The sequence below is a fragment of the Euleptes europaea genome, chromosome 6, assembly GCF_029931775.1.
Source record: "Euleptes europaea isolate rEulEur1 chromosome 6, rEulEur1.hap1, whole genome shotgun sequence".
Classification (NCBI taxonomy): domain Eukaryota; kingdom Metazoa; phylum Chordata; class Lepidosauria; order Squamata; family Sphaerodactylidae; genus Euleptes; species Euleptes europaea.
Genome location: NC_079317.1, coordinates 3,024,809 through 3,096,458, shown reverse-complemented (window position 1 = coordinate 3,096,458; position 71,650 = coordinate 3,024,809). Strand labels below are relative to the sequence as shown.

Here is a 71,650-nt window from a genome sequence, read left to right as displayed (position 1 = left end):
TAGAAAGCTAGCATGTCAGGGAGAAACATTCTAGTCTAGCCTTTTTCTTGGCATGCTAGATTTCTATGTGCAGAGATTTTTTTATAGAGGAGACTTTAATCATGTGATCCCCCCCCCCACGCACATGAAGTGGTACAGCCCAGGTACAAGTTTTCCCTGATCGAGACTGAGGCAGTAGTGACGAGGAGTGTAGACAGAATTTCTGGTCTGAAACTATCTTAGCCACCAATTTGTGATTTCTCTATTGTTTCTCTGAGGAATGGAGGCCAGTATACCTTGTTATGTCTGTTTTTATTCTCACAACAACACTGTGAGGTAGGGTAGTCTAAGGGAGAGTGATACACCCAGGGTCAGCTACAGTAAGCTACAGAGTGGAATCTGAGCTTGTGTGTGGGGAAAATGGCATCCCACAATATCACAACATTATTTGTGGCTGTGTAACCAGAAGCATCGTGGAATGCTCTAGGATTTCTCCCAAACTCTGGTTTACTATAGAGTTTCAGGGAAATCCTAGAACTTCCTGTGAGCCAGCGTGGTGTAGTGGTTAAGAGCGGTGTTTTGGAGCGGTGGATTCTGATCTGGAGAACCGGATTTGATTCCCCACTCCTCCACAGGAGTGGCGGAGGCTAATCTGGTGAACTGGATTTGTTTCCCCACTCCTACACACGAATCCAGCTGGGTGACCTTGGGCAAGTCACATTCTCTCAGCCCCACCTACCTCACAGGGTGTCTGTTGTGGGAGGAGAAGGGAAGGTGATTGTAAGCCGGTTTGATTCTCCCGTAAGTGGCAGAGAAAGTCAGCATATAAAAACCAGCTCTTCTTCTTCTTCTTCTTCTTCTGCTTCTGCTTCTTCTGCTTCTTCTGCTTCTGCTTCCCTTTAAGGAATCACAAGACTCCTTTATGTTCCCCTGTTGTAGTAGAATCACAGAACTTCCCCTCTGGATTTGTATTTAGAGCAGTTTCCTCTGACCCTCAAACAATGAAAAAAGAGTGCTTTTAAAAGCCAAGTTCTTGACACTCTGCAGACTGTTCCAGAGGGGAGAGGAGAAAAAGTCCTACATTATTTAGCAGATCTTTCACTCCCCCCTCCCCACAAATCACAGCCACCCATGATGCAATGCATTTGAGTCTCCGTTGGATCACTTCTCAACATCCAGCTCTCCATAAGATTTGCTTGGCCATTCATCATTTGCAAACCCCAACGACGGCACTGTCTCCAAACCGCAACTTCTAATGGGGAGGAAAAGGGGGCTTAATTAATGTTTCGGCATAATGTGTCTGTTTATAAAGAAATTATGTACTTTGAAATTAGGCAACGTGGGGTGAAATGCATCTCCTAATGGTCGGGCTGACGTTTTAAGTGATCTGTAAATCACATAAATATTAAGACCTTTCCAAAGCAGGATAATAAAATAAGACATTTGGAAACAGGAGTCACTGCTTCAAGTTACAATTACCCACCAAATAAAACAGTTTTATTATAAGTGTAATCGCTATGCAGAGCAGACAGATGATCCAGCGTTGGGTGGAGAAAGAAGCAAAGAGAATTTATTTTCGGTAAAGGGGGGATGGGAAGGTGTTTTCAAATGTTTTTCTTAAGGTCAAGAGCAGCTTAAAAAAAGAAGTAAATTTTGTTGTCTGTTGTTAAGATTTCCGGGAGCCGTAAACATGAGTTAGTTCTGTAGAAACGCTCACGGCCTGAAGTCACAGAGTCTCTCTGTGTTCCCCTGGTAGCAGTAAACTAGCCCTTCGTGCAGCGGAGAGGTGATTTACAGTGATCACTTCGAAATATTTCAAGTAGCACTTTGCAAACATTCGCCAGCGCCTCCATATATTAAAGCTACATCAGAGGCAGTTTCGTACGTTGTCAAGCAAAGGGACTGCTGAAAAGACTGCAGATTAATCTTAAGTCTAGGAACGGATCCCTGCACAGACGCTAGAATAGATGCCAAGTTTCTCCCCAAGAACACTCCAGGAAATTCTATTAAGGGACCTAAAAATATCAGCTGCACCACCTTGGACTCATTCACCTGTTTATCATCCAGTTTAATACATGCCACCATCTATTCCTTGGCTCCATCGTCAACCCAAAGGGAGACTGCAACCAAGAAATCAGAAGGAGATTGAGACTGGGAAGGGCAGCCATGAAGGGGCTACAAAAGATTCTTAAGTGTAAGGATATGTCGCTGGTGACCAAGAGCAAGATAATACATACTATGGTATTTCTCATTACTATGGATGGGTGTGAAAGTTGAATAAAGAAGCAAGCTGACAGGAAGAAAGTTGATTCCTTTGAAATGTTGGATGAGAGTTTTATGGGTACCATGGGCCGCCAAAAAAGACAAATCAGTGCGTTGTTTTACATCAGATCAAGGTTGAACTCTCCCTAGAAGCTAAAGTGACCAAACTGAGACCATAATACTTTGGTTATATTACAAGAAGACAAGAATCCCTATATAATGCTAGGGAAAGTTGAAGGCAGCAGGAAAAGAGGACAGCCCAATATGAGATGGACTGACTCAATCAAGGAAGCCGCAGCCCTCAGTTTGCATGATCTGAGCAGGGCTGTTAATGATATGATGTTTTGGAGGTCATTGATTCATAGGGTTTGCATAAATTGGAAGCTACTTGATAGCACTTAACACACACACACATCATATGCCAGCAATGCCCTTTTGCCATCTACAACGGACAAACATGTCAGCCTCTGCATGAGAGAATCAATGAACACAAATTATGCATAAGAGCTTGCTATTAATCTTCCTGTTCTACCAAAAAAGAAAAAAAGGAGCAATGTGCAAGTGCTAAATTAGAACTTATCAAGAAACCTGTCATCCTGGCTTACATAAAGACTTGAGTTTCCTTACTCACTATAATTTCTAATAGCTTATGAAATTAATCTATTAATCTTCCTGTTCTACCCCCCGCCCCCCGCAAAGGAGCAATGAAAACATGCTGAATTAGAACTCATCAAGAAATCTGTCATCCTGGCTTAATAAAGACTTGAGTTTCTTTACTCACTATAATTTCTAATAGCTCAGCAGGACCTAAGTTTTAGAAACTTTAATAAGCTGTACTCAAGCTGTATCTTACTATAACCCAAAACTGATGTCAGTTAATTTTTGTATGCTATAGACCGCTTCTTCCTTGATTAGCTGTTGTTTATCCTACTTTGTTATACTTTTCTTCATCTGCACCTTTTGACAGAGAAGCTGGAACCTCTGGCCTCTCTCAGCATCCATTATGCATAACAACCTAATCCATTCCGGCCCCTTACCCAGAGAAATCACACATGAAAAACCCGTGACAGTATTCACACCAAGCCTCTCGTGGCCCTGCCTCCATTTCCCCCCTCGCCTTCTGTAATTTTCCTTAGAAGAAGTCCCCAAATGATTGCTTCTTGTATCTGAGGAAGTGAGCTCTGACTCACAAAAGCTCCTGCTCGAATAAATGTTGTTAGTCCTTAAGGTGCCAGCAGACTTATGTCTGGGCAGGCAGACAGTAGACTAACTACTATAGGATGCATGTTTACGGGGTGGTTTGCCATTGCCTTCCCCAGTCGTCTACACTTTACTCCCAGCAAGCTGGGTACTCATGTCTATTCATCCTCAGCATCTCCAGTTAAATGGACCAGGCAAGTAGGTGATGGGAAAGACCTCCACCTGAGACCCTGGAGAGCAGCTGCCGGTCTGAGTAGACAATTCTGGCTTTGATGGACCAAGGGTCTGATTCAGTAGAAGGCAGCTTTATGTCATGTTCACTAAAGGCAATCCCCAGTGCAAGCACCGGGTCATTCCTGACCCATGGGATGACATCACATCCTGACGGGGTGGTTTGCCAGTGCCTTCCCCAGTCATCTTCCCTTTACCCCCAGCAAGCTGGAAGGAAGGATGGAAGGCTGAGTCAACCTTGAGCCGGCTACCTGAAACCGACTTCTTCTTTTTATTATTATATTTTTATTTTTATATAATAGGGTACAGAAAGAAGAAAAAAGAAGAAAAGGCCAAAGTGGCCATTTTCTCCAGGTGAACTGATCTCTATCGGCTGGAGATCAGTTGTAATAGCAGGAGATCTCCAGCTAGTACCTGGAGGTTGGCAACTAGGGTTGGCAGATCCCTCTTCGCCACCGGCAGGTGGTTTTTGGGGTGGAGCCTGATGAGGACAGGGTTTTTGGAGGGGAGGGACTTCAATGCCACAGAGTCCAATGGCCAAAGCAGCCATTTTCTCCAGGGGAACTGATCTCTGTCGTCTGGAGATCAGTTGCAATAGTGGGAGAACTCCAGCTAGTACCTGGAGGTTGGCAACTAGGGTTGCCAGGTTCCTCTTCACAACCGGTGGGAGATTTTGGGGCGGAGCCTGAAGGGGGCAGGGTTTGGGGAGGGGAGGGACTTCAATGCCATAGAGTTCAGTTGCCAAAGCGGCCATTTTTCTCCAGCTGATCTGATCTCTATACTCTGAGACATTGGAATTTACCTGGAGCCGCCTTGGCTATTGGAACGTGATATATGAGGATGTTTTTTCCTGTGCAAATATATTTTCTCTGAATGGATCAGCTGATGAAGCCTCCGGCGAAATGTGGATGCCGATCTAGACGACACGTCCTTATATCCCTTCTTCGGCTGTCTTAGTGTGGACTATATTCTACTTACCTGTAGCACTGCTACACCTAGATGCAATACTAAAAAAAACAAAAATAAAAAATATTAAGAAAAGATCAAGAATACTTACCTTGATAGAAGAACCAATTGCATTGACTTGCATTTGTGTACCTTGCATTTTGTGATTTTGTATTTTTGTATATAGTGTACATATTGTCCTCTTATAGTTAAGTATTCACTTAATATCTTGCACTTTATTATATAGTTGAATTGCATTGAAATCGTGTGCTGGTTTTGTTTTTTCAACACTACCTGGCATTTGGCAACCCTCTTGGCAACCCTAATGCAGACCGTCACTCCGGTGCTCCTGCCATCAGAGCGACAAGGCTGACACACTTCTCATCGGAGATTCTGCCTGCAGCTGGAGACGCAGGAGCTAAAATAGAAACTGACCCCAAGATGCTAATGAAGGCCCTCTTCAGACCAAGGATGGGGATTTGTGCTAATTAGCGCCGACTGCTTGGCAGGCATCGGACTTGCGTCTCTCCCTAAAAGGTCGGGGAGTTTGCTCTCCTCTCCTGATGGATTCAAATTAATAACAAAAACCATCAAGCTCTTCGCGTCAAGGCTGAGCCGGCGATGGGCCCTTCATGGCAACGGGAACTCAGGAACGGATTTATTCTCAATGAGGCGGGTCATTCAAGGGCCAGTAAATTGACCCCACAGAACTTTTGTCTCCGTCAATTTTCTTCACTGCTCACCCTGAAACTTCCAGTGAATTCTAAAGATTTGTTACCGCTCTTCCATTTTCAGGATAAAGAAAATGCCCCCCACCCCAGTAGAATGAGGGGTGCACAAAAGCCGCCTTTTTGTTGCTGGATCGGCAGCCCTGTGAGCAACTAGATGTTGTCTAAGTAGGGTTACCAACCTCCAGATACTAGCTGGAGATCTCCTGCTATTACAACTGATCTCCAGCTGATAGAGATCAGTTTCCCTGGAGAAAATGGCCGCTTTGACAATTGGACTCTATGGCATTGAAGTCTCTCCCCTCCCCAAACCCTGCCCTCCTCAGGCTTTGCTCCAAAAACCTCCTGCCGGTGGCGAAGAGGGACCTGGCACCCCTAGGACCTCTAGACTAGGATCTGAGAGGCCTCATCTGATAGAGGAATGTGGGCCAGGGATAGGGTTGCCAACCTCCAGGTACTGGTAACAAAAGACTCACTATCACTGTTAAATCATTAATTGCAATAAGAAAACAGTGCAGGCTCAATAATATCAAATTCTATATTCAAATTACTACAAAAAAGTGCAACAATAAGACATTACAAGTGAAACAAAAATATATACAAATTCTATACAACAATTGTCCACAATGTGACAAAATTCATTACAAAAGGCTCAATGGCTGTCTCCAAGTAGACGAAGTTAAAGAAGTCCAAATCAATGGTAAGGGTACATGGACCCAAAGTCTGGAATGTAAAGTTCGCTGCTCCAAAGTTAGAGAGTAAAGGAGGAAACGCTATTTTGGATACTTGTAGTGCTTTCACCATAAACATAGCTTCATCAGCCTAGGAGTAACAACAATAATCCATATTTTTTGTACATAAAGGTACTTTCAAATTAGCAAGATAATAAAGCATAACCAGGTTTTTCTTACCTCAACTGTAGAGGATAAAGCCCATAGTTTATTCAAGTTAGCCTGGGAGGTTTATATTTACTTTTAGTTTATTTCCTCATGATCTTTATTAAATTTTTAGTATGTTTTGTTATTTTTGCTGATTTTTTCAAATTTTAAATCTGGAATAGCGTTTCCTCCTTTACTCTCTAACTTTGGAGCAGCGAACTTTACATTCCAGATTTGGGTTCATGTACCCTTACCATTGATTTGGACTTCTTTAACTTCGTCACCAGAAATCTTCCACAATTTTTGACTTAGGAAAAGGAAATTGTAATGGGACAAGACTAGGGTTGCTAGATCCCTGTTTGCCACCGGTGGGAGGTTTTTTTGGGGCAGAGCCTGAGGAGGGCGGGGTTTGGGGAGGGGAGGGACTTCAATGCCATACAGCCCAATCCCCAAAGCGGCCATTTCCTCCAGGGGAACTGATCTCTATCAGATGGAGATCAGTTGCAATAGCAGGAGATCTCCAGCTAGTACCTTGCAGGTTGGCAAGCCTAGACAAGACCAGCGATAGCAAACCAGCATGGTCAAAAAGCAGAGCATCCATTCCATGAAGCATTTGCGAAATGCAGGCACCCAAACATGGCTTGCTTCTTAAAGCAGTTTCACAGAAGAGCTTCCCCGATCCCACATCAGGCCACTTCGGGCCTAAGCTGTCTGAAATCACAGAGCTCCCAGATTTGTCATCTCGCACTAAGAACCCAGGCACAGGAGAGCAGATCGAAGGAGGATTATCTCTTCCCTACTACGCTGCTTCACCAGTCAAAAATGCCCATGGCTGCTTTTAGTCAACGGTATAGAAAAACAGCAGGGATCTCTCTACAAGGAGAGCCAGCATGGTGTAGAGGTTAATGTGTCGGACTAGAGTCTGGGAAACCTGCTTATGTGCGGAAATGCTAAAGCAGGGGTCCCCAACCTTTTTGAGCCTATGGGCACCTTTGGGATTCTGACACAGGATGGTGGGCGCAAGTACAAAATGGCTGCCATGGGAGGGGGAGCCAAGCATAAAATGTCAGGGCGAAAAGTCATGCATTGTTCCAACAGTAACTCTTCAACTTTTCAGGCAGAAAGTCCGTTTAACGGGACACCTTTTAAAATGAACGTAATTGTTTAATAGTACCTATACCTTCGTTCACACAGTGAAAATTCTTGTGCTGGGGGGACTTCTTCTGCCAAAAGCAGCATTTTTGGAATCTGCACAGCCAACGAGGTTTCCAGTGGCCAATCAGAAGCCTGCTGGACAAAAAAAAATCACTTGGGCCCCGCCCACTTTCTAAAAACACTTGGTGGGCACCGCCTTAGGGTTGGCCAGATCCCTCTTCGCTGCCTGCAGAAGGTTTTTGGGGCGGAGCCTGAGGAGGGCGGGGTTGGTGGTTTGGAGGGACTTCAGTGCCATAGAGTCCAATGACCAAAGCGGCCATTTTCTCCAGGGGAGCTGATCTCTATTGGCTGGAGATCAGTTGTAATAGCAGGAGATCTCCAACTAGTACCTGGAGGTTGGCAACCCTAGCACCAGCAAAAGTGTCAACGGGCATCATGGCATCCTCAGGGACCACATTGGGGAACCCTGTTCTGTTCTTTATTGGTCTCCGAGGTAGTGGGTTGGCAGTTGTGGGAAACAAGATGCTGGATGAGATGGACCACAGGCCTGGTCCAGCCGGGCATCTCTTAGGTTCTGATTCCATTGGCCACCAGAGCACCAACCCGAGCCTACAGAACTCATTCTCACTTCCTGTTCTTCTTCCAAGGAGCTTGGGGTGGCATAGGAGATTATCCCTTTCCCATTTAATACTGGAAACATCCCCTGCGAGGGAAGAGAGAACGAAAGGTTACCCAGTGAGTTTCATGGCAGAGGGGAGGTTTGAACAAGGGTTTCCCAGATCCTGGAACAAGTACAAAATCCACTTACTACGTTTTATTGGAACCAACCAAAAACGACATGAAACATTCATCAGGGTCTAGAGCTGCCTATTGGCAGTGACATGGGGAAGCCACGACACCGGCTGCGGTGCCACATCACTTCCAGTAAAACCCTGGAAGTGATGTAGGGTAGTTCTAGGAATCTAGGCTCTAGGATAGCTCTAGGTAAACCCATAGAGTTTCCAGTGATGCCTAGAGAAACCTTACATCACTTCTGATTTTTTACAGGAAGTGATGTGGTACCACATGCGATTAGGCTTGCCAGGTCCCTCTTCTCCACCGATGGGAGGTTTTTGGGGCAGAGCCTGAGAAGGGCGGGGTTTGAGGAGGGGAGGGACTTCAATGCCATAGAGTCCAATGGCCAAAGTGGCCATTTTCTCCAGGAGAACTGATCTCCATCGGCTGGAGATCAGTTGAAATAGCAGATCTCCTGCTACTACTGAAGTGCTCCTGAATTACTTAGCAGCCAATGATAAGCAATACAGTCGGAGGTTGGAAGATTAACGATCTGTTTATTGAGGCCAAAATAAATGCAGTCGGGTGTGTTTACCTCAAACAAGCAGGTAAATTCACACTCCAGAACAAAGGATTGCCACAACGTTTATAACCTCTGGTCAGGGGTGTTACAATACACGCAATACAGAGCATAGACATACAAAGACCCAATAATGGACACCTTTGGATTAGCATAGGCCTATCAGTGGGGGTTGAGGCGGGCACTAGGGCTGTTGATTCGGTTCAGCCCGATCTGAAAAACAGCCGAATTCTTCCTGATTCGGCAGTTTTTTGGTTCGGACGAATCGAACTCAAAAAAGGGGGGGAACCGGGGAGCCGAATTGGCTGCGTTCGGGGTGTTCCCGAATGAATTCGGCCAATTCGGGCCCTTTAAACAGATCTGCGCCTTCCAGCTGGGAGGCGCAGATCTGTTTAAAGGGCCCCCCGCGCACCTTCAGGGAATCCCCCTGAAGGCACACGGGGGGCGAATTTCCCCCCGAACTCCGGATCCCCCCGAATTTCTGAGGATCCGAAGCGGGGGAGTTTGGACTTCGGCACGTCCCGAATAAAAACGGGCCAAATTTTGCCGAAGCCGAACTATACCGATTTTTTTCCCCAACAGCCCTAGCGGGCACTTAGTTGGTTACATGATCTGGGACAGGGAACCGAAACTTAACATTCCTTAGGCCGTAGGTAATTCTGGGCCGTGTCTTGGTGGAAGGCTGTACCAGACACAGAGAGCCTGATTTACTGACTCATGGCTCCTGGGTGCCACCTTCCCAAAGCCCTCATGTGTGTGTGCACATGAATGCATAGTGTTTCAAACCAGCTCTTACACCTTAGGCCTAGCATTTCCACAAAAGCAAGTATGCAGACTGAACACAAAAGCATACATTCAGTTAATAATAATGATTACAGGCATTACACTACCTGGAGGTTGCTAGGGTTTGTTTGTTCTGCCGCTGCTTAGAGTGGCAGCAGGTAACAGGAGGTGAGGCCCCGGGGGAATGAGACCCTATGAAGATCGATGTTTCATTTTTTTTTAAAGCAGAATTTACAGGTCATGATCTGAAGGCCTGGTCTTGCGAGCCTTCTGCATGAGATGCTAGGCAAGGCCTGCCGCTTCTGCTGTTCTCCTTAGACATAGGGGGTTGCCAGGTCCCTCTTCACCACTGGCGGGAGGTTTTTGGTGTGAAAGGCAGGGTGTAAATGAAGCACATAAATACACATAATAAATACTTTGCAACTCCATTGTGTCCTTTTGGGCGAATTTGCAGTGCTTCTTTCTACTTGAATACAAGGCTTGTGGGAGTCAGGTCTTAGATGAAAGGCAGATAGCATTTAAATATTGTTCTTCCGTTATTTCGTCTTGGGATGGAAGCGTGTTTCCAGGGGTTGCTTTTGCAGAAGGCCTACAGCCATCAGCTCAAGCGAGGGATTTTGTAGGGGGGCGGGAGAGAGAAAAGAAAGGATGAGGAACGAAATAAGTGGAAATACTTCAGGGAACAAGAAAGCATCTTCTAAAAGGCTTGAGAAAGGGAAAGTAATGGATGGTTCCATTTGAGCCCTTAATGTTATTTCTGGATGTCTTTTATAATGTGTTATTTACTGCGTAGTTTAGAGCTGACAGAAAATAAACAGCATTTGCAACATAATGTCTTTAGAGCCCGCATGCTGTTGCTCATGCCGTCGGGCTGTCAAGATCCGACCGCAACCAACATCCGTCAAAGTCTTCCACGATGGAGCCTCTTCTTATAATTATCTACTTCTCTCTTCTTTTTTTAAAAAAAAGCAAAACATAAGCAACTTTACGTTAAATGGTTCTGATGATGGTTCCATATTGAGTTTCACGGCGAAGCTTATGCTGGGTTTGCAGACCAGTTTGGGGACATTGCAGTTGGGGGAGGGAGGATAAGACGCCATCAATGGGGTCACCAACCTCCAGGTGGTGGCTGGAGATCTCCCGCTATTACAACTGATCTTCAGGTGATGGAGATCAGTTCGCCTGGAGAAAATGGCAGCTTTGGAAGCTAGATCCTGTGGCATTATACCCACTGAAGTCCCTTCCTTCCACAAATCCAGCCCTTCTCAGGCTCCACCCCCAAAATCTCCCGGTATTTCCAAACCACGAGCTGGCAGCCCTAATCATCAAACTGAAATTTGGGCTTCACATTTTTTGTGTGTAAAGTTTTTATTTTGTTTTTATATAATGGGGTACAGAAAAAAGAAAAAAGGGAAAGTAAAAAAAAAGGTATATCCATATCTATGTCCAAGCTTCAGTAGAATAAATACACATTCCGTATGATAAATACACATTTCTTCATCAATTAAGCTAAGACTGCAGGTTTCTAATGCTAATTACTCATTTAAAAATCTTCGTATTTACACACTAAAGAACGGAGAAGTTTGAAGCACGTGTGTAATGATCGGGCTTCACATTTTGAGAGACCACAGCTCTTGCCCTGCTGAGTCCTATCCAATGTATATGTTTCTTTTTGGTGTAGTAAAGTCAATGCCCTTACAGTACCTGAGTGGCCCAGGTTAGCCTGATCTTGGAAGCTAAGCAGGGTCAGTCCTGGTTAGTACTTGGACGGGAGGTAGGCAGAGGTCTTTCACATCATCTACAACCTGGTCCTTGCAACTGGAGGTACCAGGGATCGAACCTGGGACCTTCTGCATGCCAAGAAGAGGCTCTTCCACTGAGCCCCAGCCCCTCTCCCAAGTGGTGGTATATTCCAGACTGAGAGAGAGAGGTCAATTCATGAATAAATACTGATTAGATGGAGCAGACTTGTCTGCATGGAAAGTGAGAAGACACATGAGAATTCCCTGTGGCTGCGGGGTGCACTTTTGTTTGAATGGAGAATTGGCCATGCCAGAAGTAGCACATGGCAGCATGGATGTGTGTAGTCCATTGACAGTGCATTCCTAAGGAGAGTTACTCCCGTCTAAGCCCATTGAAATGAATGGGCTTAGACTGGAGTAACTCTCCTTAGGAATGCACTGTTAGTGATGTATTAACTCTTCTCATCTTGGTTCAGAATTGGCGCAGTATTTAAGAGCTGTCTCAGAGACAAGGGCTTGCCACTTGGCCAAGAGTTCTATCACTGCTCATAACGTCAGATTCATATTACAGTATCCTCAGTTTTTTAATCCCTTTTTTGGCACTAATTGCCGCAAAGATAGGGCTGTGCTCCCAAAAGGTAAATCTGATGTCTCCAGGGATTAATGTCCATGGCTCGGACAAAAACTAAGCTTAAATTAAAAACATCTGTTTTCACTTGTACTTACAAACCAAACCAAACCAATTGGAGACCAAGCCCTACAAAGAAAGGCTGCGGGAGTTGGGAATTCTCAGTCTGGAGAAGAGGAGGTTGAGGGGGGACAGGATTGCTCTCTTTAAGTATTTGAAGGGCTCTCATTTAGAGGAGGGCAGGGAGCTGTTCCTTTTGGCAGCAGAGGATAGGACTTGCAATTATGGGTATAAATTACAGGCGGACTTTAGAAACTTTTTTTACAGTTAAAGTTGTTTGACAGTGGAATCAGCTACTTGGGGGGGGTGAGCTCCCCCTCACTGCCAGTCGTCAAGCAACGGCTGGATGGACACTTATCAGGGATGCTCTGGGTCAAAGCCTCTTAATCTGTGGGTCGTGACCCCATATGGGGTCACGTAACTGAATGTGGGGGGTCGTGAAAAATTTGCTTTCGTCTTTAATAAATGGTAAAATTATATGTATGCCAAATAATTGTTTTAAAATAAATTTATTTATGATTTATTATAAGTAAATGTTTGATTTGTATACCTATTTTATATACCTATATACCCGGGGTTTCTCTGGCGAAAAGAGGTTGCGAGTGGGAAAAATTTAAGAAGCCCTGCTCTAGGTTGATCCTGCATTGAGCAGGGGGTTGGACTAGATGGCCTGTATGACCCCTTCCAACTCGAGTCTATGATTCAACATTTATTACAATCAAGAGATCAGTCAACACTCATACTTACAAAGCCGCCCAAAGGATACTCTCCAGGCACATGTACAGAATCTCACTTGATATGTCAAAACATCTCAGGGAACTGAGAGTTGATATGTAATATGACCAAGTATTAATATAAGTGGGCAGATTTATATTCTGAACCAAGCGAGTGTGACCTTCAGCTACATCACAAGCGCTGGCGTGACGATGCCCATTTAATTCCGCCACCCAGGCAGCAGCCCCGTATGTCCCGGGTTACTGTGTGTTTGGCAAAAAGAGACCGTTTTCCCCCCCTTCCCCGCCCCCAGATATCCATGTTAAATCTTTTGGCTTTTCTGGAATGGTTCTGCTGAACTGGATAATATAAAAACCAAGTAGAAAGTGGTAAGGGAATCTTCCCCATTTATCAACACGCTTAATGCATAACATTTATGGACTCTAGGACATGAGCCCAGTTGTTTCTTATTGATGACCTATTTATATTCTGATTCTGCTGGAAATTTTTGTTTTCAATAAATATGGGCTGCATTGACTGAAGAAGAAAACGAAGCAGGAACGATCAGCTGGCATTCCTGTCTTCTCGCTGTAATTTTGCTGTGTGACTTTGTTAAGAATTAATGTCACACACCACAGGCTGGCGCTCTAGCAGGAGAGTGGGAAAGTTTGGGAAGCCTGCCTCTGAGCACTTACAGAGTGAAGTTTCGCAGAACCCCCCCCCCCCCGCTTGACTCCCTTCTCTTTGAATTCCTCTTTGATCAAAATGGGATTGATTTGAAACAGACCCTCAATTCCTAAAAAGAACAGAAATGGATTGCTAAATTTCAGGGAGAAATTAGGTAAAGAGGAATTAAGAGAATTTCTCTAGGGGTAGGAGCACCCAGCCTTTCCATCCCCCAATGCCCCAATATGGCTGAACTACAGAGCTGGTGTGCTCAAGAAACAACACAAACTCATGTGAGTATCAGAGGGTAGCCATTGTTGGTCTGCGGTAGATTTGAGTCCAGTAGCACCCTAGAGACCAACAGGTTTTCCAGGGTATAAACCTTTGAGAGCCAGAGCTCCCTTCATAGGACACCTTCATCAGAGAGCTTTGAGTCTCAAATGCTTAATCACCCTCTCCCCCAATTTGTTGGTCTTTAATCTGGGCTTGAATCAAGGTGTTCACAGAAGAAGAAGAAGAGTTGGATTTTATATGCCATTTTTCTCTACCTTTTTAGGGAGAAAAAACCCAGTTTACAATCTCCTTCCCTTCCTCTCCCCACAACAGACACCTTGTGAGGTAGGCGAGGCTGAGAGAGCTCTAAGAGAGCTGCGACTAGCCCAAGGTCACCCAGCCGGCTTCATGTGGAGGAGTGGGAAAACCAACTCAGTTAACCAGATTAGAGTCGGCTGCTCGTGTGGAGGAGCGGGGAATCAAACCCGGTTCTCCAGATTAGAGTCCACCGCTCTTAACCACTACACCACGCTGGCTCTCAGGTATCCAGCACCTTTCTGATTATGCTACTGGGAGCAAATGGTGAAGAATTCAGGAGGATTTCAGTTAGCCAGTATAACTGGAACAATGAGGAATTAATGAATAAAATTCTTAGGTCAGTGTACTTGAATGTACAGAATTTGTGGGCATTTGAATTGATCGTTTTAATTCTGGTCCAGCCGAAGGCAGTGTTCCAGGGGAGCTCTTCCAATTGCTGATTCTATTTACAGAGGGCCTTGGCCTCTCTTTGAGCTCCGTAATTGCCCAGTGGAGCACCATTCATAACGCTCTCATTGGCCTCCGTGCCCGATAAGATTAGAGATTTGCATTTATTTTCATTTCAGACGGGAGCATCAATATTTATTAACAATTCATTTATGCTTTTAATGCGCTGCGCAATTTGAAAGTTACAGCAGCGACCTGTATTTATGCCTTTGGCTGGGGAAAGCTGGCCGCTGCATACAGAGGCTCTAGTTCTGGCCTTAGGTTATTGTTCTCCCCCACTTTCTTCTTAGAGCGGTGGGTTCTGATCTGGAGAACCGGGTTTGATTCCCCACTCCTCCACAGGAGCTGCGGAGGATAATCTGGTGGACTGGATTTGTTTCTCCACTCCTACACACAAAGCCAGCTGGGTGACCTTGGGCAAGTCACACTCTCTCAGCCCCACCTACCTCACTGGGTGTCTGTTGTGGGGAGGAGAGTGTGATTGTAAGCCGGATTGAGTCTTCCTTAAGTGGTAGAGAAAGTCGGCCTATAAAAACCAACTCTTCTTCTTCTTCTCCTCCTCCCCTTCCTGTCTGATATCCCCGTCATTGCTTTGTATTGCCAGGGCGCCTACTGCATTTTAGTCTGTATCGCTTTTAAATGTTGTAGTTTAAATTGACTGTTTATTCCTACTGGTAGCCACCCTGAGCCTGACTGTAGTCAGGAAAGGGCAGGATACAAATCTAATAAAATAAATAAAAAGAATAAAATCTACTTGGCATGTGGACGGTCCCGGAGAAATTGCAGAAAACATAGCACACAATCTGTAACTTTGATGTTGGCATCCAACATGAATTGGCATGCCCTTTTCCCCCATAAATTGGGTTCAGGTACTTAATGTATTAGAGGTTCAGGTACTTAATGTATTTTTCTGATAACTTCATCCTTATTCATTTACTCTGTAATAACCTGTAACACGCAAATTGTGTGCTATGTTTTCTGCAATTCCTCTGGTAGGCATAATGGATGGAAGAGGAATGAGCAGGGGTTGTGAAGAAGAAGAAGAGTTGGTTTTTATATGTCGACTTTCTCTACCACTTAAGGGAGACTCAGACCGACTTACAATCACATGCCGGTGTGTACCTCCCAGACGCCAGCACTGTGGGCCCTTGCGCCAGCGTGGCTCAGGAATGGGCTGTAAGTACCTGAACCCAATTTATGGGGGGAAAGGGCATGCCAATTCATGTTGGATGCTAACACCAAAGTTACAAATTGTGTGCTATGTTTTCTGCAATTTCTCCGGGTAGGCATAATTTTATGGAAGAGGAATGAGCAGGGGGTTATGATTTGGCAGACTCTTCCAACGAGGACATTTATTAAGTGGAATGTCAGAGAGCTTTTTGTATTTAAAGCCCGCTATTGAGCACACATCCTCTAGGTCAGGGTGAAGTGCAGGTTGCTAAGGGAACCTGTGTGAGCTCAGGATTTTGCAATATGCATTGCAGCCAGAAATATTCCTGACCGAGTTTCATCCTGGAGAATTAGTGGACTGTAGATAGAATCAGAGCCGTGTTTGATGGAACAGAGGTGCCCTTTTCTGCTTTCAGGATTCTGTAATCCAGCCAATACCTCGCAGTAATGAAAGTGAAGGTCACTGACTCTCTTTTACATTCTGGTCACCGTATCTCAGAAAGGACATCACAGAACTGGAAAAGTTAAAGAGGGTAGCCAAGATGATTTAGGGGGTTGGAGCTCCTTTCCTAGGAGGAAAGACTGAAGAGTCGGGGACTTTTCAATTTAGAAAAGAGACCGCTAAAGTGGTACATGATAGATGTTTATAAAATTATGCACAGGGTGGACAGAGTTGAGAAAGAAAACTTTTTTCTCCCTCTCCCCAAATACTAGAACTTGAGGGTATCTAATGAAGCTGATAGACAGTAGATTCAGGACGGACAAAAGGAAATACTTCTTTATACAACATGTGGAATTCGCTGCCAGAGGATGCAGTGATGGCCAAATCATAGATGACTTTAAAAGGCAATTAGACAGATTCACGGAGGAGTGGACTATCAGGGGCTACCAGCCATGGTGACTAAAGGGAACCTCCACATTCAGAGGCAGTCAGCCTCTGAATCCCAGTGCCAGGAGGCAACATCAGGGGGAGGCCTCGGCCGCTATGCCCTGTGGTTGGCCCTCCAGAGGAACTAGTTGGCCACTGAGTGTGAGACAGGATGCTGGACTATTCATGCCTTAGAGACCAACAACATTTTTGAGGTATAAGGTTTCAAGAGTGAAAAGGGAGCTTTGATTCTCAAAAATTTATACCTAGAAAATCTTGTTGGTCTCTAGGGCACTACTGATGTTTTTCAAGTTTCCTTTTTTTGGGCTTTTTCTGGAAAGGAATTATCCAAGATTTTCAACAAGGCCATGTTTTTCAATTACCATCTACCTTGGAAGGCTTTAAGAGGGGAGTAGACTATCCATGGAGGAGAGGGCTATCCATGGCTACAAGTGAAAATGGATACTAGTCATGATGCATACCTACTCTCTTCAGGATCAGAGGAGCATGCCTATTACCTTAAGTGCCGTGGAACACAGGTAGTCGCCTTGCTTGTGGGCTTCCTAGAGGCCCCTGGTTGGCCCCTGTGTGAACAGACTGCTGGACTTGATGGGCCTCTATCTAATCCAGCAGGGCTTTTCTTATATTCTTACTGGACTCAAATTTGGGTTAGGTGCGTGGCTTATGTAAGAAACAAAAACCAACAAGCCAGAGGTCACACAGAGGCATGCTGGAGCAGAGACCTGCTTCTCACGGGACATACAGAAATGGAGCAGTCCTTTCTGGCACTTATCAGAACTCTGTGCTCCAGCTTCGGTTGTTGTCATTGTCTGTTGCCGCACAGACACAGCAGGGAAACGGACAGAGATGGAAAAGGGGTGGATGTTTCAGCAAGTGATCAAAACACACTTTCCCTTCGTGCTCACGGTCTTCCGCCTGCGCTTTAAAACTCACAGGCATTTCATGGGCTGGGTAATGGGAAACATGGTTTCCTTTCCTTAATGTACATCTCGAGGTGTCACAAAAGAAAAATGGCCAGGGAGGTGCGCACCATGCATAAAGATGCTCCTGTTTTTAATGTTCCATAACCACATAAAAGGGAAGCCTGGCAAAGATCTTTAAGAGGCAACATTATGGACAAGCTCAAGGAATTCATCCCTCTCCGTCTCCCTGCCTTTGATTGTGCCAGGGACGATGATTCCCGCACAATGAGGGGGATTTTGAGGGGCTGGAAACAACAGATCTCGGTTGGAAAATATTGCTGCAGGAACACAAAATAATATTTTCATAATTGCGGTGCCTCGAGAGCCCCTTTTGACAGATGCTGTTTCATCTTTGTCTCCTCAGTTATGGAATGAAAAAGCTTTTGCCGGGGTTGGACGAAGCCACGGTCATTACCCCGGAGCTGCGTTTCACTTCGTTCGGCTGCATTATTTTTTCTTTCTTTCCGGAACTAGGACTGATGAGGTGGGGATTGAGAGACAAAAAAGCAAAAAATAAAAAAATTATCCAGCCAGCTGTTGTGCTAAAACAGAAATAGTTTCTGGTTTCCAGATTTAGCAGCCGGATTTCATTGTTCCTCTCCGGTTGTGGAGGATGGGGCCACCCTGGTGGGCTGCAGGAGCTGGAACAGATTCATTATTGCATCTTCCAAATGGAAATGGCCAGGTGCAACTGAAGGGTAGCAGCCCGGCGATTATGGTAGACGGATGACTTTAATGAGACTCGTCACCCTCACAGAGGGCAAGAGGGCCTAGCGGCAGATGTGCAGAATTGTTATTTTTTTAAATTACAAGATCTTGGGGTACGGGTGGACCATTAGTTGAATATGAGTAGCCAGTGTGATGCAGCGACAAAAAAAGCTAATGCGATCTTGGGGTGCATCAACAGAGGCATAACATCCAAACTGCAAGATGTCATAGACCCGCTGTATACCGCATTGGTCAGGCCTCAATTGAAGGCTCCACAGCCTTCAATTTTCAATATAAATTAAGACACTTTAGTAATTGTGCATCACATAATGTGGTGTACGTGGTCACGTGCCCCTGCTCTCTACTTTACATTGGGTCCACGCGACACGGCAACTTAAATTAAGAATAGGTGAGCACAAAGCGCGCTTGTGCGCAAAGAATTTAGAAGCGCCGCTCACGGCACATTTTCTGAAGAAGGGACATTCGGAAAATGATATGTTATTTTTTGCATTATGGAAATACAAACCCAAACCATATCATCATCAAGATATAACCCAAATTTTACACAGGCAGGAAATGAAGCTCATTTTTCTTTTCAAGACAATGACCCCTACTGGTTTGAACAACGAATTCGATCTATCTTGTTTTCTGTAATTAAGTTTAGGCTCCTTTAAGATCTCTTTAGAAGTTCAATGCAGTACACCTGAGCAGCCTGATCTGTTGGCTATAGATTCAGCTTCTGACACTATTATTTCACTTGTTACCTCTCTGAAGGATAGAAGAACCGTTGGTCTAGGAACCCTCCGGGTCTATACTGAATTATTGTTGGTAAGGCTAATTATTATGCTGTATGTTTAATTTTGTATATAACCATGGAGTTAATACTTAAAATATAATGTAGCTTTTATTTTGATTAGAGTACATTTGAAATGAAGATGTCACACAACTGATGAAGCTTTAAGCGAAACGAATACCAAGCCGGAGGTATCGTCTTGGATATTTGGACTGACTAATTGGACTATTCATGCACAAGTTTCACAAAAAATGAATTTCGGGGTTTATAACATGTTGTATACAGCAGATGAATGAACTTACCTTGGTCTCCTTGTAGAGTTTTCATTTTGGACTTACATGTTGTATACAAGCAGATGAATGAACTTACATTGGTCTCCTTGAAGAGTTTTCATTTTGGACTTTTGTTCTGCTGCAGAGTTTGCATTGTGTTTACTTTTGACTGTATTATTATTATTATTTTGTATTTATGCATGAAGCAATGCGTTTATACTTTAAGGTCCTATAAACATTTATATATATAACTGCAATTATTTACGTATCAGTATTTCTATTGAGAGCCTTCGTGCTGCTATTTATTGCAACTGCCAGGTAGTAGCAGGAGATCTTGTGCTAATTCAACTGCTCTCCAGCTGATAGAGATCAGATCAGCTGGAGAAAAATGGCCGCTTTGGCAATTGAACTCTATGGCATTGAAGTCCGTCCCCTCCCCAAACCCCACCCTCCTCAGGCTCCGCCCCCAAAATCTCCCGCCGGTGGCAAAGAGGGACCTGGCAACCCTAGAAGGGAGACGTTCCTGTTGGCAGCAGAGGATAAGACTCGCAATAATGGGTTTAAATTGAGAGCGGAAAGGTACCTGCTGGATATTAGGATTATTTTTTTTCCAGAAAGAGTTGTTTGACAGTGGAATCAGCTGCCTAGGGAGGTGGTGAGCTCCCCTTCACTGGCAGTCTTTAAGCAGAGGCTGGACAAGCACTTGTCAGGGATGCTCTAGGCTGATCCTGCACTGAGCAGGGGGTTGATGGCCCAAGCCCCCAAAATGGGGCAAATGCAGTGCAACGGATCAGTTCACTCCCCGCCATTGGCTGTGTTCAATTTTCTGTTTGGCCTTGGTTCATTGGGTGATCTTGGGCCATTCCATCTCTCTCGGCCTAACCTATGTTGCGAGGGTATGGACACACGGAGCTGCCTTATAATGAATCAGGCCCTTGGCCCATCAAAGTCAATGTTGTCTACCCAGATTGGCAGAGGCTCTCCAGGGTCTCAGACAGAGGTCATTCACATCACCTTCTACCTGATGCTTTAAACTAGAGAACCTGGGATTGAATCAAGGACCTTCTGCATGCCAAGCAGATGCTCTGTGACTGAGCCACGGACCCTCCTTGAAGGGAAGAAAGCCAAGATCTGGCAGAATGAAGGAGACTAGTTATTATATTGCAAATTCAACACCATGTGAAGCTGCCTCAGACTGAATCAGACCGTTGCTCTATCCGGGTCAGTCTTCTCTACTCTGAGTGGTGGCGGCAGCTCTCCAGAATTAAGGTCCTTCCCGGCATCTACTACCAGATCCTTCAAATTGGAGATGCCAGGGATTGAACCTGCGAACTTCTGCACGCAAAGCAGAAGCCCAACCACTGAGCCAGAGCTCCACTGCCATAAAATGAGGAAGAGAAGAGCATTGCATACGACCCTGAACTCATCTGAAAATGAGTGATATCAAAGTGTGCTATAGCTAGCCATGCCCGCTTCTCTCTGGTTCAGGACTTTTCCCTCTTCTCCGTCTTGCTTTGCAGCTCATCTGGAAACCTCCTTGCCAAAGCAAGGGGAAGTATGGATGATATAAGGCTGCCAACTCTCGGTTGGGAAACTCCTGGAGATTTGGGGGCAAAGCCTGGGAAGGGAGGGGTTTGGGGAGGGGAGGATGCCCGGTGGGATATAATGCCCAGAGCCCCACCCTCCAAACCAGCCATTTTCTCCAAGAGAATTGATCTCTGTTGTCTGTAGATCAGTTGCAATTCTGGGACAACTCCAGGGCTTGCCTGGAGATTGGCAACCCAAGATAAGAATGTGGTAGAGGAAATGGGGAAGTGTGAACTCCCCCTCCCCAGCCACTCCAACTAGATGAGGAAAGGGCAGCCCCCCCCAAGAGGTGGCAGATCTTCACAGGCCATCTGCCAACCCCCTCAACGGCACGGAAGTATTTTCTTTGTTGTCTGGATCCTGGCCAGCACAGACTGTCTCCCCTGGTTGCTTTTAACAAGCGGCAATTAGAACCTATTATTTAAAATCTGTTTATATTTAGGGCGCCTGCTTCATAATGTTAAAATATAGTTCCTTTGCACTGTGCTATTACTTAAGGCAACCTCCCCCCACCCTCCAGCCCAATGAGCAAACCTTTTTCCAATTGCATCTGAATGCCTGGGAAAAAAACAAACCTCTTGCTGTCACCAGAATGGTAGTTGAGCAGATGGCTTGTTGTGAACAACCTCATGAAAACATCGATGAAAAAATCCTTTGCAGCAAAGAAATGCAGGCTTGTCCATTATAGTTGTTGTGGGGTCCATGCAGGGTATTTTATGGCTTCTTTCTTTGAATCATGCTGCATTTTCCATACAGGACGACAAGGAGGTGCATTTAGTTCCCCCTGCAGAAAACAGGTGGTGGCAACAGCAAACCACTGATGACTATCCAGTGTGGTGTAATGATTAAGAGTGGTGGTTTGGAGCGGTGGACTCTGATCTGGGGAACTGGGGAACTTGATTCGCCACTGCATGCCTTACTTCTCTGGGTTGGGACTGTTGGAAGTGATACAACTTCTACAGTGCAAAGGAATTGAGAAGAAGACCCAGCAGGGGTCGGGCAAGGGGTCAGCCAGGCAGGGCTGTAAGGTTAGAGACCCTTCCATCCTTTTTTCACACCTCTTGTCTGTCCTTAGACTGATATTCTTAGGTCTAATTTCCTAAGACCCGCATGGTGTAGTGGTTAAGAGCGGTGGTTAGGAGCAGTGGACTCTGATCTGGAGAACAGGGTTTGATTCCCCACTCTTCCACGTGAACGGTGGAGGCTAATCTGGTGAACTGGATTTGCTTCCCCACTCCTCCACACGAAGCCAGCTGGGTCACCATGGGCTAGTCACAGCTCTCTCAGCCCCACCTACCTCACAGGTTGTCTGTTGTGGGGAGGGGAGGGGAAGGTGATTGTAAGCCAGTTTGAATCTTCCTTAAGTGGTAAAGAAAGTTGGCACATAAAAACCAACTCCTCCTCCTCCTCCTCCTCCTCCTCCTCCTCTTCTTCTTCTTCTTCTTCTTCTTCTTCTTCTTCTTCTTCTTCTTCTTCTTCTTCTTCTTCCTTCCTTCCTTCCTTCCTTCCTTCCTTCCTTCCTTCCTTCCTTCCTTCCTTCCTTCCTTCCTTCCTTCCTTCCTGAGAGCTATGACTTTGTAGCTGGGTTCCAACTCACATACAGGATGCAGTCACAGTGGCTGAAATATTGAGGCGAATTTTGGGGTGGGGACATTTCTCCATGGTCTGGGTACCGCCCCCCCCCCATGGCAATGTTGTTGTGTTACTTAAGCATGTGTGCAAACACATGGTCGCTGCCTGGCGAGAGCCCCCCGTCAGCTTCATGGAAGCCACTCTGATGTATACAAGCAAATGAAAATGTGTCACTTCCGCCCATGTGGAACATGGAAAGAAATTATATATACAGGGGGAGCGTGAAGTTGCAAAAGCAGACCCCACCCTGACCCACAGCTGTCCACTGGCCTGCCTGAAGGGCTCCTTGTCACTTACAGTAACAGCCCCGGGCCTTTCCATTGCAAATATGGAAGCTGTATTCCAGGGGTATTCCTAGAGGCAACCGGTTGGCCACTGTGTGAACAGACTGCTGGACTTGATGGACTTTGGTTGGATCCAGCAGGGCTTTTCTTAGGTTCTCATGTTCTTATGGGTCTCCAACCATTTGGAGCCTGTGGGCACTTTTGGAATTCGGACACGGTGTGGTGGCTGCCAACGCCAAATGGCTGCCACAAAACAGCTGCAGCAGGAGGAGGGGGCCGGTCACAAAATGGTTGTCACAGCTTACCTTCAGTCACACAGGGAAGAAAAGCAGCCCATCAAATCGCCCATGGCCAACCAGAAGGCTTGCTGAGCATAAGCCCCACCTGGCTCCGTCTACTTTCTAAAAACACTTGGTGTGCACCGGGAAAGGTGTCGGAGGGTGCCATGGTGCCCGTGGGCATGACATTGCTCTATTCTATTCCTGTTGGCAGCAGAGCACAGGACTTACAATAATGGGTATAAATTGTGGTTGGAAAGGTACCGGCTGGACATTAGGGATTTTTTTTTTTTACAGTCAGAGTAGTTCGGAAGTGGAATCAGCTGCCCCTAGGGAGGTGGTGAGCTCCCCCTCACTGGCTGTCTTCAAGCAGCGGCTGGACAAGCACTTCTCAGGGGTGCTCTAGGCTGATCCTGCGTTGAGCAGGGGGTTGGACTAGATGGCCTCTATGACCCCTTCCAACTCTATGATTCTATGATTCCGTAGTGAATGGGTGGGGGACAGAGCTTGACCCCACGACACTGTATCTCTCCACGTGGATTCAGTCTTCTTACATGATTGCCTGATAGCGCCTTTCAACATGCAGGAATCCCTCAAAGATGAAGAGTGGGAGAAGGCTGGGTTACAGTGTCCATCTGCCATCAGCTGTAAATATAACGGAAGTGGTCTTTACAATATTTAGCAGTTGCCCACATCATACCACCTCCAATAACCATTATTTATTCAACAAAGTCCCATGCTTGCAAGAGAGGGGGAAAAGCCAGCAACTGCACGTGTGGTGGGGACGCGATAAATTATGACATTTCTAAAGCATCAGAGAATAACCCCTTTTGGGATTTTACCCACTTACTACGGAATCATGAAGGATGCAGATGTTTTAAACACACAGTGGCATTTTAGCTGTTAGCAGCGAAACGTGTCGTGGTTGCTAGATTTTAGAAAGGAGCCGCTGTGCCAATATATAATCTATGGATAGATCGAGTCTGGGGGCTTCTGATAATGGAAAAGCTCTCATCGCAAATGAAAGTTGCAGAAGGGGAGGGAAAGCCCCGCGATTTCCTCTGAATGTGGGCGCCATATAGAAACTTTACAGAGAAAAGAACACACTCCCAAAAACATGCCAAATAAAAACAGGGAGGTTTGTATATACTAGTATACAAAAGCAAGAGAAATGTGATAGTTGAGTCTGTGGGGAAAATGCATTGGCGATGGATTTTTTATTGCTATTCGGGAAGCAAAAGGTGTCTTTTTTTTTAAAAAAAAGTAATATATATGTACAGCGAGCAATTTTCATTTAATGTAGAAGATATGAGTAGTGGGTTTACACTGATGGGAACTTCTTTACTCATGCAACATCACGATCCCTATATTTGCTTACAGAAAATAAATAAAAAAATAAGTTTCAAAAAGAAAACATGCCAGCTTGGGGGCCGGGAGCAAGGTGGGAAGCTTGCTTGCTTTCTTTCTTTCTTTCTTTCTTTCTTTCTTTCTTTCTTTCTTTCTTTCTTTCTTTCTTTCTTTCTTTCTTTCTTTCTTTCTTTCTTTCTTTCTTTCTTTCTTTCTTTCTTTCTTTCTTTCTTTCTCAAGCATCCTGCCAAGTGGTGAGTACCCATCAAAAGATGGGGAGGCAGGGATTAATGGTGTGAGGAGTGACCAATTAGCACACCCAGTGTACTGATATCACTTCTGGGGAGGGGCTGTGGCTCAGTGGCAGAGCATCTGCTTGGCATGCAGAAGGTCCCAGGTCCATCCCCAGCATCTCCAGTTAAAGGGACTAGGCAGGTAGGTGATGTGAAAGACCCCTGCCTGAGGCCCCTGGAGAGCCGCTGCCGGTCTGAGTAGACAATACTGACTTTGATGGACTGACGGTCTGATTCCATATAAGGCAGCTCCATGTGTTCATGTGTCACATCCTCAGGCAGGCGCTGGGGGCAGCGCTCTAGCACTAGACTAAAACGCTAGACTTTTGGACGAATGCTTGTGCGTCATCTGATGTGATGATGTCACTTCTGGCTCCTGCTGGCAGTGGCATCAATTTGTCAGGGACGCCAGTTCTGAACCCCTCAGTGCACCTGCCATCGGGTTAGCCTGGGCCATCCAAGTCAGGGCCAATCGATTATTGTGTGTGGCAAGTGCCATCCAGTCCCAGCTGCCTTACAGAAACTCTGCAGGTTTTTTTTAGGCAAGAGATGAGCAGAGGTGGTTTGCCATTGCTTGCCTCTGCACAACAACCCTGGACTTCCTTGGGGGTCTCCCATCCAAGTTCTAGCCAGGGCTAACCCTTCTTAGCTTCCAAGATCTAACGAGATCAGGCCAGCCTGGGCCAGCTTGATCAGTGCAAGACATGAAAGGAAGTGGTTTGCCATTGCCTGCCTCTGCGTAGCGACCCTGGACTTCCTTGGGGGTCTCCCATCCAAGTACAAACCAGGGCCTGCCCCTGCTTAGCTACTGAGATCTGATGAGATCAGGCTAGCCTGGGCCATCCAGGTCAGGGCAATGATATAAGGTTATACATGTTTAAATAAATGAACAAACGGCTGTAAAGCTGACACACAGCAAGGGCTGGCATTGAGGCAGAACGCACAACTTCACAGCCAGAAAGCTTGGAAGACTGCTTTTGTTTGGAAACACACAATAATCCAGAAAGCAGCGCTTCTGACTGCGCACGCTGTACTCTTAATATTTGGCTGGATCTCGGGAGACACAACAACGGTCTCACATGAGAACCATGCCGTTATTAGGGCTTGCTAGCAAATGCAGAAATAGCTCTCAGCAGTCTCCCAGCTGGTTCGCAAAGGTATGCTCCCTGCTTGGCAGGTGCAGCCCCAGCTGAGGATGTGCAGGTCCGCGTCAGTCATCTCCAACACAGTCACTTCCGAGAGACTGTTCATCTCACTTGTTCCAGGTTTAGGGTTGCCAGCTTGCAAGGGGTGGCTGCTGATCTCCTGGGATTACAACTGATCACTAGGCAATAGAGATCAGTTCACCTGGAGAAAATGGCCGCTTGGGAAGGTGGGCTCTATGGCATTATACGCCATTGAAATCCCTTCACTCCCCAAACCTCACCCTTCTTAGGCTCTACCCCCAACATCGCCAGTTATTTCACAACTAGGGTTGCTGGAGATCTCCTGGAGATCTCCTGGAATTACTACTGATCTCCAGGTAGGGTTATCAGGTCCCTCTTCGCCACCGGTGGGAGGTTTTTTGGGGCAGGGCCTGAGGAGGGCAGGGTTTGGGGAGAGGAGGGACTTCAATGCCATGGAGTCCAATTGCCGAAGTGGCCATTTTCTCCAGGTGAATCGATCTTTATTGGCTGGAGATCAGTTGTAATAACAGGAGCTCTCCAGCTATTACCTGGAGGTTGGCAACCCTATCTCCAGGTGACAAAGATCAGTTCACTTGGAGAGTTGGCCGCTTTGGATGGTGGACTTTATGACATTATACCACCCCACTGAGGTCCCTCTCTTCCCCAAATCTCACTCTTCTCAGGCTTTACCTCCAAAATCTCCAGTTATTTCTGAACCCAGAGCTGACAACCCTAGCCAGGTACCACATACTCCCTTCCACCAGTCCCCTGTCCAGTCCAGCAGTTCCTTTGCCTGCCTCTCCGGAGGCCTGTTGTTGCCTCAGTTTATTCTGTAATCATCTGTCCTGCACATTTTTAAAAGCTAGGAAGATGCCAAATATACGTTAGAATTTGTAACCTATTTGTAACATTTATTTACTTTATTTAGAGTCTGTTTTTCTCACTGAGACTCAAGGGGGACTACGCAGTGTAAAACAAGGCAATCAGATAGCAGGGGAGATCTAATAAGCAATGCAATAGGACTAGGATTTTTAAAAAAATTAATGATGGTGCCAAAAAGAATCAAACATGATGTCTTAAAGAAATGCAGAAAATGGGGTTGCAAAGTGGAAAACAGTGCAGTAAGAGCAGGATAAAATAAAAGCCTTAAAGGTGGATTAGACAGATTCATGGAGAAGAAGTCTATCCTTGGCGATTAGCCATAATGACTACATAATAACTCCACGTTCCATAATGACTATATAATGACTCCATGTTCAGAGGCAGCCAACCTCCACATACCAGGGACAGGAGGCAACATCAGAGGAAGGCCTTGGCCTCTATGCACCTTTGGATCAGACCAGCGGTCCATCTAGTCCAGCTTCCCATCTCACACAGGGGCCAACCAGTTCCTCTGGAGGGCCAAAGAAACAGCTAATAGAGGCCAAGGCCTTCATAGGGATATCAGAAGAGCCCTGTTGGATCAGACCAGAGAGGGTCCATCTAGTCCAGCATCCTCTCTCACACAGTGGCCGGCCAATTCCTCTGGAGGTCCAGCAGCAGGGCATAGAGGCCGAGGCCTTCATAAGAACACCAGAAGAGCCTTGCTGGATCAGACCAGTAGGGTTGCCAACCTCCAGGTAGCGGCAGAAGATCTCCTGCTATTACAACTGAGCCGGTAGAGATCAGTTCACCTGGAGAAAATGGCTGCTTTGCCAATTGGACTCACTGGCATTGGGGTCCCTCCACTCCTCAAACCCCGCCCTTCTCAGGCTCTGCCCCAAAAACCTCCCGCCGGTGGCAAAGAGGGACCTGGCAACCCTACAGACCAGTGTCCCGTCTAGACCAGCATTCTGCCTCACACAGTGGCCAACCAGTTCCTCTGGAGGGCCAAAAACAGGCATAGAGGCCGAGGCCTTCCTAAGAACATCAGAAGAGCCCTGCTGGGTCAGTCCAGGGGTCCATCCATGTAGTCCAGCATCCTGTCCCGCACACTGGCCAACCACTGTGGGCAGCCAGCTACTCTGGCCATAGAGGGGCTCCCAGTCAGAAGATAAAGGTGAGACAGCATCTCTGCCCTTGTGCTTCTGCATGGATGCAGCCGGCGCTTGGTCAGCCAGCTGCTCACTTAATTGCAGCCAAAAGAAACGGCAGCAGAAGAGCACACAGCAGAGATATAAAAACACAAGGCAGCTTGCGGGACTGACCTTGGGCCTGGACTAGATCCAGAGTGGGAGAGGAACTCAAGCTACTCCTCCCTGGCTGAGCAGGCACAGTTTCACAATCCTTTCCACCACCACCCATCCCTCATATGTCAGTGAGGGATGCCAGCCAGCCTCCAGGTGGGACCTGAGGATTCCCTGGAATTGCAGCTTATCTCAAGACTACAGAGATTAGTTCCCAGCGGGGTGTAGTGGTTAAGAGCGGTGATTTGGACCGGTGGACTCTGATCTGGAGAACCGGGTTTGATTCCCCACTCCTCCACAAGAGCGGAAGAGGCTAATCTGGTGAACCAGGTTGGTTTCCCCGTTCCTACACACGAAGCCAGCTGGGTGACCTTGGGCTAGTCACACTCTCTCAGCCCCACCTACCTCACAGGGTGTCTGTTGTGGGGCGGGGAAGGGAAGGTGATTGTAAGCCAGTTTGATTCTACCTTCAGTGGTAGAGAAAGTTGGTATATAAAATCCAGCTCTTCTTCTTCTTCTAGTTACCCTGGAGAAAACAGATGCTTTGGTGGGTGGATGAATAGTCAAATTATGGAACTCCCTGCCCTAGGATGTGGTGATGGCTGCCAATTTGAAAGGCTTTAAAAGGAGAGTGGACATGTTTATGGAGGAGAGGGTTATCCATATGGCTACTAGTCAAAATGGATACTAGTCATGAATGATGCATACCTATTCTCTCCAGGATCAGAGGAGCAGGCCTATTATCTTAGGTGCTGTGGAACTCAGGCAGGACAATGCTGCTGCAGTCATCTTGCTTGTGGACTTCCTGGAGGCCCCTGGTTGGCCACTGTGTGAACAGACTGCTGGACTTGATGGGCCTTGGTCTGATCCAGCAGGGCTTTTCTGATGTTCTTATGACTCTATGGCATCGTACCCCAGAGAGGTCCCTGTCCTCCCCAGTCTCCATCCCCAAATCTCCAGGCGTTTCCCAACCTGGAGCGGGCACCCCATGTGTCATCTTTGTTATACACTGTGAATTCAAGGAATAAAAAGAGGGTATTCAGTCCTGCTGCAGTGGCCGGTGGTGACTGGGAGGGAGAAGCTGCGTGCCTTGTCTCTCTGTTCTAGCCCTTGACCATCTTTATGGATTGACTGAAAACATTTCTCTTCTGCCGTTCAGCCAGAAAATGGGTTCTCCTGGTGGCTACAATAAGCAATCAGAAACATCACTGTGATACTGTGAAAATATTAAAATACAAATCTGTTCAGAGAAAAAAGCAAAACAGAAAAATAAGAGGAAGGAAAAAATGTTACACTGAATGTTACAAAAATGAAACACCGAATTCAGAAAACCGACACTGAGGTTACAATAATGAAGAAGAATCATAGAGTTGGAAGGGACCTCCAGAGATGCCCCCATGCACAATGCAGGAAATTCACAACTACCTCCCCACCCACTTCCCCAATGACCCCTACGCCATGCCCAGAAGAAGACTAAGGCAGAAAACCATTAAGATGTTAAGCTGTATCTGAAGGGTTGTCCTCTCCCTTATGTGCTGGTCCAGGAATTAAAATCATAGGGAGAGGCCCTCCTGGCTGTTTCCAGAATGGTTTTGGGTAGGGTAGCCAACTCCAGTGTGGGAAATTCCTGGAGATTTGGGGAGGGCAGAGCCTGGGGAGGGCAAAAATTGGGGAGGGAAAGGACCTTAGAGGCAGGGCTGCCAACCTCCAGGTACTAGCTGGAGAGCTAGACATTAGGAAGATCTAGACATTAGCGTTTTCTAACAGAGCAGTTCCTCAGTGTAACAGGCTTTCTCGGGAGGTGGTAAGCTCTTCTTCCCTGGAGGTTTTTAAGAAGAGGCTAGATGGCCATCTGTCAGCAATGCTGATTCTGTGACCTTAGGCAGATGATGAGAGGGAGGGCAACTCCATGATTCTATGATCTCCTGCTATTACAACTGATCTCCAGCCGATAGAGGTCAGTTCACCTGGAGAAAATTGAGGCTTGGGCAATTGGACTCTATGGCATTGAAGTCCCTCCTCTCCCCAAACCCCGCTCTCCTCAGGCTCTGCCCCAAAAACCTCCCTCTGGTGGCGAAGGGGGACCTGGCAACCCTACTCAGCTGGGTAAAGAGCCCACCCGCCAGAGCAGCCATTTTCTCTAGGGGAACCAATCTCTGTAGTCTGGAGATCAGTTATAATTCTGGCACTATCTGGAGGTTGGCAACCCTACTTGTGGGTCCCACTGAGATGCCTTCCCAGCCACAACATCCTTCATTTTGGGGCACATTCTTTGAAAAGGGGCTCAGCTCCGAGCCGCCTTGCGTGAGGGGTGTCTTTCCCAGGGATGAATTGGTTGATCATTAGCTTCTGTTGTAAGAACTAAAACAGGGCCAAAGTTTGTGCCCTTGTTTACCTACTTTGGTGAAACCCTCCCCTGCCATCAGCACACAAACATGCGAAGTGGTCAACTGGGACTGGGACACGCAGGGCTTCAGAAGGTCACTGAAAAATCGGTGGCGGACTGCGGACGCTGGAATGGGAGGCTCATGCGTGGCTGTAGGCAGATGTGGGGCTCTCTCTTTCTGAGCATGTCATCAATCTGATTTGGGGAAAAGGAGGACATGCGGGGATGCAGCAGAAGACATCTGGAATTCGGCGCTCTGTCCATATTGTGAGCAAGGACCCTCTGGTGCTGAAACCTCTTTAGGGGATTTGTTGTAGGGTCAAGAGGAGCTTGCCATCCTGAAACCAACAATCTTTCCACCTGTCTTTGTGGAGAAAGAGGGGGTTACATCTCAGCTGGAACTTGACACAGGAAAAAGGACAACCCAAAGATGAATGTTGGAACACGTTTGGAAACATGTCTCGAGCCATGGGGAGAAGACTCTAAAAGGAAGAGTCCTGTAATCTGGGCTGGCCTCTGAATGAGAAATATCTGCGTCTTGACCAAAGGCGCTTCCAACCATTTCCGGTGAGCACAGAGTCATGATGGGGGGAGATCCCCGGAGCCTGAAGTCACACTTCTAAAAGGAGCTATTTTTAATAGGGCTTCCAACTCCAGGTTGGGAAATTCCTAGAGATTTGGAAGGGGTGGAGCCTGTGGTTTGGGTATGGGAGGGACCTCAGCAGGGTATAACGCCATGGAACCCACCCTCCAAAGAATCCCTATTCTCCAAGGGAACTGATCTCTGTAGTCTAGAGATGAAGCGAAATTCTGGGAAATCTCCAGGTCCCAAATTTCTAAGTACAACATGTGTGTGTGTGTGTGTGTGTGTGTGTGAAAAGAGTGCTGTCAAATTACAGCCGACTTATGGCAACCCCAGCAAGGGGCTTTCAAGGGAAGTAAGAAGCACAGGTAGTTGTGAATTTCCTGCATTGTGCAGGGGGTTGGACTAGATGACCCTGGTGGTCCCTTCCAACTCTATGATTCTATGATTCTTCTGCAGATGTACGATTATACCTTTGCCCACAGCAAATTTCAGAGTGGGAGTGAGACATTTGATAATTTCTGCAATGAGAAAAAGAGTCCTGGGGATGGCAACAATATTCTGAAATCTGGGCTGCGTGGAAAGTAGCGAGAGGCATTAATGGACGCCCAGTCTTTTAAGCCAGGGAAGCTCGTTGGTTTATTTACTCAAAGCTCTTTCTGTCCTTGAATTCCAGAGAACCAGTAAAACTAAAAACGAAGTGGAGAGCTTTGGGGTCCAGTCTTCGCGCACTCTGAATGGGTCACAATGGGGATACCAGGCCAGTTCAAGAAGCCACGCCTATCAGTCAACACCTGTATCCTCACACAAATGCTCTTTTCCCTCTTGTTCTGGAGACACGGTAAAGGACTCTGCTTTCCTGTCACTTCCTGGGGCCACTTCCAGCTTGGTGGGCAAGAAGAAAAACGGCTAGGGAGGGGGGCTGGTTGGCAGCTAGCCAGCATGGTTAAGAGTGCCAGACTCTAATCTGGTGAGTTGGGTTGGTTTCCCCACTCCTCCACATGAAGCCTGCTGGGTGACCTTGGGCTAGTCACAGTTCTCTCCGAGCTCTCTCAGCCCCACTGACCTCATAAGGTGTCTGTTGTGGGGAGAAGAAGGGAAAGAGATTGTAAGCTGCTTTGAGACTCCTTAGAGGTAGAGAAAAGTGGAGTATAAAAACCAACTCTTCTTCTTCAGCATGGTGTCATGGTTAAGAGAGCTGGTTTGGAGCAATGGACTCTGGAGAACCAGGGATGATTCTCCACTCCTCCACATGAGCGGTGGAGGCTAACCTGGTGAACTGGATTTGTTTCCCCACTCCTCCTCACAAACCCAGCTGGGTTGCACTCTCTCAGCCCCACCTCCCTCCTAGGGTGCCTGTTGTGGGGAGGGGAAGGGAAGGTGATTGTAAGCCAGGTTGATTCTTCCTTAAGTAGTAGAGAAAGTCAGCATATACAAACCATATACAAACTTCTTCTTGGGGGTTACCGCACTTTGTATTCCCAGCAATGTATTAAGAGTTTGAAAATGTTGTAAAAAACATCGCTTTAAAAGGGTTTTTGGATACCACGGCTTATAAATGGTTGGGAGACGTCTTCACAGCTAAAGGGGCCAAACAAAGTGTGAACAGTATTTTTTATAACATTTTCAAACTCTTAATACATCGCTGGGAATACAAGTGCGGTAACTCTTCTTCTTCTTCTTCTTCTTCTTCTTCTTCTTCTTCTGCTTCTTCTGCTTCTTCTGCTTCTTCTGCTTCTTCTTCTTCCACAGAGTCCACCCTCCAAAGCAGTCATTTCCTTCAGGGCAACTGAACTCTGTTGTCCGGAGATCAGCTGTAATTCTGGGAGATCTCCAGCCCCCACCTGGAGGTTGGCAACCCTATGTGGAAGGCCAAGCCCTCACCAACCAACTTCTGTTCTAAGATCTGCTGCTGCCCAGCTGTGTTTCCACTAGGGTTGCCAACTCCGGGTGGGGAAATTCCTGGAGATTTGAGGGTGGAGCCTGGAGTTTGGGCAGGGGAGGAGATTCATCGTGGTATCACGCCCTAGCATCTACCCTCCCAAGAATCCATTTTGCTCTAGGGGAACGGATCGCTATAGCCTAGAAATCATTTGGACTTCTGAGAGGTCACCTGGAGGTCGACAAGCCTTGTTTCCACTCAGGGTGCTCACCCAAATCCTTCTTTTGTCTACATGCGTGAACTCAGTAACTTTCCCCCAAAAAGTAAGACCTCAAAGTGTCTGACAACACAAAGTTACAAAAATTCTCTAAGAACAATGCTAAATACAGTAGAGCAGATGTTCTCAGTGCCTGTAATTTAATTTCCAGGAGGTTTTTGTTTTGTTTTAATAAAGGGATATGGTTTGCCTGGAAGAAAAGAAGAGCCTTGATAGAACTCCTTTTGTAGAGAAATTCCAGAGGGAGGGAGCCGTGATAGAAATGGCCTTCTTTGTGCCCCCCAACCGTACAATCATGGAATCATAGAGTTGGAAGGACCCACCATGGTCATCTAGTCCAACCCCTTGCACAATGCAGGAAGTTCACCAGTGCCTCCCCCCTGTCTTGCATCCAAGGGACGGGGAGCCGGGCCTCTCCTTCTCATCTGAGAGTGTGAGAAGGAACAAAAAGGAAAGTTACGTAAGACTGGCTGCTTTAGGGCTCTAAAGAGGTTGGCAGTTTGGGGGAACGTGATGGCCAGATTCATTCTAGGGACTGCCAGTCAGTTGTGGAGCCTTTGGAGATATACATATATCTGGTGGTGGAAAGTGCAGCCAACTTTTGCTGACCACAGTGGGTTTGCAAGGCAAGAAATGTCCAGAGGTGGTTTGCCATTGCCTGCCTCTGCATAGCAACCCTGGACTTCCTCTGTGGTCTCCCACCCAAATACTAACCAGGGCCGACCCTGCTTAGCTTCTGAACTCTGATGAGATCAGGCTAGCCTGGGCTATCCAGTTCAGGGCATGAGACATTCAGAGGTGGTTTGCCATTGCCTACCTCTGCATAGCGACCCTGGACTTCCTTGGTGGTCTCCCATCCAAGTATTGACCAGGGCCGACCCTGCTTAGCTTCTGAGATGTGACGAGATCAGACTAGCCTGGGCCATCCAGGTCGGGGCGTAATAACTGTTTATCATCAAGTTGCAGCCAACGTATGGCCACTCCCATGGGGTCTTCAAGGCAAGGGACGTTCAGAGGTGGTTTGCCATTGCCTGCCTCTGCATAGCAACCCTGGACTTCCTTGGTGGTCTCCCATCCAAGTACTGACCAGGGCCAACCCTGTTTAGCATCTGAGATCTGAAGAAGAAGAGTTGGTTTTTATATGCCTACTTTCTCTACCACTGAAGGGAGACTCAAACCGGCTTATAATCACCTTCCCTTCCCCTCCCCACAACAGATACCCTGAGAGGTAGGTGGGGCCGAGAGAGCTCTTAATAGAACTGTAACTTGCCCAAGGTCACCCAGCTGGCTTCATGTGTAGAAGCGGGGAAACATATCCAGTTCACCGGATTAGCCTCCACTGCTCATGTGGAGGAACTGGGAATCAAACCCGGTTCTCCAGACTAGAGTCCACCGCTCTTAACCACTACACCACACTGGCTCTCTGATGTGATTGGGCTAATCCTAGGCCTTCCAGGTCAGGGCATGTATATATAGAGGGGGGAACTGAGTGAAGGATGTTATGGTGTCACTCCTGACTCCCTATGTCTCCATATGTGACCCTGTATGTTTTTCATTGCTCAGTTAACACACACTGCAAGATCTCACGCTGCAACTCCGAGTACCTGGCTGCTACGCAAGACGTGCACAGCCCCAGCAAGAACGACGCCTACTGCACCGCTTTGCGCTCCTACTCCCGATGCACCCGCCGGACGGCCCGCACCTGCCGGGGCAACCTTGCCTATCACTCGGCTGTCTACGGTATTGAGGACCTCATGATCCAGAACAACTGTTCCAGGGAGGGTCCGACTTCCCCTCCGTGGCCCCCTGCCCCGGAACCCAACAAGCAGAGCTTTGGATCTCTGGATATCTGTGACTACGAGAAGAGTTATGCCCACAAGCACGGCCAGCCCCCTGCGTACCAGCACTGTGCCATTTTTGGAGACCCCCATGTCCGGACCTTCCGCAATGAGTTCCACACCTGCCGAGTGGAGGGTTCCTGGCCACTCCTTGACAACCACTATCTGTTTGTGCAGGCCACGAGTCATCTCATAGCAAAAGGGTCAAATGCCACAACTATCGGCAAGGTAAAGACTTCTAGCTTCTAAAATTCCTCCAGCAAAGTTTTCCTTCAGGTGCAGCAGCAATAAACATCTGGAACACATGAAGCTGCCTTCTACTGACTCAGACCCTTTGTCCATCCAAGTCAGTGTTGTCTACTCAGACCGGAGCGGCTCTCCAAGGTCTCAGGCAGAGGTCTTTCACATCACCTGCTTGCCTAGTCCCTTTAACTAGAGATGCCGGGGATTGAACCTGGGACCTTCTGAATGCTAAGCAGATGCTCTACCACTGAGCCACAGCCCCTCTCCCCAGGAAAATTAAATGAACAAATGAAGCTGCCTTCTACTGAATCAGACCCTTGGTCCATCAAAGTCAGTATTGTCTACTCAGACCGGCAGCGGCTTTCCAGGGTCTCAGGCAGGAGGTCTTTCCCCTCACCTACTTGCCTAGTCCCTTTAACTGGAGATGCTGGGGATTGAACCTCTACCACCGAGCCACAGCCCCTCCCCAATGCAATGAAAGTGCTGTCAAGTTTTCAAGGCAAGAGACAAACAGAGGTGGTTTGCGATTGGCTGCCTCTGCGTAGCAACCCTGGACTTCCTTGGTGGTCTCCCATCCAAGCACTAACCAGGGCTGACCCGGCTAAGCTTCTGAGATATGACAAGATCAGGCTAGCCTGGGTCATCCAGGTCATGGCAGGTGGTGGAAAGTGCCATCAAGTCACAGCCAACTTATGGCAACCCTGTAGGAGTTTCAAGGCACAAGATGAACAAAGGTGGTTTGCCACTTCCTGGCTCTGAAGAGTCACCCTGGACTTCCTTGCCAGGAGACCTCTAGGCCCCACCTGGAGACTGGTGACCCTACTTGGTCCAAATGCTGTCCCTGCTTGAACTATGGTTGCCAGCTCCAAGTTGGGAAATACCTCAAGATTTGGGGGATGGAGCCTGAGGAGGGCAGGGTTTGGGGAGGGACCTCATAATGCCATAGAGTCTACCTTCCTAAGTGGCCATTTTCTCCAGGTGCACTGATTTCTGTTGCCTGGAGGTCAGTTGTAATAGCAGGAGGTCTCCAGCCACCACCTGGAGACTGGCAACCTTAACATGAACCCAAGGAAGCTTGTGGGTGTTTTTCTCCACACATACGACACTGTAAACACTGGGGCTGCATGCTCAGCTTCCAGGAGGCCTGTGGTGTGAGTCCACTTGACAGCTGTGTGTTAGGTGCCCTTCTCATTTATGATGACCCTATCCATTTGTGACCTCCAAAATATTTTATCCTTAGCAGCCTTGTTCAGGCTTTGCAAATGGAAAGCCTTGGCTTCCCTTACTGATACAGTCCATCAATCCATCTTTATTACATCAATCCATCTTGACAGCAACCCTCTGAGAAAGCAAGAGTGGGTGGGCTTGTGCAAGGTAGCTCTTCCTCTTTCCAGGGAAATTACGAAAGACACAGGTAACCTTGTGCATCTTCCCAGCTTCTGCAGGCATAAAACAGGCTCTGCCCTTCTTCAGAAATACAGAATGAGAACAGAGGGACTTAAAATTCCCCTTTCTAGGCAGTGTGTGAATCTGCAAACTCAAACCTCTGGTGCAGTTAATCAGGGAAGGAGCCACTCCTTTGATATGCAGAAGGTCCCAGGTTCAATCCTTGACATCTCCAGTTGAAAGGACCAGGCAGTAGGTCATGTGAAAGACCTCTGCTTGAGACCCTGGAGAGCCCCTGCCAGTCTGAGTAGATGATACTGACCTTGACGGAGCAACGGTCTGATTCAGTATGAGGCAGCTTCATGTGTTCAGTTGAATTTTGGGGCGGGCCATGGCTCAGTGTTAGATTACCTGTTTTGCATGCAGAAGGTACCAGGTTCAACCCCCAGCATCTCCAGTTGAAAGGACCAGTCAGTAGATGATGTGAAAGACCTCTGCCTGAGACCCTGGAGAGACCCTGCCAGTCTGAGTAGATGATGCTGACCTTGATGGACCAAAGGTAGCAGGTCCCTCTTCGCCACTGGCAGGGTTGGTTTTTTTTTTGTAAAGCCTGAGGAGGGCAGGGTTTGGGGAGGGACTTCAATGCCATAGGGTCCAGTTGCCAAAGCGGCCATTTTCTCCAGATGAACTGATCTCTATCGGCTGGAGATCAGTTGTAATAGCAGGAGATCGCCAGATAGTACCTGGAGGCTGGCAACCCTAATCAAAGGCCTGATTCAGTAGAAGGCAGGTTCATGTGTGGGTGCTTCCAGGAGGCCCTACAAGCTACACTGGCTGTTCTTTGAGCTTTTCGCCCATTTTTCATTTCAGCTTACCATCATATTTAAAGACGTGAAGGAGTGCATCGATCAGAAAGTGTACCAGGCGGAAATAGACAACCTGCCTGCAGCTTTTGTGGACGGTTCGATGAACGGTGGTGAGAGGCCTGGAGGAAGTAGCTTGGCCATCCACGAACGCTCGCCCGGGGGCCATGTGGAGATCCGAGCAGCATACATTGGCACCACCATTGCCGTACGCCAGGCAGGGAAGCAGCTCTCCTTCTCAATTCGGGTGGCCGAGGAAGTGGCCTTCTCCTTTACAGAAGAGCAAGACCTGCAGCTCTGCGTGGGAGGATGCCCGCTCAACCAGCGCATCTCTCGAAGCACATGCTGCCACAGTGGTGTGGACCTGGCCATCGAGAAGGCCCGCCTTTTATGCAAAGGGAAGCTGCCCACAGAAGATGTCTATTTCCAGTCATGTGTCTTTGATGTGGTGACCTCGGGGGATGCCAACTTTTCTCTGGCTGCGCATGATGCATTTGAAGATGCCAAAGCATTCCAGAAGGACCTCAAGGTGCTTCACATCTTCCAGGCAGATACAACCTCCTGTCCCAGAAGCTCACCTATCCTTCTCCTCCTCCCAGTGGCCATTTCTGGACGTCAACTGCATCTTTACATGCTTCCCTTCACTGGTTATTAGTTAGTTTGTGGCAGCCCAAGAAGACAATGGGTCACAGGCATGGTTGCATATACTGAGTCAGCCCATTAGTCCATCAAAGCCAGTACTGTCTATTCAGACTGACAGCTGCTCCCCAGGGTCTCAGGCAGAGGTCTTTCACATCACCTACTGCCTGGTCCTTTTTACCTGAAGATGCTGGGGATTGAACTGGGGAGCCTCTGCATGCCAAACAGAGGCTTTTCCACTGAGCCACAGCCCAGCATGGGGGTAGCGGTTAACAGCGGCGGACTCTAATCTGGTTGGTTTCCCATTCCTCCACATGAAGCCAGCTTGGCGACCTTGGGGCAGTCACAGTTCTCTCAGAATGCTCTCAGCCCCACCTACCTCACGAGGTGTCTGTTGAGGGGAGGGGAAGGGGTTGAGGACAGTGATGGTTCATCATGGCTGGCCTCCCTGCTTAGGGTTTCCAGGTCCGCCACTGGCGGGAGGTTTTCTGGATGGAGCCTGAGGAGGGTGGGGTTTGGGGAGGGACTTCAATGCCATACAGTCCAGCCGCCAAAGCGGCCATTTTCTCCAGGGGAACTGATCTCTATCAGCTGGAGATCAGTTGTAATAGCCCCCAAAAATCTCCCGCCAGTGGTGAAGAGGGACCTGGCAACCCTAGCTGATCCCCAGATTACAGAAATCAGGTCTCCTGGAGAAAACTGAAGCTTTGGACGGTGGACGGTATGACATTATACCCTGCTAAGGCCCCTCCCCTTCCTAAATCCTGCCCTTCCCAGGTTCCACCCCCAAACTCTCCAGGAATTTCCCAACCCTGAGTTGGCAACCCTAGCTGGGACATGCAATCTGCCCATCATTTTTTTTTGCTCTGCAAATTACTCCCGATCTGTTCTGTGCCCCTGAACCTTTGGGTCCCTGGCAGAGTTTTTCTCCCCTGGATGCAGGTCTCCATCCATGTCTCTTTCCTCTAGATTTCAAAGTTCTGAGCTGTATTTTAATGGCCTCGGAGACAACTCAGCTTCTATAACTGGAATGTGGTTCTTTGCTGGGTCAGAGCAGGCAGGCGGCAGCTTGCAGCTGCGGACGACAATCTGAAAACATCTTCACAAGGCCTCAATTTGGTAAAAGTCAGATTTAAGTGCTGAAGTCTCCGTTTTGTTCTCTCCAGTTTACAGTGATCTGACCTTTGCAAAAGTGAAATCCACTTTTCCGAAAAGTTTTAAGTTTGGGATGTGAAGAGGGTTCAAATTGCACGAGGCTGCTTCCATCAGCTTGCTTAGGAGAAGAGGTCTGAATTCATGAGGGAGTGCCTTCTTGCCCAGAGGTCCTGCCTTCCTTTGCACCAAGGTCCTTTGCCAACTCCAGCTTGGGAAATTCTTGGAGATTTGGGGGAAGAGCCTGGGAGAGATGGAGTTTGGGGAGGGGAGGGATCTCAGCCGGGATGTAATAAAATAGAGCCCCACCCTCTGAAGTTCCCATTTCCTCCAGGCAAATGGATCTCTGTAGTTTGGAGACCAGTGGCAATCCCAGGAGAACTGCAGGCCCCACCTGGAGGTTTGCAACCCTATTTGCGCCTGGCCTTGCGAAGCTGAGGTGGTGTTTGACAGCTATCTGGGCCTTGGGAAGGACATCAGATGCACAGAATGAAAGAGGAGGGAGAAGCCCTGCCTGAGATGGGGAGGGGCTGTGGCTCAGTGATAGAGCATCTGCTTATCATGCAGAAGGTCCCAGGTTCAATCCCTGGCATCTCCAGCTGCAAGGACCAGGCAAGTAGGTGGTGTTAAGGACCTCTGCCTGAGACCCTGGAGAACTACTTCACAAATGAATAGCACGATGGCTCAAGACTGATATAGAAATGCAATGTAACAATTACAATAAGACTCAACAAGGGAGTCTATAATGCAACACTCATAACAAACAAATAATAAGTCCAACAGATCAATAATTACAATAACAGACTACATTTACAATACACTTATATGAAAATATTACACGTATGACAATGGTGAAAAGTGCATACGCTCAACAAAGGAGACTCGTGTGTGTGTATATATTGAGTTATTTGCGGACCTAGTTACTGTTGGACTTGTTTCATTTGTTGTTTATCATGAGTGTTACATTATAGTCTTCTTTGTTGAGTATTATTGTAATTATTACATTACATTTATATATCAATCTTGAACCATCGTGCTGTTTATTTGTGAAGTAGTCATTCTGTTTCAGCATAGGCTTGGTTTTTGTATTTATGGAGACCCTGGAGAGCCGCTGCTAGTCTGAGTAGACAATTCTGACCTTGATGGACCGAGGGTCTGATTCATGGGTGTTTGGGACTGGGCTGTGGCTCAGGGGTAGAGCATCTGCTTGGCCAGCAGAAAGTCCCAGGTTCAATCCCTGGAATCTCCTGTTGAAAAGACCAAGTAGTAGGGTATGTGAAAGACCTCAGCCTGAGACCCCGGAGAACTGCTGCCACTCTGAGTAGACAATACTGACCTTGATGTACCAAGGGTCTTTATTAATTTTTTTTAAATTTTCCAGACTAAAGATACAAATATACAAACATAAACAAACAGATGATTACATTACATTGCAACTTACTTTATAATTACATTTAAATTATTACCTTCTTTGACTTACCCTTTTTTATATTATGCTTATATTTTCATATCTAATAATACATTTATTACTCAAGTTCTTACATTCTACTTCTGTTATTGGTTATCAGCTGTATAGTTGAAGAACACATTCCATTTTTCATAGAACTCAGAGATTGATCTGTTATGTACTAAAGATGTTAATTTAATTTATCCATTCAGTTACGTCTGGGTTCTCCTCTGCTTTCCATTTTTTTGCATACAGCCCTGAGGCTTCTGTCACCATATATCTAAATAATTCATTATATATTTTTGGCATATTGTTTGGTAAAATATTTAATAAGCTTTTTAGATCTAACACAAACTTAATTTTCAATATTCTTTGCATTTCATCATGTATGATTATCCAATATGTTCTTTTCTGCAAGTGTACCACATATGATAAAATGTTGCATCTGTATTTTGGCATTTCCAGCCAGCTTGGGATATTTCTTGGGATATTCCTAGAGATTTAGGGGGGTGGAGCCAGTGGAGGGCGGGGTTTGGGGAGGGGAGGGACCTAAGCAGGGTATAATGCCATGGAGTCCACCCTCCAAAGCTTCCATTTCCTCCAGGGGAATTGATCTCTGTTGCCTGGAGATCAGTTGTAATTCCGGGATATCCCCAGGTCCCACCTGGAGGTTGGCAAACTTAAGCATGGAGGTGCTATGGCTCTTCTCTCCTCACCTCACTATCATGGCCAGGGTGAATGACGGGGACACGAGGCTTGCCAAATTGACGTTTCTTATTTCCAGACTTCTCCCACTCTAAATCAACGACAGATTAATTTCTGGCTTTGCTAAATCCGGAGCAACGAGACGTCCCTGGTGCTGGGTGACCTTTGCTGAGAAAAATGTAGCTGCTCGAGAGCGCAATTTAGAAGTCCTGTTCAAACACGGTATTTGGATATGATCAAGGCTTCCCTGTGAAATTATAGATTTAACGCTTGCCTTGCTGCTAAATGGAATTCAGCGCACAGCTTGAGAAAATGTTGTACGCCGCATTAGGGAGTCATTGGGGAAAGTTGCCCTCGAAACGTGCAATTTATCTGCACCTTCCTCCCCATACTTCACACATGTGGCTTGATGTTGTGTCACCATGTTTGGAGAGACGAAATGAATCCCTTTTCCTGAAGTGTAGTTAATTGCATTGACTTGAGCTCCTCAGGACATGAGGAGAACACATGAAGCTGCCTTATGCTGAATCGGACCACCGGACCATCAAGGTCAGAATTGCCTACTCAGACTGGCAGCTGCTCTCCAGGTAGGGTTGCCAGTTTGGGGCAGGGAAATACCTGAAGATTTTTTTGGGTGGGTGGGTAGCCTGAGGAGGGCGGGGTTTGGGAAGGGGAGGGACTTAACTAGGATATAATGCCGTAGACTCCATTTTCAAAGCAGCTATTTTCTCCAGAGGGACTGATCTTTGTCATCTGGAGATCAGTTGTAATAGCAGGAGATCTCCAGCCACCATCTGGATGTTGACAATCCTGTCTCCAGGGCCTGATCCTTTTTAACTGGAGATGACAGGGATTGAACCTGGAACCTTCTGCATGCCAAGCAGATGTTCTACGATTCAGCCACAGCCCCTCCTCTGACAGTCTTGAACACATAACGGTGTCTTATACTGAATCATACCCTTGGTTCACCAAGGTTAGCATTGTCTACTCAGACTGGTAGCAGCTCTCCAGGATGTCAGGTAGAGGTCTTTCCCATCACCTACTACCTGTTCCTTTAACTGGAGATCCTGAGGATTGAACCTGGGACCTTCTGCATGCCAAGCGAATGCTCTACCACCAGGGTAGCTTCCAGTACCAGTTGAGAACACGGTTACATCTACATTTAGACCACAGCTGCATCCATTTTTAGCTACAGCAAGCATTAGTAGCTGGATTCTCCCATGTAGATAAGATAATCCAGTTGCAGATGATAAGCTGTAGTGCAAAATCCAGTGGTGTTTAGATGGAACCAGAACCTGTGAGCTCAGTCAGGGAGTTTGCTAGGCAGGCAGATGGGTGGCCAGTATTTATTGCTACACCAGCTACGCCCTCTAATCTCTTTCTTGTGTTGTTTACTAGTGTAGATTATTTTACTTTATTCATTTATACCAGGGATGGGGAACCTCAGGCCCGGGGGCTGTATGCGGCCCCCGAGGACATTTTCCGTGGCCCTCGGTAGCTCCAGGGCCAGGTGTGTGTGTGTGTGTGGGAGGCGTGGAGGCTGGGGCCTGGTCGCGTGGGGCCGGCGTGCGCGGGTGTGTGTGTGTGTGGGGGAAGGCTTTTCTTCCTTTTCTTCCTCTTTTTCTGTCACTCTCCTTTCTCTCCCTCTCTCCCTCTTTTTCTGTCTCTTCGTCTGTCTCCCTCCATCCTTTTCTTTCTTTCTTCCCCTCCCTCCATTTCTTTCTCCCTTTCTCTCTCTTTTCCCCTCCCTCCCTTTTCCTCGTTCTCTGTTTTCTTTCCTTCCTCCCTTCCTTCCCTGGAGATCGGCTGCGGGCTGTGCCCCCCTGGCGCCTCGTTTGCTCGGGCCCACCACTGGCTGCCCTCCCGCCTGGGAGGGGGGAGGATGGGGGGAGCGGGGGTGCCCTCCAGGCCTTCTCTGCATGGCCTCTCCTGGGGTTGCCAACCTCCAGGTGGTGGCTGGAGACCTGGCAACCCTAGCCTCCCCCACTCACAGGGAGATCTACACCTGGTTATGGCCCCTGAATGATGTTATAAATGTGCAAATGGCCCTTGGCAGGAAAAAGGTTCCCCACCCCTGATTTATACCCTGCCTTTCTCCCCAACGTGGACCCAAAGCACCTTATATCATTCTCCTTTCCTCCATTTTGTCCTCATAACAACCCTGTGAGGTAGGTAAGACGGAAAGAGTGTGTGTCTGGCTGAAGGGCACCCAACAAGCTTCCATGGCACAGTGGAGATTTGAACCTGAGCCTTCCGGATCCTATTCCAAACCTCTAACTACTACACTATGCTGGTGCAACCCTCTGAGCATGGATTGCACCAAGTCTGTGTCGTGTAGAATGTCCAGCTACTCAAAATGGACGCGGCCTAACAGTGGGCATTTATGCATGGGTACTTTCACTCACGTTCGCCCCCCTGTCTGTTTTGGTTGTTCCTTGGAGTTATGCATGAGTTTCCCCTCCATTAGAGATGACCTCGCTGCCAGCCCTCACAAATCCCGGGATTTCCCGTCCCTCTATTAACCCAATTCTTCTCTCTCCCCTGAGCTCAGCCAGGGTGAAATCCCTGTGCATAAGGTAAAACGCGGGACTTGCAAGCTTGGCTTCTTTCACAGCAAGCTGACAGCCAATTACAAAGCAGCATGTCAATGAGCGGGGATTCAAATACTTCCTGCTTTCTTGGAGCTCTTTCTGAGCAGAAGACTCCTATTCCTTTCAAATAGCTCTGGTTTTTGTTCCTAAAATACTCTTAAAATGCTTTTTTTAATGCGGCAATTGGGTTTCGGGGCAGGGGAGGAACTTTTCTCCCACTACAGTCAATTATAAAGCAGCATTTCAAGGGGCGGGGATTCAAATACTACCTGATTTGAGCTTGGAGACTGCTGGTGCATAGACGCCCAACAGGAAAGTGTGGTGGGTCCAGCGAGCAACCGACCTCAGGTAAGACTCCCATGCATAAAAGACAACTGCCAGTTTTAGAAGGAAACACTGGATAACTTGCAAACTTTCCAAGGCCGACTGTAAGCCCAGCTCACTCCTATGCCATCCCAGCCAGATTTTCCATTTACGGGGGAAAAAAAGTCATTTAATTAAACATATTTCCAAGCCCACAGCTGTATAATTTTTGGTTGTTATTTAATTGCTTCAAATAAACCCCCTTTTGTGCATGTTGGTAATAAGCTATTTGCTTTGAGAAATGAACCGCTCTAGCAGATGGCTGGAAGAAGCTGCTGGCTGCAAAAGAGTTGGCGGGCTTTTTTTTTTTAATAAAAAAATAAAAAAAAGCACTCCTCCTTGAACTGCCGTCACTTGGTATCACGAGAGCGGCAAAGTTTTGCCGCATCTGAGACGGCAATCCCCGGGTGGGCCCTCGCCTCAGAGTATGTGCAGCGTAAACAGCTTTTGAGGTTCACACAAAAAAAAGGTACGTAGGAATCTGTTTGTGTGATGAAGAAAAGCCCTGGGTAAATATCAATATTAACAAACCGTGGCCAGCTTTCTCGGCACTGGAGAGAAAAGAAGCGTGGTGCGGATCGGGATTATCATTTTGGCATTAAGTTCACATGGTCTGCGGGTGGCTGTCACGGCCGCCCGTGCTTCATCCGTTGTCCGCTCCTGGCTTTGTACCAAGGGCTGTCCTCTTTCCACGGAGCTCGTTTCATAATGGGTTTTATTTGTTTTCCTTTTCCTGGAAAGACTATAGATGTTTTTCGATTCATCAGGCTGAATGATGAAACAGAAAGTAATTGTGATTACACCCCCCCCCCAAATGACATTCCACTGGACACTGTTTTTACTTCCTTTTTGACTGGTGAGTGGTTTGGGGTTGTCAACCTCCAGGTTGTAGATGGAGATCTCCCGTGATGACACCTGATCTCTAGGTAACAGAGATCGGTTCACCTGGACTAAATGGCTGCTTTGGAAGATGGACTCTATGGCATTGAAGTCCCCCCCTCTCCAACCCCCGCCCTCCTCAGGCTCTACACTCAAAATCTCCAGTTATTTCCCGGTCCAGAGCTGGCCACCCTAGCTGAGAAGGATCTTCCAACCTCATCAGAAGGATAGGTTGAGGCAAGAATTATCACTTCCCCAAGAAGAAGCTGAGCATAGATTCAAATCTGAGTTTCTCAGATCCACCAGGGCCGTTCTTATGTTATTAGATTTTTTTAAATGGGTAAATATTATTAGGGACATACCACAGAACATGGCATTTTAGACTTCTACAATCAATGGGGAACATTTATAATGTCTAAGATCTTGAAATGTATTCTTCCAAGACATTGAGCATCTCTGAATAAACTTGTGTGTTGATATCCTTTTTCAAACTTGTACACTTGATATTAATTATGATACAAGAGCAACACGCTGAATTCCACACAGCCATTCTTCAACGGGAGTCAGCGTGGTGTAGTGGTTAACAGCGGTGGTTTGGAGCGGTGGAGTCTGATCTGGAGAACCCGGTTTGATTTCCCACTCCTCCACATGAGTGGTGGATGCTTATCTGGTGGACTGGATTTGTTTCTCCACTCCTACACATGAAGTCAGCTGGGTGACCTTGGGCTAGTCACACTCTCTCAGCCCCACCTACCTCACAGGGTGTCTGTTGTGGGGAGGGGAAGGTGATTGTAAGCCAGTTTGAGTCTCCCTTAAATGGTAGCGAAAGTCAGCATATAAAACCAACTCTTCTTCTTCTTCTTCAGCAGGAAGTCGCTTCGGCAAATGGTACCCACTGCCAGTGATCTGGCCTTCTCCCCTCTCGACAGTCTGAAGGGCAGCTGTCCAGCAGCAGGTGAATGACCAGCGTCGGCTGATGCAGCAGGCCTGCTCTCCTCAGAGGCTCCAGCCGTGTAACCAAGTTGTAGGGGAGGACGCCCGGACCCAAAAGGCCGGGGCGTGGAAGCTGCCGGCATTTTTGCATCACTCCCGGCACGGCTCTGGCAGCTCTGGGAGGTTTAACTGGTGTGTAAACAGCTGCATTTGACCGAGCAAGAACTGGAGCTGCACACCTGCTTGGCTGCTTCTTTTTTTAAAAGGCATCGAACTATTTCCGCTTGTTTAATGACAGCTGACGGAGTATGTTTTTTTTTTTTTTTTTTTAAAACCTTAATCACAGTGTGTGAATGTTAGCCAAAGCGGCCAGAAACACTTTCCCCTCTCTCTGGAGCCAGATGACACCCAAGGAGCAACTTGTGTGTCCAAATTAGCATCTCACTGACCACAGAACCTTTTAATAAGCTCTTTTGCTGTTCCAGGGCAGCATTTTCCAGCTTCCAATTCCAAAGATACAAAGAGAGAGATACAGCAGGCCCAGAGGGTTTGATAAAAAGCAGAGTTGGTTTTTGTACCCGGTTTTGCTCTACCTTTTAAAGAGTCCCAAACTGGCTTACAATTGCCTTTCCTTCCTCCCCCCCCCCCCGCACAACACAGACACCTTGTGAGGTAGGTGGGGCTGAGAGAGTTCTGAGAGGGCTGTGACTGGGCCAAGGTCACCCAGCAGGCTTCATGTGGAGGAGCAGGGAAACAGGGGGGAGGGGCTGTGGCTCGGTGAGAGAGCATCTGCTTGGCATGCAGAAGGTCCCAGTGCCCTCTGAAACTTTATCTGGTGCCTGCCAAGTGTTTTCAGAAATTAGGGGGACTAGGCATCCCCTTCTGGATGCACACCTTAACGTGGTGAGTGGGTTTGTGAGTGTCAGGGAAGCTGAGAGCAATACCGTAAGGGGTCTAGACTCTATCAAGAGACTAAACTCCTAGCAGAGTCACTCAAGACGGAATGGTCACAGCTGAGACACCAGACGAAGATGAGTCCACCCCCTTAAGGGATCAATGGCCACATCCGCAGAAGAGAACAGGCAGTTCCAATGGGGATGGGGGTAGAGGAATCCCTGAAGGTTAGCTACTGGGCAGCAGCAGTAGTGGAAGGTGACACTGGCGGAAGATCTTTCGTAGACAACGGCAGTGCCACTACGGCTAACTCTGGTTAGTACTGCGCAGAAGAAGGCACTGGTAAACCACTTCTGACCAACCTTTACCTTGAAAACCCTATGATGAGACAATCCAAAATGAAAAAAGATGTAGTGCTGGAAGATGGGACCCCCAGGTCGGATGGCACTCAATCTGCCACTGGGGTAGAGCAGAGGACAAGTACGAGTAGCGCTGTTCTTAATGATGCGATTGGACTAAAGCTGAAAGGACGTTCAGTGGTTGACATGAATAGATGCAAAAGGAAAGTCCGAAGCTGTTCGACGCATAAAATAGGAACATGGAATGTGAGAAGCATGAATCAGGATAAGCCTGAAATTGTTAAACAAGAAATGGAACGTTTGGACATTTCAGTCCTGGGAGTAAGTGAATTAAAGTGGACTGGATTAGGACATTTTCAATCAGAAAATTACAAAGTGTTTTATTCGGGGAATGACAAAAAGAGAAGAAACGGAGTTGCTTTAATAGTGAGGCAAGATGTAGCAAAGGCAGTCAGGAGCTATAATGCAAAGTCTGACCAAATAATATCAATCAGACTTCAGGGAAAGCCTATCAACATAAGCATCCTTCAAGTTTATGCCCCAACTACAGATGCTGATGAGGAAGAAATTGAAAGTTTTTATGCCAGTGTTCAGGAAGAAGTTGATCACACACCTAAACAAGATATGCTGATAATCATAGGTGATTGGAACGCAAAAGTAGGAAACAAAGCAGAATCAAATGTTGTTGGCAGATTTGGGCTAGGAGCACAGAATGAAGCAGGAGAACGCCTCGTAGAATTCTGTGAAGACAACGATCTGTTCATTGCAAACACATGTTTCAGGCAACCAAATAGACGATTGTATACATGGACATCACCAGACGGCCAGTATAGAAATCAAATAGATTATATAATTGGAAGCAGAAGATGGAGAAGCTCTATTCTCTCGGCCAAAACAAGACCAGGAGCCGACTGCGGTACAGATCATGAACTGGTAATATCGAAAATCAAGATAAAGCTTAAGAAAAACACCAAAACATTCAGCACCAAAATACAATCTAAGCAATATTCCGGAAGAGTTTAAAGACCATGTAAGGAACAGATTTGCATTACTAAGTTCAAGTGAATGTAAACCTGAAGAACTATGGGTGGAAACTAGAGATATTATCAAGGAAGAATGTGCAAAGACTATTCCTGTAGCCAAAAGAAAAGAAAAACCTCGATGGATGTCTGAGGAAACTCTTAAAATTGCCAGAGATAGACGAGAAGCAAACGTAGAAGGTGACAGAAATAGAATCAAAAGTCTAAGTGCAACGTTCCAGCGACTAGCACGTAGAGACAAAGAGACCTATTATAATAACCAGTGTAAAGAAATAGAAGAGAACAACAAAAAAGGAAGAACAAGAGATCTGTTCCACAAGATCCAAGAAATCAAAGGGAAATTTAAAGCACGGTTAGGCATGCTGAAAGATCAGCATGGAAATACATTAACTGAACAGGACAAAATAAAGAAAAGGTGGGAACAATACACTGAAGAACTATACAGAAGAGATGAAAGGATAAAAGATTCTTTCCAAGAAGAATCTTTTGAAGAAGAACCTACAGTTTTAGAAAGTGAAGTGAAAGCTGCATTGAGAGCAATCGGGAGAAACAAATCAGCAGGAGCAGATGAGATATCAATAGAGCTATTTCAAGCCACAGAAACAGAGTCCATCAAAATCTTGACAAGAATATGCCAACAGATATGGAAAACAAAACAATGGCCCACAGACTGGAAACGATCCATTTACATTCCAATTCCCAAGAAAGGAGACATCAAAGATTGCAACAACTATCGGACCATTGCATTAATTTCTCACGCAAGTAAAGTGATGCTCAAAATCTTACAGCAAAGACTGTTACCATATATGGAACGAGAAATGCCTGATGTTCAAGCTGGTTTCAGAAAAGGAAGAGGCACTAGAGATCATATTGCAAATATACGCTGGTTATTGGAGAATACGAGAGAATTTCAGAAGAAAATCAGCTTGTGTTTCATAGATAACAGCAAAGCTTGACTGTGTGGATCATGAAAAGCTATGGCTGGTTTTAAAGGAAATGGGTGTGCCACTACATCTGATTGTTTTGATGCGCAACCTGTACTCTGGACAAGAGGCCACAGTTAGAACAGAATATGGAGAAACGGAATGGTTTCCAATTGGCAAAGGTGTCAGACAAGGATGTATTTTATCTCCCTATCTCTTCAATCTATATGCAGAACATATAATTAGGAAAGCAGGATTAGATTTAGATGAAGGTGGAGTGAAAATTGGAGGGAGGAACATTAATAATTTGAGATATGCTGATGACACTACATTATTGGCAGAAAATAGTGAAGATTTGAAACAACTACTGCTGAAAGTTAAAAGAGAAAGTGCCAAAGCAGGACTGCAGCTGAACATCAAGAAAACAAAAGTAATGACTACAGGAGAATTACACAACTTTAAGGTTGACAATGAGGAAATTGAAATTGTTCAAGACTTTCTATTCCTTGGCTCCACCATCAACCAAAAGGGAGACTGCAGCCAAGAAATTAGAAGGAGATTGAGACTGGGAAGGGCAGCCATGAAGGAGCTAGAAAAGATTTTGAAGTGTAAGGATGTGACTCTGGCCACCAAGACTAGATTAATTCATGCCATCATATTCCCTATTACTATGTATGGGTGTGAAAGCTGGACAATGAAGAAAGCTGATAGAAAGAAAATAGATTCCTTTGAAATGTGGTGTTGGAGGAAAGTGTTGCGGATTCCGTGGACTGCCAAAAAAACAAATCAGTGGGTTATAGATCAAATCAAGCCTGAACTGACCCTAGAAGCTAAAATGACTAAACTGAGGCTGTCGTATTTTGGTCACGTCATGAGACGACAAGAGTCACTGGAAAAGACAGTCATGCTAGGAAAAGTTGAGGGCAGCAGGAAAAGAGGAAGACCCAACAAGAGATGGATTGACTCAATAAAGGAAGCCACAGCCTTCAATTTGCAAGATCTGAGCAAGGCTGTCAAAGATAGGACATTTTGGAGGACTTTCATTCATAGGGTCGCCATGAGTCGGAAGCGACTTGACGGCACTTAACACACACACACACACACACACACACACACACACACACACACACACACACACACAGGCAGTTCAAGGGACCTGGCAAGTAGGTGATGTGAAAGACCTCTCAGCCTGAGACCCTGGAGAGCCGCTGCCGGTCTGAGTAGATAATACTGACTTTGATGGACCCAGGGTCTGACTCAGTCTAAGGCAGCTTCATGTGTTCATGTGACCAGGGAGCAGGTGATGGGAAAGACCTCTGGAAACTCCAGAGAGCCACAGCCAGTCAGAGTGGACAGTACTGACCTCAATGGGCCAAGAGGTCTGGATCAGTATAAGGGCAGCAACATCCGTGCTGAGGCTCAACCAACATCCTCTGCACCGGAGTTTCTCTGGGTTCCATTCTGGGCCTCTCTTTTCAACTCCTGCTCATGCTTTCTGCACAGTGCACACACACAAAAAGGAAGTTGATATTTCCAGTGAGTTCATTTGCATTTTTATGGGGGATTAAGCCGGTCTGGCGCGCTAGCTAGCCCTTCTTCAGCCAGCGTACCAGATTTTTTTTTTAAAAGGCATTTAAACATAATGATGGACAGATTGCTGGATATTAAAGCTCTGGAGCTTGGCAGGGAAGTGTCAGGAAAACATTTTGGGCCACTGTCTTACACTGGCAGGCTCTACACAGCATCCTTTCCCTTCCCCACCTCCCCCGGATTTCCAATTCTCCCCATCCAACTAAAACACACATTGCTTTTATTTCAGATGCAGAAATTGAGGCGATTGTGTTTGGATGCCTATGTGGAAACTGGGCCCCAAAGGCTCTCAAGCACAAAGCAAGAGCAGGCATTTAGATGCTAAATCAGCCCAGGGAGTCATAGAGGGAGGGAGGATTTGCCCACAATCCTTCAGGGGAAGGCGAATATTGAGGTCTCTCTGAAACCTGGGCTTGGATTCAGACAGGTCTCAACTGTATCAGAGAAAATAGACAATTTCTAGTTTTTTGGAGCCTCTCTTAATAGCAGCTTCTCAACTGATAAAATACAAGGCGACGCGGGCATATTGGAACCTGGGTTGACAATACCTCTCAGTGCATTCCCTGAGCCATCGACTCTTTATTCTCCTCTAATGTTGCATTGTCTGATTTGGCTTTGTTTTATTGTTCTCTACTGATGTTTCACGGATGTTATTATTTGTCTTGAATTGATTCCTGCTATTTCAGTCTTTCTAAAGTCTTATTTTTTTATTTAGAAAATGTCTTTGCCACCGCTCCAGGGAACCAGCTTGAGGTGGCTTACAAAATAAAAGTGATAAAACCTTACACAGCAAGCTGAATAAAAGAAGAAGAGTTGGTTTTTATATGCCGACTTTCTCTACCACTTAAGGAAGAATCAAACCCGCTTACAATCAAACCGGCTTCCCTTCCCCTCCCCACACCAGACACCCTGTCAGATAGGTGGGGCTGAGAGTGTGTGACTAGCACAAGGTCACCCAGCTGGCTTCATGTGTAGGAGTGGGGGAAACAAATGCAGTTCAGCAGATTAGCCTCTGCCACTCCAAACCACTGCTCTTAACCACGACACCATGCTGGCTCACCATGAAAAAAACCATTACAAATGGCAAAATCCATTTAAAACAAGCATAAAAACACACAGCAATAAGACCCTTTCCCCCCTGTCAAGTAGCAGCTCACTTTGGGTGACCTGGTTGAGTTTTCCAGGCAAAAGATGTTCAAAGGCTGTTTGCTATTGCCTGCTTCTGTGTGGCAACACTGGACTTCCTTGGTGGTCTCCTACCCATGTACTAACTGGCTCTGACATTGCTTAGCAGCCAAGATCTGATGAAGTTGGACTAGTCTTGTCCATCCAGGACAGGCATAATAATTGTGTGTTGTAAAGTCACAGGTGACTTGTGGCAACCCTGTAGGTTTTCCAAAGCAAGAGATGTTCAGAGGTGGTTTGCCATTGCATAGCAACCCTGGACTTCCTTGGTGGTCTCCAACCCAAATACTAACCAAGACTGACCCTGCTTAGCTTCTGAGATCTGATGAGATCGGGCTAGCTGAACATGTGAAGCTGCCTTATGAAGTCAGACAACCCATCTGTCTAGTTCAATATCAACTACTCCGAGGGCTCAAACAGATGGCACAGCATGGTGTAGTGGTTAAGAGCGGTGGTATGGAGTGGTGGACTCTGATCTGGAGAACCAGGTTTGATTCCCCACTCCTCCACATGAGCGGCAGAGGCTAATCTGGTGAACTGGGTTTGTTTCCCTGCTCCTTCGCACAAAGCCAGCTGGGTGACCTTGGGTTAGTCACAGCTCTGATAGAGATCTCTCAGCCCCACCTACCTCACAGGGTGTCTGGTGTGGGGATGGGAAGGGAAGGTGATCGTAAGCCGGTTTGATTCTGCCGTAAGTGGTAGAGAAAGTCGGCACATAAAAACCAACTCTTCTTCTTCTTCTACAAGTCTTCAACTATCCATACAATGTGGATTGTGACCTCAGTTTGCCTTGGGCTGTGCAGGGAAAGGAGAGAGGGGTTTAACCCCTCAGCCTCCAGTCTGTCTCACAAAGTGAAACTGGACTTCTCATGCTGATATTCTCATTTTAAGGGGAAAAGGAAGATGTGTTTTTCAAGGAAGTGCATTTTGTCCTTTAAAATGCTAATAGCACAACCAGGGAAAACTGGTTGCAAATTGCAAAACCAAGAAGAGGACGAATGGTTCAACATCATTTCTTTTTTACTGTGCTATCTGAGAGAAATCGAAGCTTTTTTTATTGGACAGTCTAAGACATCTGATCTGCTACTCATCTCAATAAGCCCAACCTGGTCATGGTCCTGTGGGGTCTTAGGCAGGGAAAGGACATTTCTCGCACCTGACTCCCAGGTTGGCCAAGTGCCAGGTGGTGGGCAGCAATCCCCTACTGCTGCATTCGAGGGAAAAGGGATGGTGCTGTTTATGCCACGATGTCATTTCTAGGCAAAAACTGAGAAGGGACATCACAGCCCCCCCCCCATGCCACTCTAGGAGTTCCAATGATCTTTATGGTACTTAAGAACATAACAACATCAGAAAAGCCCTGCGGGATCAGACCAAGGCCCATCAAGCCCAGCAGTCTGTTCACACAGTGGCCAACCAGGTGCCTCTAGGAAGCCCACAAACAAGACTTACCATAGAGATTTCAAAGGGAGATTAGAAAGAGAGACTGCTGAATTAGAACTAATAATGAAGCTGAAGACAATGCATTCTCCTGGATTGAATAGAGATCTGGGATTCCTATCCCACTATCAATGCTAATTTCTCCACCTCTACTACCTCTACAACAACCTGCATATCACACCTCATCCAATCGTGCCTGCTAATGTCATTTACTTGCTTTTGACATTCATATTGTCATTGCATGTCCAATTCACTCTTCTCTACTTAAGGATCGACGGACTCACATTCTAGCTGTATCTGAAGAAGTGAGCTGTGACTCACGAAAGCTCACATACCCTGCCAGAAATTTTGTTAGACTTTAAGGTGCTACTGAACTCTTGCTCTCTTCTACTCATAGAGATTTGTAGAATTCCTACAGCGTTGCAAGGCTAGGGTACTGTCACATCACTTCTAGGTTTTCACCCGGAAATGATGTTGCGACCTCGCCCGTGCTGTTTTCCAGGGAAATTTCCCAGCGGTCACCAGCAGCAGGCTGGTAACCCTACTGATCCATGAGATGCTAGGGAGGTGGTGAACCTGAGCGACACACAGCCCTGCTTAAATTCTGTGTTCATAGCTGAGCTGAGGTTTGGAGTGGGCGCTGTGTGCCTCCTGTCCTCACCCACCACTATGTGACGCTTCACAACAGCTAATCCTAGCTCTGATAGCAGACACTCAGTAAACCACCTCATGGGGAGCATACGGTATTTGTGCTAATAGAATTAGGCCTGACTTTTTTCGGCCGCCAAAGCTGCAGATGTTTGTAACTCTGTAAATAACCCTTGTGTCATTACCACTAATCAGAAAGCCTATCTTTTGCCTAATCGGTCCAGAGAGAATCCTCTCCAGGAGAGGGGGGAGCCGTTTCCTGCCCAATTAGACATGTGCGTTGGCTGGAAAAGAGGGGTTGCATCAGGGCCGGCGCCAACCTCCCTCGTGAGGCAGAGCTGCCAGGTTTCCAGGTGGGGCTTCGAAGAAATGAACTGAAAAAAAATCAGCGATTAACATGTAGTAGAGTGATAGATGCCCCCTTCTCAATAGGGTTGCCAACCTCCAGGTACTTGCTGGAGATCTCCTGTTATTACAGCTGTTCTCCAGCCGATATAGGGTTACCAGGTCCCTCTTCACCACCGGCAGGAGGTTTTTGGGGCAGAGCCTGAGGAGAGCAGGGTTTGGGGAGGGGAGGGGCTCCCATGCCAAAGAGTCCAATTGCCAAAGCAGCCATTTTCTCCAGGTGAACTGATCTCCATCAGCTTAGGGTTGCCAACCTCCAGGTGGTATCAACAACCAAAAAACAGCACGAGGGCTCTATCTCAAAGTTTACAGACAAGGGTCTTTTATGCATGGGTTGGATCTGCTTGGACCTGGGTTCATTGCACATTAAAGTAACCCGGGTTGGGGGAAACTGTATGCATTGGCTTGAATGATCAGGGACAAAACTGTGTGCTAATCGAACCATGAATACAGAAAAGCAGTCTCCCAAGCTCAAATCAAGACCCACCCCTTTAAATGCTGCTCTATAATTGGCTTACTTCGCAGTTCTCCCCGTGAGAGAAGATTTCCTTTCCCCCAAACCCAACTGCAGCATAAAAAAGCATTTTAAGAACAAAAAACAAAAAAATGGAGCTACCTGAAAGAAGGGGGGGGGGAATCCAAGCCTCATTTTTAAAAAGCCTTTCTTTTGCTCAGAAAGAGCTCCGAGGTAGCAGGAAGCACTTGAATCCCTGCCTGTTTACACACTGCTTTGTGATTGGCTTTGAGAGAAGCCAATCTTCTGTTTCCCCCTGTTTAACCATCGGCATGCTGTTTTGAGGAGGGGGTTGGAAAAGGGTGGGGCGTGATGGAGTGGGGAAGCTCAACCCGAGAATGGAGTATGCATGCTCTGTGACTCCGGAATGAGCCAGGATGAACAGTTTCATTTGGGCCAGAAGAGGAATGGGAAAAGCCAGGTTCTTTTTGCATCGAAACAGCGTTGAGCTTCCAAGGAATGAGATATTGGGGGTTACCGCACTTTGTATTCCCAGCGATGTATTAAGATATTCTCGAAGGCTTTCACGGTCATTGGTTCTTGTAGGTTATCTGGGCTGTGTAACCGTGGTCTTGGTATTTTCTTCCCTGACGTTTCGCCCACAGCTGTGGCAGGCATCTTAAGAACATAAGAAAGAATATCTTCAGAGGAGTAACACTGAAGGACAGTGTCTCTCAGTGTCAAGTGTGTTGGAAGAGTAATATATAGTCAGAAAGGGGTTGGGTTTGAGCTGAGTCATTGTCCTGCAAAGTATTAAAGGTAATGTGCAAATCATTGTCCTGTAAGTATCAAGATAATGTGCTAATGAGGGTGTGGTATGTTAATGTGTATCCTGAAGTGATCTGTTAACATGTGGAATCCAAGGCTAATCTGCATGGCTATTGTGGACTGTAGTCTTTGTTAGTCTGGAGGTTTTCAGGACTGGAAGCCAAACCTTATTCATTCTTAAACTCTCTTCTTTTCTGTTAAAGTTGTGCTGATGTTTATGAATTTCAATGTCTTCTCTGTGCAATCTGACAATTCTGAATATGAATTTGCCCATAATTCAGCAGTTTGGAGACACTTTACTTTGGCTCCTTCTGGGCCTGCTGCTTTGACATTATTGCATTTCTAATAATGTGGACACGGACCAAGAATTCTTGTGAATGGTTTAAATCCTTCAAATGATCATGCACGCAGCTCGTTCCGTTTGCCTTTTCAACTGCAGTTCTTCTCTTTCCTTCGTTTGGGAGTAATTGTGAAGGTGTAAATGATGGGGGGGGGGGGCTGGATATATTAAATTAATCATAATTTCTCCTTCTGTCCTTTGCAGGCTATCACTGTTGGTCAGAATAAATTGGGGAAGTGCTACTGGCCAAAACAGCTGCTGGGGTTCATTGACAATAGACCAAAAGGCAGGTGCCGAGGGAAACCAACAGTGTGGCTATCACATCGATATCCTGCTTCTGGGCTTCCTAGAGGCATCTGACGAGTTGCATTTGGAAAAATCCTGATGAGCTAGACAGGCCTTGATCTGACCCATGGAGCCTCCATGCGGTTAGGTGCTCCAGACTGAGTGTGGCCTCCACCCTAGTCAAATGTAGCACAGTTACCACCATTTGCACGCACAAGTGTAATAGGGGATCCAAATGTCTTCACCTTCATCAATTAATTTGCTCTTCTCCTGTTCATTCCCTGCTACGGTCTAATCTTCTCTAGAAGCTGAGTTTCAGAGGGTGGTCATTTTGGTCTGCGGTAGAACAGCTAGATGCAAGTCCCATAGCACCTTGGCGACCAACGAGATTTGGGGGCCATGAGCATTTGAGAGTCAAAGAGGGAACTTTGACTCTCAAAAGCTCCTACTCCGAAAATCTTGTTGGTCTTTAAAGTGCTACGGGACTCAAATCTAGTTGTTCCGGAAGCTGAATAGCTGAATTTTTAAAACTTTTGCGCAGAGCAGAAGTTACAACCTCGGCAGTCCATGGCTGGTCTTTGGACTGTTCTTTCGCAGCGTTCTCAGAATGAAGAGTCCTGTTTGGAAACTACTTCTGGATGTTAACTTCCAGGTTGTTTGTCGTGGCTGCTGATTTTGGAAAGCATTTTTTTTTGTCATTAGGCATGTGCATATTGATAAACCTGAACTGAAAACAAACCCAAAAAAAGCCATTTCAGTAAATTTTGGGTTCGGGTTCACTGAATGCCAAAACCTGGGGAGAAAGCCAAAGCCAAATTGGCCATTCCTGGGGAAAAAAAAGGGTTTTGATTTGGCTTTTTGGGGTTTAGCTTTCCCAAGGCTTTGCGATGCTCCTAGGAGGGCAAACTGCAGAGGTGGTTTGCCATCACCTTCCTCTGCAGAGCCTTCCTTGATGGTCCCCCATCGAAGTAGCTACCCTTCTTAGCTTACGAGATCTGAAGATCAGGCTATGCCAGACCATCTTCCCTTCCACCAGATCATCTACAACTGGTTTAATAGTGGCTGTAGTCATAATACTAGTATTATTGGGGAGAGAGCCAGCGTGGTTTAGTGGTTAAGAGTGGTGGTTTGGAGTGGTGGACTCTGATCTGGAGAACTGGGTTTCAATCCCCACTCCTCCACATGAGCCGTGGAGGCTAATCTGGTGAACTAAGTTGGTTTCCTCACTCCTACACATGAAGCCAGGTGGGTGACCTAGGGCAAGTCACAGCTCTCTCTCACTACCTCACAGGGTGTCTTTTGTGGGGAGGGGAAAGGAAGGTGGTTGTAATCCAGTATGATTCTTCCTTAAGTGATGGAGAAAGTCGACGTATAAAAACCAACTCTTCTTCAGGTTGTTGTGAATTTCCTGCATTGTGCAGGGGGTTGGACTAGATGACCCTGGTGGATCCCTCCTCCTCCTCCTCCTCCTCCTCCTTCTTCTTCTGTGATGGGTTGGAAACACTTTCCTTGGGTGAGGGAGCTGATGCCTACTTAGTCCCATTCCAGCAGCATGAAATCATTGGGACTTTAAGACAATGAACTGTCCACGGCATTTGCGCTCAGCGATTCTAAGTGCAGAAGAGAGCACTCCCTGGCCCCTCTTCAAATCAGTCTCAACTGCACATCTTCAATTTAAATAAACGTTAGGGAAATTGATGCCTCTCGCAGGATAGATGCCTGCAACCTAGTCCAAGTGCATTAATGATATGGTGCCTTGGAGCAAAGGTGGAAGCCTCCAGCTGAACTTTGCTAAAAGCCCACTTAGTGGAGAAGGGGCTCTTGCTGGGTGATGGCCAAAGCCATGGACCACGTTTCCGTGGGGGTGTTTGTGTAAAAGAGTGAAACAGAGCTCATTCCATTGCCCTCTGAATGGAGAAGCAAGCAGGATAGAAAGTGTAGCAAGCCAGCATGGTGTAGTGGTAAAGACTGGCGGACTCTAATCTGGAGAACCGGGTTTGATTCCCTACTCCTCCCCAGGATCGGCAGACTCTAATCTGGGGAAATGGGTTTGATTCCCCACTCTTGTACAAATCTGTGCCCTTGTACAAATCTATGGTGAGATCACACTTGGAATTCTGTGTACAGTTCTGGACACCACACCTAAAAAAGGATATTGCAGAGCTTAAGAAGGTGCAGAAAAAAGTAGCCAAAAATGATTAGGGGACTAGAGCAACTGCCCTATGAGGAGCAGTCAAAATGCTTAGGGCTGTTTAGGTTGGAAAGAAGGTGTTTAAGGGGAGACATGCCAGAGGTCTATAAAATTATGTACAGAATGGAGAGAGTGGACAGGGAGAAGCTTTTCTTCCTCTCTCATAATGCCAGAACGCAGGGTCATCTGCTGAAGCTGGAGGGTTACAGATTCAAAACTGATAAAAGGAAGTATTTTTTCACCCAATGCATAGTTGAATTGTGGAACCCCCCCAAGCCCCACTCTCCTCAGGCTCCGCCCCAAAAATCTCCAGGTATTTCCCGACCTGGAGCTAGGAACCCTAGCTGGAGATCTCCTGCTATTACAACTGATCTCCAGCCGATAGAGACCAGTTCGCCTGGAGAAAATGGCTGCTTTGGCCATTGGACTCTATGGCATTGAAGTCCCTCCGCTACCCAAACCTCACCCTTCTCAGGCTCTGCCCCCAAAACCTCCCACCAGTGATGAAGAGGGACCTAGCAACACTAAGCCCCACCTAATGCTCAAGGATTGTTTGCTGTAGCTTGCAAACTAACTGAGATGCAAACAAGGCGGTGGCAGCAGCGGTAACTTTGCAATAAAAACAGGCTTCGGTCCGGTCTATAGCATGTCATGTGCCAAAAAGCCCAATTTCCAGGGTCTGGGGATCTGTGATTTGGGTGTGTGTGCTTATTTTGGAGGTAGGGAGCTGTTTCAGAATCATCAATATGTGTAGTTCATTTGGAGAATAAGGAACTGGGAGCTGCAGACAGGATGGTGGGAACCAATTTCAGCTTTGCAGGTTGAAGGAAGAGAGGGCAGTTATAGTGAAAATGTTTTCAGAGGGAGTTTGAGGCAGAAGAGGCAGCGAAGGAGAGCACACGAACACATGAAGCTGTCTTATACTGAATCAGACCCTTGGTCCATCAAAGTCACTATTGTTCACTCAGAATGACAGAAGCCTTCCAGGGTCTCAGGCCGAGGTCTTTCACATCACCTACCTGCATAGTCCCTTTAACTGGAGACACCGGGGATTGAACCTGGGACCTTCTGCATGCCAAGCAGATGTTCTACCACTGAGCCACAGCCCCTCTCCATGGCTCTCCAGGGTCTCAGGCAGAGGTCTTCCACATCACCTACTTGCCTTCTCCCTTTAACTAAAGATGCCGGGGATTGAACCTGGGACCTTCTGCATGCCAAGCAGATGCTCTACCACTGAGCCACGGCCCCTCCCCTAAAGTGAAAGAAAACAAGGGTGAAGGCTCCTCTTTGGCGCCACCAAAGCCGAGCCATTTTTGTAACAAATCTTGCTCTCTTTTATGCAACAAGGGCTGGCCATTGTGAGCACAACATTGTGTTCCTTTGCAGTTAGAATCATAGAGTTGGAAGGGACCACCAGGGTTATCTAGTCCAACCCCCACAATGCAGGAAATTAACAACTACCTCCCCCCACATCCCCAGTGACCCCAACCCTCCCCCCGCCATGCAGGATCCCACAATCAAAGCACTCCTGACAGATGGCCATCCAGCCTCTGCTTAAAGACCTCCAAAGACGGGGACTCCACCACCCTCCGAGGCAGTGCATTCCACCATCGAACAGCTCTCACCGTCAGGAAGTTCTTCCTAATGGTTAGGTGGAATCGCTTTTCTCTTCGTTTAAATCCATTACTCCGTGTCCTAGTCTCTGGAGCAACAGAGAACAAGCTAGTTCCCTCATCAACATGACATCCCCTCAAATATTTAAACATGACTATCATGTCTCCCCTCAACCTTCTCTTCTCCAAACTAAACAAACCCAACTCCCTAAGTCTCTCCTCATAGGGCATGGATTCCAGACCTCTGACCATTTCTGGTCGCCCTCCTCTGGACACGCTCCAACTTGTCAACATCCTTCTTAAATTGTGGAGCCCAAAACTGGACACAGTATTCCAAGTGAGGTCTGACCAATGCAGAGTAGAGTGGTAGTATTACTTCCCTTGATCTAGACACAATACTCCTATTGATGCAGCCCAGAATTGCATTGGACTTCTTAGCTGCCATATCACACTGTTGACTCATGTTCAGTTTGTGGTCCACTAAGACTCGCAGATCTCTTTCACATGTACTGTTGTCAAGCCAACTCTCTCCCATCCTGTACCTGTGCCTTATGTTGTCTCTGCCTAGGTGAAGTACCTTACACTTCTCCCTATTGAAGTCCATTTTATTACTTATGGCCCAGCTCTCCAGTCTGTCAAGGTCATTCTGAACTCTGACCCTATCCTCCAGGGTATTAACTACCCCTCCTAACTTGGTGCCATCTGCAAATTTGATTAGCATGCTCTCTATCCCATCATCCAAGTCATAAAAAACATTAAATAGTACCGGTCCCAGGACAGACCCCTGTGGCACCCCACTGGTCACTCCTCTCCAGGATGAAGTTGTGCCATTCATTTGCACCCTTTGGGTTCGGTTGGTCAACCAATTACCAATCCACCTAACAGAAGCAGTGTCCAGCCCACATTTTACTAGCTTTGTTTCCAGAAGATCATGGGGGACTTTATCAAAGGCTTTACTGAAATCAAGGTACACTACATGTACAGCATTCCCTTCATCTACCATACTTGTCACTCTTTCAAAAAAAGATATGAGATTAGTTTGGCATGACCTGTTTTTGAGAAACCCATGTTACATTCCTGTCCTCCGGAACAAAGCAGGACACCCATCAGTACAGCTGTGAGTTGCAATAATTAGTGATTGTCGCTCCAAAGGCTGGGCCGAGTGCGAGATCCATTTCGCTGAGCTTGTAACCGGGCCCTGCAATATGTACTACAGGATGCATCCTGCACTCTAGATAACAATTAACATGGCCGTGCATTCATTAGGAACTAAAATGCCATCAGCGGCCATAATCTCCCCAGGCAGCCTTCCCTGCTAAGGGAGATTTTAAGGAGCCAATTAACTCCCAAAGACTCTCTTACTCCCTCCATCTGGGTCAATATATCCTCATTCAACTTAATGGAAAGTACATTGGGTCGGAAACTAGGAACTAGGCAGCCAACATCGCTATATAGCTTTCCATGCCGGATAAAAATTAGCAGCTTAATAGCCCCAAACCACTGGCAGCAAAAGGCAGGGATAATTTATAATCTGCTTTTAAAAACATCACAGCCGGCTCCATTGGCTCTTGGAAAAGTTGTCTTCTCCCAGCCTCGGGAGGATTAGAATGGGTCATGATCACAACTGATCGATACAATTGATTGGGCACTAATAGATTCCAGAAGCATGAAATCTAATTAAGCCCCCATTGAGTGTTTTTCTTCTCTCCCTTTTTAAAAAAGATTGCCGCTTCAAGTCTGCAAATGCTTAAGCAAAAATAAAAGCTGTTTTTTGGTCTTTAAAGTGCTACAAGACTCCTGCTTATTTTACCTCCATCTGTAGGGTTGCCAACCTCCTGGTGGCACCTGGAGACAGGGATGGCAAACTCCAGATACTAGCTGGAGATCTCCTGCTATTACAACTGATCTCCAGCTGATAGAGATCCATTCACCTGGAGAAAATGGCTGCTTTGGCAATTGGACTCTATGGCATTGAAGTCCCTCCCCTCCCCAAACCCCTCCCTCCTCAGTTATTTTGTGTAGTAGTGTTGTGTAGTAGTATTAGTAATGGTTATTAGGTAGTAGATAAGTTAGCAAGTTAAGTCTCTATAATAAACTTGAGAATTACCCTTTATTGGGAAGTGAATTTATAAGTTTTATATTTATTTGAGCCCTCGCGCTGACCATTTTCTTAGTCTTTACTATAGCAGCACAGGTTATTGTTGTGTTTAACCTCCAGGTCCTAGCTGGAGATCTCCTGCTATTACAACTAATCTCCAGCCGATAGAGGTCAGTTCACCTGGAGAAAATGGCCACTTTGGTAATTGGACTCTATGGCATTGAAGTCCCTCCCCTCACCAAATCCCGTGCTCCTCAGGCTCCACCCCAAAAAGCTGGTGGTGAAGAGGGACCTGGCAACCCTAAGATTATTGCACAGGGCCGGCCTGAGCTTGCTGACCTGTGTGGCTCGCAGCATTCGGACGGCCGTCGAGACACTCCTAATTATGGTGTCACCAAAAGCCAACTTGTCCCCTGGCAGACTGACGTCGCTTCATCGGCAGCAGCTGCCTTTCCCCGACATAATTGGAATTATTGTTTTTAGTGCGCGTTGTCAGACAAAATGACGGTCTTGCTGATACGACAGACGCGACTTGTATTCACCGCAGAGCTAAACAGATATTGTCAGGCGCAAGATGGCGAGGCGTTTCCTCCTTTCCAACAGAGGAGCCTCATTATCGCAAAGTGTAATGGATTGTCCTCTGGGGGGCAATTTTGGAGAGGAACGGCAAAGAGCTGCAGAGACCTGAGGGGCGGAGGTGGAATCTGGCAACCTGCTGAAACAGAGGGCGGTGTGTGTGTGTGTATGTGTGTGTGTGTGTGCCTCCTGACCAGATTTCTCAGTGGCGGTTCTTGGTGGGGATTTGTTCCAATCACTTTGAGTGATCACCCAGAAACAGGCAGGGGAGCGGGACCAGGTTGGTTCCCCTTAACTATTTTAAGCTCCTGAACATGGAGTCTTTCTGGGGCACGTAGCGGGAAGAGGGACCTCAATGGGGTATAATGCCCTAGAGTTCACCCTCCAAAGCAGCCGTTTCCTCCGGTGGATCTGATCTGGAGGTCCGTTTTAATTCTGGGATAGCTGTAGGCCCCACTTGCAGGTTGGCAAACCTACCAAATAGTTTTTGAAACTCAGCTCCAGACTGAATTATTAATCCTCTGTTATTCTAGGTTGAAACTCTTCTGCCTCCCCTCGCACGGAGTCCTCTGCTGCATACATTTCTTGAAGAAAACGTCTGTTTTCGCTCACTCAAATCTTTTTAAAGGAATACACTTGCTTTTTTCACAGCGAGGCAGATATTATCTTTTTTTTTTGGTTGATCTTTATAAGAAGCTATGAAATGAAACAATCTCTCTGTCTCTCACTCTCTTCACAAAATTAAAAAGAAATAAAAAGACCCAGGCTTGTTTGTGCATTTTTCTCTAAGATTTCTTGTGAAAGAATAATCTTCTTTGGACGGCTGCAGCTCCAATGCTTCTTGACAAAGACGTCCTGGATGCTCTAGTTCCATACCCTCTCTGCGTTACAAAGTGGTTTTGGCCACACAGGCTGATCATTTGCATCACAATTTTTAATAATTTCTCAAGAACAGAAGCTCACGGAGGCAATGTTTATTCCATTCTTTGGCCCAATGTGGTGAAGAGAGCAAAACACGATATCAAACAATAATCAGATTACTCTGGTTGGCTACTTTTACTTTCTGGCATGATCCAGTCCTTCTTGAAGGAGAAGAGAAGAAGAGTTGGTTTTTATATGCTGACTTTCTCTACCACTTAAGGGAGACTCAAACCGGCTTACAATCACCTTCCCTTCCCCTCTCCCCAACAGACACCCTGTGAGGTAGGTGGGGCTGAGAGAGCTGTGACCAGCCCAAGGTCACCCAGCTGGCTTCGTGTGTAGGAGTGGGGAAACAAATCCAGTTCACCAGATTAGCCTCCGCCGCTCATGTGGAGGAGTGGGAGAATCAAACCCGGTTCTCCAGATCACTGCTCCAAACCACCACTCTTAACCACTACACCATGCTGGCTGTATGCAAAAGACGCCAAGATCATTGAACCCAAGATGGCAGGATTGTGCATAATTCTCAAAGATACAAGCACACAGGTTTTACCCTGCCTTGTTGGTAGGGCTTCCCTGTATGTCTAAACCAATTACAAGCCCAACTGAAGATGTTGATTCTCCTCTAGAAAGCCCTACATGGTTGAGGGCCATCATGCCTTAGACATGGTTATTGCATTCTGCTCCATCTGAGGGCACCCTCTTAATATTACCACATACAAGTGTTATTCTGACAGCATGGGTATAGAGTAGGGTTGCCAACTGCCAGGTAGTAGCAGGAACCCTGGACTTCCTTGGCGGTCTCCCATCTGTGTACTAACCAGGGCCGACCCTGCTTAGCTTCTGAGATCTGATGAGATCAGGCTAGCCTGGGCCATCCAGGTCAGGTCAGACAAACAGAAGTGGTTTGCCATGACCTGCCTCTGCGCATTAAATCCTGGACTACCTTGGTAGTCTCCCATCCAATTACTAACCAAGGCTGACCCCGTTTAGCTTCTGAGACCTGATGAGATCAGGCTAGCCTGGGCCATCCTGGTTAGGGTAGAGATGAGCAGAGTTGTTTTTTTTTCCATTGCCTGCCTCTGCATAACGTCCCTGCAAAATGACTGTGGACTTCCTTAGTGGTCTCCCCTCTGTGTACTAACAAGGGCCACCCCTGCTTAGCTTCCGAGATCTGATGAAATAGGGGTAGCCTGGGCTATCCAGGTTAGGTCAAACAATCATAGGCGGTTTGCCATTGTCTGCCTCTGCGTAGCAACTCTGGACTTCCTTGGCGGTTTCCCATCCAAATAGTAACAAGAGCCGACCCTGCTTAGCTTCTGAGATGTGATGAGATTGGGCTGGCCTGGGCCATCCAGGTCAGGGACTACTCTTAGCCATTCTTCATGCTTTGTGTAGCCATTCCTGGGAACAGAATTTTAGACTCAACGGACCTCAATTTGACCCAGTGGGGCTCTACCTGGACTCTTCAGGACAGCAGCCTGCCTGCTGTCTCTCTTGGCAGTGCCCCATTCCTCCAGCCCATCTGGAAATCCTCTTCTTTTTAAAAAGAATGAATAGACATTTACAAGACCATTTTCCACCAGCCCAGCCTTTGTTCCTGCCAAGCGACCCCTTTGGCAGGTGAGCAACAGCCTTCTGATGAGCTGCCCTGCAAATCCATCATCCCTCAGTGACACCCGGATGATGTATGACATGAATGCATCATTGGAAAAGCAGCCGGCTGATCGGTGGGGCTTTGATGATGTATTTGTGTAAGCTCTAATCAAAAGGTCGTTGCTCCGATGACAGATGGCTTCATAGCATCGCAGAGCCAGGCTTGCCGGCAAAAGCATCCTGAAGGGGCGCGAAGCATCGGGAATGGGCTGCCTTCTGTCCTCACCTCCTCACTAGAATCATAAGAGTTGGAAGGGACCCTCAGGGTCATCTAGTCCAGCCCCCTGCACAATGCAGGAAGTTCACAACAACTCCCCCCCCACACCCCCAGTGACCCCTGCTCTATGCCCAGAAGATGGCCAAGATACCCTCCCTCTTATCTGCTTAAGGTAGTAGAATCAGTATTGCTGACAGATGGCCATCAAGCCTAGGGTTGCCAGGTCCCTCTTTGTCACTGGTGGGAGGTGTTTGGGTGGAGCCAGGGGGCGGGGTTTGGGGAGGTGAGGGACTTCAATGCCATAGAGTCCAATTGCCAATGCGGCCATTTTCTCCAGGTGAGCCGATCTCTGCCGGCTAAAGATCAGTTGTAATAGCAGGAGATCTTCACTTAGTACCTAGAGGTTGGCAACCCTAATTAAGCCTCTGCTTAAAAACCTCCAAGAAAGGAGAGCTCGCCACCTCCCGAGGAAGCCTGTTCCTCCTGAGGAAGCCTGAGGAACTGCTCTGTTAGAAAATTCTTCCTAATGTCTAGACAGAAACTCTTTTGATTTAATTTCAACCCGTTGGTTCTGGTCTGACCTTCTGGAGCAACAGAAAACAACTCGGCACCCTCCTCTATATGACAGTCCTGCAAGTACTTAAAGATGGTTATCATATCCCCTCTCAGTCTTCTCTTCAGGCATGTGGGATTGGAGGGGACCTCAAGGATCCTGAGACCATCCCACAGTGAGATCCAGGGTTGCCAACTCCTGCTTGGGAAATTCCTGGAAATTTGGGGGTGCAGCCTGAGAGGGTGAGGTTTGGGGAGGGACCTCAGCGGGTATAATGCCACAGACTTCACTCTTTGCAGCAGGCATTTTCTCCAGAAGAACTGATCTCAGTCATCTGGAGATCAGTTGTAAAAGCAGGAAATCTCAAGGCCCCACCTGGAGGGTGGCAACTCTAAGGAGACCCCCACTATGTAGGAGATTGCAGCCAAAACACACACCAATGCATCAAAGAAGGAACTAGAGGGCTGTCAGTCTGACCTCTGTCCCAGGGAGAATACTGGAGCAGCTTTTAAAGGGTTCAGTCTGCGAGCATCTGAAGGACAACTTGGTGATCGGGGGAAGTCATCACGGATTTGTCGCCAACAGGTCCTGCCAGACCAACCCCGTTTCCTTCTTTGATCAAGTGACGAGCTTGCTGGATCGAGGGAATGCCATTGATGTTGTTTACCGAGATTTCAGTAAAGCCTCTCGCCCTTTAACTCATTCCTTGGAGCACACCCAGTCTTTACATGTGCGGACAGGAAGGAGACAAAAGAGCACAGCTGAGAGGTTGTGCAGCTGGTGGAATGTTTCCCAACAACAGTGGCCAACCAGGTACCTCTAAGAAGCCCACAAACAAGACGATTGCAGCAGCAGCATCCTGCCTATGTTCCAATGCACCTAATATTATAGGCATGCTCCTCTGATCCTGGAGAGAACAGGGATGCATCATGACTAGTATCCATTTTGACTAGTAGCCATGGATAGCTCTATCCTCCATGAAAAGGTCCACTCCCCTCTTAAAGCCTTCCAAGTTGGCAGCCATCACCACATCCTGGGGCAGGGAGTTCCACAATTTAAGTGGGAGCCAGTGTGGTGTAGTGGCTAAGAGCGGTGGACTCTGATTTGGAGAACCGGGTTTGATTCCCCACTCCTCCACATGAGCGGCGGAGGCTAATCTGGTGAACTGGATTTATTTCCCCAATCCTCCACACAAAGCCAGATGGGTGACCTTGGGCTAGTCACAGCTCTATTAAGAGCTCTCTCAGCCCCACCTACCTCACAGGGTGTCTGTTGTGGGGAGGGGAAGGGAAGGTGTTTGTAAGCCGGTTTGAGTCTCCCTTAAGTGGTAGAGAAAGTCGGCATATAAAAACCAACTCTTCTTCTTCTTCTAAGTATGCATGTCAAGCAGATGCTCTACCACTGAGTCACAACTCCTCCCGCAATATTGTATTGAACACATGAAGCTGCCTTATACTGAATCAGACCCTTGGTCCATCAAAGTCAGTATTGTCTACTCCATCCGGCAGCAGCTCTCCAGGGTTTCAGGCAGGGGTCTTTCACATCACCTACTCCCTTTAACTGGAGATGCCGAGGATTGAACCTGGGACCTTCTGCATGCCAAGCAGAGGCTCTACCACTGAACCATGGCCTCTCCTGTGTTGTTTGGCTGCCACGAGGGTTCATTGAATCACAGGGTTATGTATGTATATTTCATAATAATTGATTGAATAGAGATAATAAATTAACTGCTGATTGTGCCTGATGGAAAAGATGCCAGGCATGGGTTTGAAGCACTGATGTACCCATTTGCCATGTAGAGGTTTTTGGATTTAAGCTGCCATACTTTCCCCAAGCGAAGCAGATAATAACATGGATCTCCTGTATTTATACAGCCCCTTTTCTCAAAAAGTCCACCGGTGCCAACTTGTTCCCTGTCAGCTCGTCTTCACTTGTGCCTCAGATATGTAATTTTCTTATCTGTCAAGCTGCCAGCAATTAATGCAGATTATGGATGACGGCTCTGCTTTCAATCCTGAGAAAGGCAGCTCACCCCTCCGATGGAAATGTTGCTGCAAATATTAGCATCTGTACCACTAAATGTTGCCCTTGTGTGTTTGCTTGATTATTACACTTCCCAAATACTTTCTTCCACTCCAGTGACTTTGAAACTCTGCTCAGAGCCTTCATGCCGAGGAAGAGAAAATGTCAATCCAGCATCTACCTTGGGAAACAAAATGCATCTTTCTTGTGCAAATGTCTGTATTTCTGAAATAAGAAGCTACAGAACTAGAAATCCCTAAAGACGGCAGCCAGAAATCCCAAATGCCAGTCTCAGAGGATATGAGGCAGTTCAGGAAAACTTGCCAGGATTTTCTTTTCTTTTTTAAAAAAATATTTTTTATTAAAGATTTTTAAGAATCACAAACACATACACGTACACATGCATACAGTCTTGTTGTTCTATCAGGGAAATTGATAATACACACACAACATACTCATATAGACCATACAATTGATTTAATTATTACACGAGTGTTATATAAACATCCTGCTTTTTAACTATTCCAGTCTTCTGATTAACCAAGTCTTTATATTATAGTGTGATAAACAATGTCTAATATTACTACACTTAGTTATGCTTATCCTCCCTGCTTTGGCTTAGATTTTCTTTCAAAAAATGCAAGGGAGAAAATTGTAGAAGTTTGATTCAAACGTTCAGAACTCGCTAGTTGGTCAGCTCAACTGTATTCCCCTAACCCTCCTGTTCCCAACCCTCCTTTTTAAAAAAGGCTGTCTCTGCTCCCTGGGGCCTGATTAGGGCATGGCAGTGCCTCGAGATTTGGGGATGGAGCCAGTGGAGGGAGGGGTTTGGGGAGAGGAGGGACCTCAGCTGCGGTGGGATACCATACAGTCCAACTTCCAAAGCTGCCATTTCCCCCAGGAGTGGCCACGGCCATTAAGAAAGCTACGCTGCCTGCGTCCTTCCCTCCTTGACTACCCTTCACACGCAAGTGAGGGGAAAGCAGGAGTTAATTGAAGGATAAAAAGAAAATAGGAATCAGCCCAAAGAAGCCCACATAAATCTTTAAGGGTTTGGGAGGAAGGAACAGAGGCCCTGAGCTGAATAATACCATGCAAGGGCGTGAAGTTATAAACAGGACCATCCAAACCACAAATAATCCCTAACATATCTAGGGATCAACTGTTAGGATTTAGGGTTGGAAGGCTTTAAGAGTTAAGATTTAGGGTTGCCAACTTGGAAGGCTTTAAAAAGGGAGTAGACATGTTCATGGAGGAAAGGGCTATTCATGGCTACTAGTAAAAATGGATACCAGTCATGAGGCACACCTGTTCTCTCCAGGATCAGAGGAGCATGCCTATTGTACTAGGTGCTGTGGGACACAGGCAGGATGGTGCTGCTGCAGCCGTCTTGTTTGTGGGCTTGCTAGAGGCACCTGGTTGGCCCCTGTGTGAACAGACTGCTGGACTTGATGGGCCTTGGTCTGATCCAGCAGGGTTTTTCTTATGTTCTTATGATGCATACCTATTCTCTCCAGGATCAGAGGCGCATACCTATTATATTAGGTGTTGTGGAACACAGGCAAGGTGCTGTTGCTGCAGCCATCTTGCTTGTGGGCTTCCTGGAGGCCCCTGGTTGGCCACTGTGTGAACAGACTGCTGGACTTGATGGGCCTGGGTCTGATCCAGCACGACCTCTCTTGTGTTGTTAAGACGCTAAAAACAGAGTTTGCATCCCAGCCCCAACCCCCAAGGGCATTTCAACCCCCACCATCCTAAGTAACAAGAGGCTGGGCTGCCCTGTCACACCCAAGGGAGATTTTGCTTTGTTTCAGGAGCAGACCTCCCTGAACAGTTTCCTCCCTGTGAATGACAAGCAGCCAGCCTCCTGGGTCAGATGATTTTTATGCTGCTGTCCTGATGGAGCCACCGGCCTGTGCAGGGAAGCCACACAGACACACGCACACGCACAAATCCATTATTGGATTTTGATTGAGTGCTCTGTTGGCAAGGAGCCCGATGCCCCAAGTTAGATCTATATTTCTAAACCTTCCTGGGGAGTTCATGCCCTGGACTCTCTGAGCTGGCTGTAAATAATCTAGTGTGGGAGGAACAGCGTAGCATTCTCTGTCTTCCTTGAAAGCCAGCAATCCTCCTGCCCATCACCATTTCTTGGAGCTTTGGGCTCCAAATATTTATGTGTTTTGCTTTCCCCAAATGACTTCTCACCAATTGCATTAGGCCAAACTCTAATATTATGTGCAAGCAATGGTGTGTGTGTACGTGGTGTGGTCTGTGGATTTTCTCCCTCTTCACTTTTTTCCCAATGACGCATAATTTTATGAAAGTCTACCATATCTCCCCTGTAAAACCTTGTTATTAAATGTATTGATCTTTTTATAAATATAGAAGAAGAAGAAGAGTTTTTATATGCCAACTTTCTCTACCACTCAAGGCAGAATCAAACCGACTTACAATCACCTCCCCTCCCGCCCCACAACAGACACCCTGTGATGTAAGTGGGGCTGAGAGAGCTCGAAGAGAGCTGTGACTAGCCCATAGGATTGCCAGCCTCCAGGTACTTGGGGAGGGGAGGGACTTCAATGCCATAGAGTCCAATTGCCAAAGCGGCCATTTTCTCCAGGTGAATTGATCTCTATTGGCTGGAAATCAGTTGTAATAGCAGGAGATCTCCAGCTGGTACCTGGAGGTTGGCAACACTATTCTCAAGCATGTCAAACAACTACTACAGCATTATTTATTTATTAGATTTTTTTTTTTTAGTTGCTGTTCATCCAAAGGGTCTTGTGGCAACCTGCAACATTAAAACAGTTTACATGAGTTAAAAACAACATAAAACAAATAACAAATATAAAATATTAACATTAAAATATTAAACTATTAGAATACCACCCCACCCACAAAACACCCCACATGGATGGATTACACTCCACTGGCCAACCCAAACAATTCATCCTTAAATGCCCTGCGGACACTAACTAAGTCTGGCTGGCCACTGGTTTCATCAGAGTGAATTTCACAGGGTAGGGGCCACAACAGAGAAGGCTCCTCCCCTGGTGACAGCTAAGCAATCCATCCTGGGGCCGGGTACCTGCAAGAGTTTCTGTTCCTCAAGAAGGTTGGACCAGAACCAACGGGTTGAAATTAAATCAAAAGAGTTTCCGTCTAGACATTAGGAAGAATTTTCTAACAGAGCGGTTCCTCAGTCAAACAGGCTTCCTCGGGAGATGGTAAGCGCTCCTTCCCTGGAGGTTTTTAAGAAGAGGTTAGATGGCCATCTGTCAGCAATGCTGATTCTGTGATCTTAGGCAGATGATGAGAGGGAGGGCATCTTGG

General features: G+C 46.8%; 1 protein-coding gene and 1 non-coding gene across 2 annotated transcripts; both read left to right on the top strand.

Moving 5' to 3' along the window:
- Positions 1–31,625: 31,625 nt before the first annotated feature.
- LOC130478846 (hemojuvelin-like) lies at positions 31,626–38,022 on the top strand. The gene is made up of 3 exons (XM_056851089.1): positions 31,626–31,719; positions 34,601–35,103; positions 37,375–38,022. The coding sequence occupies exons 1-3, from the start codon at positions 31,626–31,628 to the stop codon at positions 38,020–38,022; spliced, it is 1,245 nt and encodes a 414-aa protein (XP_056707067.1).
- Positions 38,023–39,684: 1,662 nt separating this feature from the next.
- Positions 39,685–39,756, top strand: TRNAD-AUC (transfer RNA aspartic acid (anticodon AUC)). Its single transcript has one exon. It is a non-coding gene; the product is annotated as a tRNA-Asp (tRNA).
- The last annotated feature ends 31,894 nt before the right edge of the window (positions 39,757–71,650 follow it).

Bases quoted from the DNA above. Each gene is read 5' to 3' on its own strand.
- LOC130478846 (XM_056851089.1), top strand. From the start codon at position 31,626: ATGGGGATACCAGGCCAGTTCAAGAAGCCACGCCTATCAGTCAACACC. The intron at 31,720-34,600 runs GTAAAGGACTCT...TTCATTGCTCAG, and splicing joins CCTCTTGTTCTGGAGACACG to TTAACACACACTGCAAGATC. The intron at 35,104-37,374 runs GTAAAGACTTCT...TTTTCATTTCAG, and splicing joins ATGCCACAACTATCGGCAAG to CTTACCATCATATTTAAAGA.